At 43.4% G+C, this 72,089-nt stretch overlaps 1 protein-coding gene across 1 annotated transcript in view; it reads right to left on the bottom strand.

The window, feature by feature from the left end:
- Positions 1–71,900: 71,900 nt before the first annotated feature.
- LOC121556454 (stonustoxin subunit beta-like) overlaps positions 71,901–72,089 on the bottom strand; it is a 6,229-nt gene continuing 6,040 nt past the window's right edge. Inside the window, exon 2 of the mRNA XM_045217565.1 lies at positions 71,901–72,089. This exon is cut by the window's right edge and continues 368 nt beyond it. Coding sequence (XP_045073500.1) covers positions 71,901–72,089 — 189 coding nt within the window.

The raw sequence follows: 72,089 nt of genomic DNA, 5'->3' as shown, positions 1-72,089 counted from the left end.
TAAAAGTAGTCAAAAATATAAATAGTAAAGTACATAATACCCCAAAAAACGACTTAAGTAGTACTTTAAAGTATTTTTACTTAAGTACTTTACACCACTGGTTAACGCTCTTTCTTAGCTAGCTCGACTATGCACTTGCCTCTGCTAGCAATACACTGTGCTAACATTAGCCTATTCTGGACCACAGAAAATAACAGTTTTAAACAGTTGTAAAAACCCACTTCTTCCACACAGAATAGTTCCTGTAGATTCAGACTTACTCATCACCAATCTTTTGTTGTGTCTCGTGGGTTTCATAACCACGTCTATATAACAATTCAATAATGATGAGACAGGAGACAGGAGACAGGAATCAGTTCAACCATTTATCTGGAACGTGATCATCTCAACACATACAAACCCCCATGATGCTCTGCAGCACAACCCCAATATACAACAAATACATACATAAGTAAATGGACACAAAACAAAACTCATAGAGGAATTTAAATGTTCAGTTGTAGAAAGTAGGGCCATGGGATAGGGTCAGAAAGGTCAGTATGTTTGATAACTGGTTACAGAGGTGACATAACAAGCATAAGGTCCATTATAACACAGTGAAGTAGAGGTGGGAGCTAAAAGCAGACATGGACAGTGAGACGGTGTGAGGAGGTCAGGGGTGAAACACTAGATCAGGACAGGTAGAAATGGCAGGGCTGGAAATAGACACAGAGACACATTCTGATCATGGCTCACACCTGACCTGAGACACCCAAAGAGAAGATGCCATAGCAAAGTCCTGTCCAGTAGGCTATATGGGATTTCCTTTCATCAAAATACAACACATGGAAATGTGTCCAGTGTGTGTGTCCACTGTGTGTCCAGTGTGTGTGTGTGTCAAGTGTGTGTGTCCAGTGTGTGTGTGTTCAGTGTGTGTGTGTTCAGTGTGTGTATGTGTGTTCAGTGTGTGTGTGTGTGTCCAGTGTGTGTGTGTGTGTGTGTGTGTGTGTCCAGTGTGTGTGTGTGTGTCTAGTGTGTGTATGTGTGTTCAGTGTGTGTGTGTGTGTGTGTTCAGCGTGTGTGTGTTCAGTGTGTATGTGTCCAGTGTGTGTGTGCAGTGTGTGTGTCTAGTGTGTGTGTTTGTGTGTGTGTCCAGTGTGTGTGTGTGTGTGTGTGTGTGTGTGGGGGGGGGTGGGTGTTTAGTGTGTGTGTGTGTGTGTTCAGTGTGTGTGTGTGTGTGTGTGTGTGTGTGTGTGTGTTTCCAGTGTGTGTCTAGTGTGTGTGTGTGTGTGTCCAGTGTGAGTGTGTCGAGTTTGTGTGTGTGTCCAGTGTGTGTGTGTCCAGTGTGTGTATTTGTCCAGTGTGTGTGTGTACAGTGTGTGTGTTTGTGTTAATAATAAATAATAATATGCCATTTAGCAGACGCTTTTATCCAAAGCGACTTACAGTCATGCGTGCATAATTTTTTTTTGTGTATGGGTGGTCCCGGGGATCGAACCCACTACCTTGGCGTTACAAGCGCCGTGCTCTACCAGCTGAGCTACAGAGGACCACGTGTGTGTGTTTGTGTGTGTCCAGTGTGTGTGTGTGTGTGTGTGTGTGTCCAGTGTGTGTGTGTCCAGTGTGTGTGTGTCCAGTGTGTGTGTGTTCAGTGTGTGTGTGTGTGTGTGTGTCTAGTGTGTGTTTGTGTGTGTCCAGTGTGTGTATTTGTCCAGTGTGTGTTTGTGTGTGTCCAGTGTGTGTGTGTGTGTGTGTGTGTGTTTGTCCAGTGTGTGTGTGTGTGTGTGTGTGTGTGTGTGTGTGTGTTTGTCTAGATTGTGTGTGTGTCTAGTGTGTGTGTGTCCAGTGTGTGTTTGTCCAGTGTGTGTGTTTGTGTGTGTGTGTCAGTGTTACCATGGTTATTATTTACAGGGACACTGAGGCGTCAACATGAACCCTAAACCCTGGATAGAGGGGCTCAGTGAATGTGGAGTGGAATGTGTACAGGTGGGTCAGTGTGTCAGAGGAGACTCTGTAGAAGGACAGAGTGCCGGCTGGCCAGTCCAGATACACTCCTACTCTGTGGGAGCTGGATGAGGGGACGTCTATGGTAGTGGACTTATTATTGTGACAGACAGAGTAACTGTTGTCAGAGCAGACCAGACTCCAGGACTTGTCATTGTATCCAATCCCACAGTCATAACCCCTTCCTCTCCTGCTGATTCCTTTATATGTCACTCCTATAACAGCCCATCTCCCACTCCACTCTACCTCCCAGTAACAGCGCCCAGTCAGACCCTCTCTACACAGCACCTGTCCCCAGACCTCAAATCTCTCTGGGTGATCAGGATACGGCTGCTCCTCTCCCCTCCATGTCACCTTTCTGTTCTCCTCAGACAGAGAGAGGAATCTGTTTACTGTGTTTAGGTCCAGTGTGAGATCACAGACATCTGATGGATGAAACCAGACACAATATTAGAAATCATCATCATCATTCACATTAGAATGTTAACTCACTTTTCACTAATTAATTTAATGTAGTTAACACATCCTGAACACACACAAACACACATCCTGAACACACACACAAACATCCTGAACACAAACACACATTTCTAATGTAACAGGAACATGCCACACACACACAGACACACACATTGTCAAAGCAACTCTTTCTAAACGTTGGTGTCCCTGATTTGTGCTTCTGTAGAACTACAGCTGATATTTAATATGACCAAGTAAGTAATGATGGTGGTCTTTGACTTTGACTTCACTTGAATTAAGACTTATTCTTAGTAATATTCTTCACAGCAGTCAACACTCACATTTTCTAAGTCCAGGTTTCATTGTGTTCTCTCCACCATGTTCCACACTGTAGCGGTAAGCAGAAGAACAGACAGTCATTGAGGGATACACCTGAACTCACACACTCACACACACACACACATACACACACACACACACACACACACACACACACACACACACACACACACACACACACACACACACACACACACACACACACACACACACACACACACACACACACACACACACACACACACACACACACACACACACACACACACACACACACAGTCAGCATATAACTTTGTCCAAGTGTGTGTGTGTGTCCCCCCAGTGTGTCTCCCCAGTGTGTGTGTGTCTGTGTGTCATTGAGTGACACACGTGCACACACACACACACACACACACACACACACACACACACACACACACACACACACACAAACACTGGACACACACACACACACACTGGACACACACACACACACACACACACACACACTTGGACAAAGTTATATGCTGACTGTGTGTGTGTGTGTGTTTGTATATGTGTATGTGTGTGGTTCCAGTGTGTGTGTGTGTGTGTGTGTCCAGTTTGTGTGTGTTTGTCCAGTGTGTGTGTTTGTGTGAGTGTGTGTGTGGGTCCAGAGTGTGTGTGTGTGTGTGTGTGTGTGAAGTGTGTGTGTGCAGTGTGTCCAGTGTGTGTGTGTGTCCAGTGTGTGTTTGTCCAGTGTGTGTGTATGTGTGTGTGTCCAGTGTGTGGGTGTGTGTGTGTGTGTGTGTGTCCAGTGTGAGTGTGTTTGTCCAGTGTGTGTCTCTGTGTGTGTGTGTGTGTCCAGCGTGTGGTTGTGTGTGTGACAGCACGGTCAGCATATAAATTTGTCCAAGTGTGTGTCCAGTGTTTGTGTCCTGTGTGTGTGTCCAGTGTGTGTGTCCAGTGTTTGTATGTGTCCAGCGTGTTTGTGTGTCTAGTGTGTGTTTGTGGTTTGTGTCCTGTGTATGTGTGTGTGTCCAGTTTTGTGTTTTTCCAGTGTGTGTCCAGTGTGTGTGTGTGTCCAGGATACACGCGAACACACACACTGGGATACACGTGAACTCACACAAAAACACTGGACACACACACACTGGACACACACTGGACCCACACACACACACACACACACACACACACACACACACACACACACACACACACACACACACACACACAAAGGACACACACTCACACTAACACACACACACACACACACAGGTCAGCATATAACTTTGTCCAAGTGGTCAGAATGTTTGTCTTAACTGGTCTGTAGCTCAGCTGGTAGAGCACGGCGCTTGTAACGCCAAGGTAGTGGGTTCGATCCCCGGGACCACCCATACACAAAAATTTATGCACACATGACTGTAAGTCGCTTTGGATAAAAGCATCTGCTAAATGGCATATTATTATTATTATTATTATTAACTAGCCTGATAACTCCAACATGTCTGATATGAACATTGACATAAACCCTCTACATACTTGAGTTTCTCCAGTCTGCAGTGTGGATCCTCCAGTCCAGCAGAGAGCAGTCTGACTCCTGAGTCTCCTGGGTGATTGTAGCTCAGGTCCAGCTCTCTCAGGTGTGAGGGGTTTGACTTCAGAGCTGAGACCAGAGAAGCACAGCCTTCCTCTGTGACTAGACAGCCTGACAGCCTGCAAAGAGTCAAATCTTATTAAAACCACACTGCTATTCTTTGGTGGTGAAAATAGTGGCAGTATATTTTTTCAACATATTCAGATACATCAGCATCCTGAAACCTGACATATCTATTCATAAATTAATGCATAATTATTAGAAATGACAAATTATCAAAGTATTGCTTGTAGATAAAAACAATGCATATTAAAAATATTTGAGTAGACTGACCAGAGCAGTTTAAAAAGCAGTATCAGTCAAAAGACAGACAGTGAGGTATCAGATTTAGATTGTATTGAGTATACAGTCCACACCATATCTATTTTGACAGTGAAGATAACATTTTAAATGTGGCTCTATACTCCAGCATTTTGGATTTGAGATCAAATGTTTCATATGAGGTGACAGTATATAATGTCACCTTTTATTTGAGGATATTTTAATACATATCTGTTTCACCATTTAGAAATGAAAGCACTTTATGTATCTAGTCCCCCCATTTGACGAAGTCAAATGTATTCTGACCATTTCACTTATAGTGTATTAAAGAAGTCAAAAGTTGAGTATTTGGTCCCAAACTCGTTGGTTGCATTTGCAGTTTGTTTTAGTTGTGTTTTGGGTTATGTTTTGTCCGATAGTAACTGAATGGTGGATGATGACTGGAGTAATTTTTTGTCTAAGTGAGTAGATAACATGTTTCTAAACACTACTAAATTAATCCTGATGATGACATGATTTAGAAAAATCATGAATGAATCATGAATAATTATGAGTGAGTAAGTTACAGAGGCTACAACCAAACATGCTATCCTCTCACCATTACCAATAACAGAGGGGCTATGATCCTTGTTCCTCTGTAACTTTCTCATTCATCATCATTCACGATTCATTCATGATTATTCATAATCATAGTTGCATCCACATGAATGTAGAAGTGTTCAGAAACATCTTCTATTCTTACTGACAATACAAGTGAAGTGACTCCAAAAATGACAGGACATTATTCACCATTCAGTTTCTATTGGGAAAAACATCATCCAAAAACACAACCAAGACAAACTGCAAATGTATTCAACAAGTTTGTAGAATCACACGACTGATGTAATCACTAAAGGTAAGGAATATGGGACCAAATACTAAACTTTTGACTAAATTAATCCTAGTGTGTGTGTTTGTGTGTCCAGTGTGTGCCTGTGTCCAGTGTGTGTGTGTACAGTGTGTGTGTTCAGTGTGTGTGTGTCCAGTGTGTGTCCAGTGTGTGTGTCCAGGTTGTTTGTGTGTCCAGCGTGTGTGTGTGTGTGTCCAGTGTGTATGTGTGTGCGTCAAGTGTGTGTGTGTGTGTGTCCAGGTTGTGTGAGTTTAAAGTGTGTGTGTGTGTCAAATGTGTGTGCGTGTGTGTCCATTGTGTGTGTGTCCAGTGTGTGTGTGTGTCCAGGTTGTTTGTGTGTCCAGCGAGTGTGTGTGTGTCCAGTGTGTATGTGTGCGTCCAGTGTGTGTGTGTGTGTGTGTGTGTCCAGGTTGTGTGAGTGTCAAATGTGTGTACGTGTGTGTCCAGTGTGTGTGTGTGTGTGTGTCCAGGTTGTGTGAGTGTCAAATGTGTGTGCGTGTGTGTCCAGTGTGTGTCCAGTGTGTGTCCAGTGTGTGTGTCCAGTGTGTGTGTCCAGTGTGTGTGTGTCCAGTGTGTGTGTCCAGTGTGTGTGTCCAGTGTGTGTGTGTCCAGTGTGTGAGTGTCCAGTGTGTGAGTGTGTCCAGTGTGTGTGAACCAAAACAAACTGCAAATGCATTCAACAAGTTTGTAGAATCACAAGCTTGATGTAATCACTGCAGGTAAGGAATATGGGACCAAATACTAAACGTATGACTACTTTAATACAATATAAGTGAATATGTCCAAATGATTACGACATATACAAATGGGAGAACTAGATACATACAGTGCTTTCATTTCTAAACAGTAACACAGATATGTATGAAAATATCCTCAAATAAAAGGTGACATTATATACTGTTGCCTAATATGAAACATTATATCTCAAATCCAAAATGATGGAGCATAGCACCAAATGTAAAACTGTAAGCTTCACTGTCCAAACACATATGGTGTGGACTATGTGTGCCTGGTAAACACATGTGGATCTGGTGAACAGTTATCACTTGTTGACCAACTACAGGAATACTGACCTCAGAGTCTCCAGTTTACAGTGGGGATTCCCCAGTCCAGCAGAGAGCAGCTTCACTCCTGAATCCTTCAGGTCATTGTTACTCAGATCCAGCTCTCTCAGGTGTGAGGGGTTTTGAACTCAGAGCTGAGACCAGAGAAGCACAGCCTTCCTCTGTGACTCCACAGCCTGACAACCTGACAGAGAGATCATCATGATTTCACAAACTGTTAATTTAACACCAGTAGTGTAGAAGGACAATGGCAGATGCATTTGGTTTATTCTCTTAAACAACTTATAGATTCATCTTCCGTCTCCTAGAATTGTATGGTCATATTGTTAGACTAATGTGAACATCAATGCATTGATTCAATATGTTATTCAATAATACATATGTCTCTAAACTGAATATTTCTTCCTGATGATTAGTACTTAAATGTCATTTTATGTACTCACAGAGCAGCTCTGGAGGCTTTGACCACTGGCAGCAGCCTCAGAAGACCTTTCTCTGATCTGGTGTATTTCTTCAGGTCGAACACATCCAGCTCCTTTTCTGAAGTCAGCAACACAAAGACCAGAGCTGACCACTGTGCAGGTGACAGTTCTTCTTCTGAGAGACGTCCTGATCTCAGGTAGCTTTGGATCTCCTCCACTAGAGAATGGTCATTCAGTTCATTCAGACAGTGGAACAGATTGATGCACCTCTCTGGAGAGGGATTCTCCCTGATCTTCTCCTTGATGTACTTGACTGTTTCTTCATGGCTCTGTGACCTGCTTCTTGTCTTTGTCAGTAGACCTCGTAAGTGCTTCTGATTGGACTCCAGTGAGAGGCCCAGAAGGAAGCGGAGGAAAAGGTCCAGGTTTCCTGTCTCACTTTGTAAGGCTTTATCCACAGCACTCTTGTAGACAGTAACTTCAGGCTTGTCTCTGGACTGCGCAAAAAAGTAGCTGAACATTGATTGAGGTTTGGCCATTAGATTCTCATTGTTGTTGATGAATGAGAGGAACACATATACAGCAGCCAGAAACTCCTGAATGCTCAGATGCACGAAGCAGTACACCTTGTCCTGGTACAGCCCACATTCCTCTTTAAAGATCTGTGTGCACAATCCTGAGTACACTGAGGCTTCATTGACATCAATGCCAGCCTCTTTCAGGTCTTCTTCATAGAAAATCAGATTGCCCTTCACAAGCTGTTGAAAAGCCAGTTTTCCCAGTGACAGAATGCTCTCTTTATTCCAGTGTGGACCTGTCTCTTCTTTCCCAAGATACTTTTCATTCTTCTGTTTGGTATGAAACTCCACAAGGTGTGAGTACATCTCAGTCAGAGTCTTGGGCATCTCTTCTCTCTTATGTTTCAGCATGTGTTCAAGGACTATTGCAGAAATCCAACAGAAGACTGGAATGTGGCACATGATGTGGAGGCTCTTGTGTCTTTATGTGTGAGATTTCTGGGCCAGTCCTCATCACTGATCTCTTCCTGAAGTACTCTCCTTCTGTGGGTCATTGACCCTCGTCTGTCGTCACACACCCTGAAGGGATCTTATTGCTGTGCAGGTCGTAGTTAGAGCAGAGAAGCATTCCTTATATTTGAGGTTGACTCTGTGACGTCACAACAGATCTTGTTCTTCTGGAAGTCTAGGGGCAGTCGGCACTCATCCAGACCATCAAAGATGAACAGAACTTTGTACTTGTCGTAGTTGGAGATTCTTGATTCTTTGGTTTCCATTGAGAAGTGATTGAGAAGTTCAATCAAAGTGTGTTTTTCCTTTTCATCAAATTCAGCTCCCGAAAAGGGAATGAAAATACAAATTGGACATCCTGATTTGCTTTTCCTTCAGCCCAGTCCAGAATGAACTTCTGCACAGAGACTGTTTTTCCAATGCCAGCGACTCCCTTTGTCAGCACAGTTCTGATAAGTTTGTCTTGTCCAGTTAAGGGTTTGAAGATGTCGTTACATTTGATTGCAGTCTCTGGTCCTGCTTGTTTCCTGGTTGTTGTCTCAATCTGTCTCAGCTCATGTTCATTATTGACCTCTCCTGTTCCACCCTCTGTGATGTAGAGCTCTGTGTAGATCTTATTGAGAAGTATTGGGTTTCCTTGTTTAGCGATCCCCTCAAATACACATTGAAACTTCTTCTTTAGATTAGATTTGAGTTCACGTTGGCAAATCACAGCAAGGTCATCTGAATGAAGAAATAACACAGAGGATATTAATATTACATCTGTTTTAATGCCTACAGTATTCTAGGACTGTTATACATTTTTTATACATTTTAAATTATAATAATTTATTCGCTTAACTGACTGTATAAATGTGTAAATGTTTTCATAATGCATTACAGACTGGTGTGACTGATTATATAATTATTGGTTTTATCTCTCTCTCTCTCTCTCTCTCTCTCTCTCTCTCTCTCTCTCTCTCTCTCTCTCTCTCTCTCTCTCTCTCTCTCTCTCTCTCTCTCTCTCTCTCTCTCTCTCTCAATTAATCAACACAACACATCCCTGCTGCTACTTGATGAGGTCACTAGGTGTTGTGTTAAGGCTGCTACAATATCATTGAGTTACACAGCTACTTTAGCTGTACTTTAGCTACAGCTTTTAAATGTTCTAAAACAGCATTCAACATGAGGCAGACAGCTCTTACTTTTCTCCAGTGTGTCAGCAAGCTCCTTCTGGTTCATTTTCCTCAGGACGTGCAGTGTGATCTTCAGAGCCCCCTCTCTGGCACTGCTCTCCTGCTTCTCATCTTCAGCATCCACCACTTCCTTATCCTGCTTTTGACTCTCAAAGCCTTCTGGGAGTTCTGTACTAAGAATCCTCTTTAACGTCTTCAGCTCGTTCTTCACAAATGTCATAATATTCTCTTCAAGCAACTGAAATAAATCAAGTAAATAAGTTAAGCAAGAGACTAAATGCTTTCTCATTAACACATTAATGAATGATTGACAGATCAACCTTACTTGAGGTAAACAAAGACAAATGTACATCACAGGACCACATACACTGAATATGGAGGCAAGGTCTGTTTGATGACTCTGGGAAGACTGACCACTGAGAATCTCTGACTCTGATCTCTCCTGTTGGTTTCTGTGGACAAAACATGAGATTACATCTCCTCATCCAGGGAGTGCACACACACACACACATACACACACACACACACACACACACACACACACACACACACACACACACACACACACACACACACACACACACACACAGGGAGGGAATGTTGTTAGTTTAATTTTGTTTCAGGACTATGAAAATTTAAAAAATGATTAGCCCATGGATTATGAAAACAACCAAAATAAATGGGAAATTGGGAGAGGAGAAATGACTAGAGACAGTGTTGTTTAACTCACTGACCATGACCCATGAGTTTTTCTTACCTTTGTTCAGTAGAAAAGTCTCCCACTCTAAACACTATAGGTTCAATCATAGACTGGTCACTCTTCATGGACACACAGCTGGGTACAGGGGAGGCTGGTCTCTCCTGCTTGATTGGGCTTCAACACAACAGAGACAAACATTACGTCTCTCATCTACTCTGAGCTCAGATGGGGAAACAAGAGTGAACTAGAAAATGTCATATTTTGCAATTCTGAGTAATTCCTACTTTAGTAAGGATATACTTTATTGAGTACTACTGCAGTTGCTAAATAATTCCAATAGATGGTAGCATAAAACCACGAATGAAATTTCAGAAGATCAGTTTAGCTTTCTCCCTGGATACACCACCACTCCCCCTCATAAGAAAACTCCTGCACACACTTTTTACTGTCCCTTTCCACACTGCTAATGCAAGAGGAACGACTGAAAAAGCATTTAACAGATTACTGTGAAATAATATAATGATGATTCATGTTTATTATTACCTGTTTTATGCTCATGTTTTGAAATTATACTTCATTACTATAACGATTATCAATAAGCCTGAACATTAATTTAGTCACCTCTGGTTGAGAAAAACATATTTTCCTAGTACATTCATTGTCAGATTCATCAACCAGCAGCAAGCACTCTGCCTTCTAGCTCAAGCCTGTTGAGGTACATTTGCTAACCGGGAGGGTTGCATGATGTAATTCATTGGTGGGCTGGAAGACGCACTCTTGTCTTATCTATTCCGAGGTTGTTTAATCGATATATTAGATATTTAACAATGCATGTATACTAGGGTTGAGGTTGGAGCATCTGACTAGTGATTATTTACCAGGGGTTCAACACCTGCTATAGTCACTATTTAATTGCTCTTCCAAAAGCATCACAGGCCTAATACGAGATATATAGCTAGCTAAAGTAAAGTAATTTTAGATAATCATGGGACATATAGTCTTTGGTTGCATGCTATTTTATGTCAATCATATTGCTGCTTGTAGCCTATAACTGATGCTTCGTGGTCTTATGCTGCCATCTATTGGAAATATTTAGCAATTAAAAGTTATTAAATTACATACAGACATTGGTGAGGCAAGCTGAGAAATAAAGTGTATTTTTCTTGTTAATTCCTTAGATCAGTCTCAAACCTGCCCCACCTGTCCCACGCCAATTGCTGGACTTTCACATAGAGGTTACTAGGTCACCCAGTTCACATTTGAAAAATAAATTGAATGTCTTGTTTATCAAGTGTTCTGTCTTGCAATTATACATATAATGAAATAACTACAAAAAAAGCAAAATGTGTTGACAGGTTTTGATTAACAAAATAATACAAACGCTATTTAATACAATAATTGTATTTACTACCATAATATTATTACTAAAATAGTTTCTAAAAGTGTTCTAGGCTACCCTACCCTAGAATTAGGGGTTAGGGTTATGGCTAAAATAGGTTATAAGTAGGGTAAGAGTTTCTGTATAGCACTTTGTGACATCTGCTGGTGTAAAAAGGGCTTTATAAATACATTTGATTGATTGTTTGTCACGCCCTGACTCAGCGGACTCTTATATGTTGAGTCAGGGTGTGATTCCCAATCAGAGACAGCTTTCGCTCGTTGTCTCTGATTGGGGATTATACTTAGGCAGCCTGTTGGCACTAGTTAGTGGTGGGATCTTGTTCCGTTTAGAGGCTTGTTGTGTGTTTAGCCTTAGGACTTCACGTTTCGTTGGTTTGTTGTTTTGTTCGTGTGTTTATCAGATAAACGTTAAGTTTAAGTTTAAGTTAAATAAACATGTACGCATTTCACGCTGCGCCTAGGTCTGACCCGTCCTTAAACGAACGTGACATTGTTAGGGTTTATATGGCAAAAAACAGTATGGGTTTATAGCACTCTTGCTCCTCCTTGTGGCCGTATGTGGGTACTACAGAACTCACTCATGACACTTGCTAGGCTCATAATCTGAGGTAACAACTGCATCAGTAATACAAATCCATTAGCTAGACCACCCGATTAGACAACAATCACCCCATTATACCCATTTGGTTTGCAACTCAGTGAACCTGTGCAGCATTTGCTCAATTCGATCCCTACGAACGAAGATTTCAATGCATATCAAATTACCCAGCAGCCATTTAGAAACAAGTCGTCAAACAAATGGTTATTTCTTAATTTAAAAAAATATTCCGGCTGTTTAAATCGCCACATCATGAAAAAGAGGTCAGGGACATACGTTTTGTTAAGATTGTACACTTTTTTCTTAAAATAAATATGGTTAACCATGACCAGAAAATGTTTAATGTTTGATGGCTATCCGCCAGACATCGTTAACACTATGGGTGACCACAACGTGTACGCAGGTGAACAGTAATCGCGCACCAAGTAGCCGTAACCTTGTTAATAATAAGTTACCTGAGGTAAACCTACAGGGTTAACGCTCACCAAGTAGCCGTAACCTTGTTAATAATAACTTACCTGAGGTAAACCTACAGGGTTAACGCTCACCAAGTAGCCGTAACTTTGTTAATAATCAGTTACCTGAGGTAAACCTACAGGGTTAACGCAGGCAGGTCTCATTGATAACAATAGTGAAGCTGGCGTTGTGACGCAGAACAATGGGCTGGGAATAGAATGTTCTGAAGGCGAGTCGGTGCCACGGAGCTCAATAGATCTAATAGGAGCTGGTAGGGTGAAAAATGCCCAAACATAAGGCCTGTTGTTTCGAGATTACTTCATAACCAGGGACAGAAGGTAATATTATGAAACTGGGCTCCATGGCGGATGCAATGAACTAATTTTATCCGAAATAAACGTTGTAAAAAATGTCACTTGATGCGCCCCAAAAATAATATTAAAAAGTTCAGTCCTTGGACACAGAGGGATTAAACACTAAAGTTACCGTCCATCTAGTGAAGAGAGGAGAACCGGACAGAGGGATGGTAGGTAGCCAGCATCCGTCAACGAGAGAGGGAGAAGCCCTACACGGTATTTAACAGGTGGAAGAAACAACCAGGGAGCTCCATCGGTCCACAAGAAATGCAGGCAGCCGGTGATGATGTAGTGGTAGCTAGGATAACTAGGATGCTGCTGGTAAAGAGTAGCTAGCTTACCTAGCTGTACCGACTAGCTTGGATAGCTAGCAGGTCGTTCGTCTGTCCCTCGAGAATGATGACGAACCCGTTGAACCACACAATTAAACAAGACTAGCGAGTGAAAAGGATCTGGCTACACTCATACTGTCACTGACCATTAAGCAAAAAAGCAAATTGAACAATAAACTTCGGTGTCTCAACACTGTAGCGAACTCCGTCGTTATTTCCCAACATCACCTCAGTCCACTCTGCGCGTAACTGGACAATATGCTTGGCGCCAAACCGTACGTGGACGCGGACAGTTCTGTACGGGGACGCGGACAATTTCAGAAAGCGGACATGAGCAGAGCCACACAATAAACTAAACCAAGTCTTTACAGTGGCTTACATTAGTAATATTCATTTTTTATTATGGAAAACAAAATGATTCGTTTTTTAAAACAATGTTTTGAGATCTGGGCCCATATCCAAAAAGCGTCTCAGAGTAGAAAATGTGTCGTATAAGTGCTGAGAATAAAGCCATTTTAGTCCTACTCTTATGGGTATAAATTAAAGCTATGCATGAAGCCTCTTTATTCATAAGCGTCCCACCTAGTTGGCAGATATTTAGGACACCTCATGAGCTGTCCTAACCAGTTAAGAGGTACCAGTAGGTGACTTGATAATAGAAACATGCAGCGAGTCAGTGGTTCCTGTGCAACATGTAATTGCTTTGGAGCAGTGGTGACCTGTCATTCAGGGCAGAGCCCCACCTGTTTAGCAGATGCTCTTACCCAGAGCGATTTACAGTAAGTGCATTCATCTTAAGATAGCTAGGTGAGACAACCAGATAATACAGTCAAATATACAGGATACGAACATTCAATTTCAGCTAAACAATGGATATATAGCGTTTTGCAATAAAAATAATAATAATTATCTACATCTAAAATCTATTAATTAAACATATGAGAACAGTAATATTGAAGGTACCCATAAGCAACCATTTCTGATTATTGTGTAAATAGCATTTAGGAAATAAACTCTTAATAATTCTTAAACAAAATTGTCATCTCACCTCTTAGCTTTGGTGTCATGTTCCCCAGAGAGACTCATTTTAGAGGCAGGGCCCCCCTCCTCCCTCTCCCCAGAGAGACTCATTTTAGACCACTGACCCCTAAACAGAGATCCAACATGTTGGTTGTAGTTAACACAGTAATTCTTGAATGTGAATTGTTATCATTTATTAATTATCTCTTACAAAACATTTACTAACAGACATATTGAAACAGTCAGGCTATTTAATGCAATCAAATGAACATCTGGTTGTGACATCTCTTCTCCATGTTAACTGTCAATAATAATAATGTCACTGTTTGTTAAGGTAGTTATAGACAGTGCAGCAACACAAGGCCATGTCTCACACTTATTTGTATTCATTAAAAGTCAGCCAATTATTATCTTTAAATCTGTTCTTTTCTAAACGTATCTGAGAATGTAGACAGAAGGGCTAAAACGGGCTTGATTGATCTGGGGGGATCAGTGATCTATACAGAAAGGTTTTTGCAACAATTAAGATATTTTTTATTATTTAAAGTAGGCTAGGGTTATAATGTATAACAGTATTTTTTTGTGTAAAGCAGATCAAGGTCTATACCTCAGCCAGTGGTGACCCGTCATTCAGGGCAGGTGGCCTTTCCTGTTTTGCATGTTATTTTGGCATTAATACGTGTCACATATCAGTTTGCAAAAAATGTAAAAATAATATATATATAATTGAGTTAATAAAGCCGCAAAAAAACATGGTCTCTTTTTGTTTTCTTGAGTAAGGCAGCTCCAAAATGCAGGTGTTTCAGCCTAGCTCAGTGCTTTCTGTGGTGGTGGGTCAAGCCAGAAGACAATACAGAGCATTGCTTCGTGATTGGCTCAGTGTTCTGTCACTCATGGGGACACTACGTCACCGCCAAGTCTAAGGGTAGAGCTAGAAAATTCAAGCCCATTGGGTGCTGCCACAGAGTTACATTAGAAGTGCCCATCCAAGAAGGTCATTGGCCAACAGATAAAATGACGTCAAATCACATTATATCTACAGTAGCTTTGATTGAACTGATCAGGTCAACATCATACTTTCAAAATCTTAGCCAGCAGTCATCATCATGAATCAAGTCGACAATCTACAGGCAAATCCTTTTTAATCCTTGTCATATGAAGATAAATAATGAAGAGAAATGATAGGACAGCTGTTGGGACTCTGCTGTTGGGACTCTGCTGTTGGGACTCTGCTGTTGGGACTCTGCTTTATGTCGGCCCTAACAGTTTGTGGCCACCGTTTCTCACCGTTATAGTGCAATGAATGTATTGTTTAGTGTTGTGTTGTGGAGTGGCTTTGCTGGCATGCATCCCCCTTTATTTATGTTTTGCCCCACCAAGATTGACATGCTAAAATCACCACTGACCTCAGCTATAGTCTAGATGACCAGCCTAAACCTGTTCAGATCAGTTCCCATAACGTTATAACAGTAACAGTAGCAGGAGCCTAGTCCTGATACAGATGGAGGTCTATACCTCAGCTATAGCCTACATATCCTAGATGACCAGCCTAAACCTGTTCAGATCAGTTCCCATAACGTTACAGACCTAACAGTAGCAGGACAGAGCTTGTAGCCTAGGCATGGTATTTTACACACCATTTCAAACGGAGACCATCAGGTTTGTCAGCATGATAAGTGATTATAGCTCAAACCTACTCTGACCATTGAATGTCTGACGTCGACCTAACCTTATAATAGTTTGTAGTTTAGCCTAGACCTACGAGAGTCTGCCCGATGATGTAGGATCTTAATTTGAGCCAGTTTGCTACAGCAGGAAAATAATCCTGCAGCAACAGGACATTTTAATTATTATGGGAATGGCCGGCAGGGATGTAGCTCAGTTGGTAGAGCATGGCATTTGCAACGCCAGGGTTGTGGGTTCGATTCCAGTATAAAACAATAAAATGTATGCACTCGCAATGTATGTAAGTCGCTCTGGATAAGAGTGTCTGCTAAATGACTAAAATGTAAAAAATCACCATGTAGAATTAAGTGTACAGATGTAGGATCTTAATTTGATCACCCCCCCACTGCAGAATAACTTTCCCTCAACGCAGTAATTGTAAAACTTGTAGTGTATTTGAGGTTTTAAAAGGCTTCTGAAGTTTGTAATTTCCACTTAGAAATGGCAGACTTGAGTTTCCCTTACTAAAAATGTATCAACCGCTACAAAAATGTCCATTAATTATAATTCACATTTCCTGTTGCTGCAGGAATATTTTCCTGCTGTAGCAAACTGGCTCAAATTAAGATCCTACATATGTACATGCAAATGTACTTGGCGAATAAAGGTGATTCTGATTCTGCAAAGGTTGAGTCTCTAGATTCCCTTGCTGCTCTGGGGAAATAATGAAATGGAAATCATGGGCGATTTAAACTGGGACTGGTTATCTCCAAACTTTGAGACCATGTCATTTGTTATATTTCACCCAGTTGATAAAGGAAGCTAGAAGGCTGAACCCAGAAGACAACTTTAAATCAACACTTACTGATATTATCCTAAAATCCTTTCACTCATATTGTTGTGTCTCTTTGTTCAACGGACGTCGGGTAGCCTGTGATATTAATATTGTAGCAAACAGCGGGGCAGGGCAGTGAACCCAGGTCGCTGGCCAAAACTAGGTTAACCCTATTGCTGCGATGGGAATTGTAACCTGTCTCACACTGCCCCCTATAAAAGCAAGTCTCGTGCTTCGACTACTCAGACCCCGCACACATCCGGGCTGTGCAATCTGATGGCCTCACAGACACCATACTACTTCTGACACCAATGTAGCAAACAGCGGGGCAGGGAAGTGAACCCAGGTTGCACTTGTAATAAGGCAAACAACCTACGCATCGCGCCATTGGCGCCAATTGGGTTACGTGGTTGGAATTGCATCATAGTACATGGGAATAATGATGCATTTTATTTAGTAAAGTGGTTTCTTGCATCAAACACAACAACATGTTCAGTCACCTCCTCCTTGTGTGAAGGACAAGTAGATAAACAGGTTAATGTCAAGCTCTGCATGTTTTTTGGAATGTCTCATGGAATGTAGTGTCAGAACGGCGACAGTGAAATGCGGTAGGCGAAGTCACACGCAGGACACAGAGCTACTGGAAACCATACTTTAATAAAAGTCGCCAGTGAAATAAACAGTCTCCAAACAACGGAGAAAACTAACAACCCGCACACTGCCGATGACACAAACAATAACACACAACACACAATGCACGACAGAGGGTAAAAGAGGGAATACAATACAACATAATGGGGAACAGGTGTACACAATCAGACACAACAAGTCAAACACCGAAACATAGATCGGTGGCAGCTAGTACACCGGGGACGACGAACGCCGAAGCCTGCCTGAGCAGGGAGGAGGAGCAGCCTCGGCTGAATCCGTGACAGTACCCCCACCTTGACGCGCGGCTCGAGCCGTGCGCCGACCCCGGCCTCGGGGACGGCCAGGAGGACGCGGAGCAGGGCGAGTCGGATGACTCCGGTGGAAGTCCCTCAACAAGGAGGGATCTAGAATGTCCATCCTGGGGACCCAGCACCGTTCCTCCGGACCGTAACCCTCCCACTCCACGAGATACTGCAGCCCCCTGTCCGACGCCTCGAATCCAAGATGGACCGGACTGAGTACGCCGGAGCCCCCTCGTTGTCCAGCGGGGGTGGAGGAGCCTCTAGTACCTCATTCTCCTGGAGTGGACCAGCCACCACCGGCCTGAGGAGAGACACATGGAACGAGGGGTTAATGCGATAATACCTGGGCAGTTGTAACCTATAACATACCTCGTTCAATCTCCTCAGGACTTTAAAGGGCCCCACAAACCGCCGACCCAGCTTCCGGCAGGGCAGGCGAAGGGGCAGGTTTTGGGTCGAGAGCCAGACCCGGTCTCCTGGTGCATACACCGGAGCCTCACTGCGGTGGCGATCGGCGCTCGCCTTTTGCCGCCTGATGGCACGCTGCAAATGGACGTGTGCAGCATTCCAAGTTTCCTCCGAGCGCCGAAACCACTCGTCCACCACAGGGGCCTCGATCTGGCTCTGATGCCAAGGTGCCAGAACCGGCTGGTAACCTAACACACACTGGAAAGGTGTCAGGTTAGTAGACGAATGACGGAGGGAGTTTTGGGCTATCTCTGCCCAGGGAATATATCCCGACCACTCCCCCTGCCGGTCCTGGCAATATGACCTCAGAAACCTACCCACATCCTGGTTAACTCTCTCCACCTGCCCATTACTTTCGGGGTGAAAACCTGAGGTAAGGCTAATCGAGACCCCCAGACGTTCCATAAATGCCCTCCAGACCCTAGAGGTGAACTGGGGACCCCGATCAGACACTATATCCTCAGGCACCCCATAGTGCCGGAAGACGTGTGTAAACAGGGCCTCAGCAGTTTGTAGGGCAGTAGGGAGACCTGGCAGGGGAATGAGGCGGCAGGCTTTAGAAAACCGATCCACAACGACCAATATCGTAGTGTTTCCCTGAGAGGGGGGAAGGTCCGTCACAAAATCCACCGATAGGTGCGACCACGGCCATTGTGGAACGGGTAGGGGTTGTAACTTCCCCCTGGCTAGGTGTCTAGGCGCCTTACACTGGGCGCACACCGAGCAGGAGGAAACATAAACCCTCACGTCCTTGGCTAAGGTTGGCCACCAGTACTTCTCACTAAGGCAGTGCACTGTCCGACCAATACCTGGATGACCAGAGGAGGGTGACGTGTGAGCCCAGTATATCAACCGGTCGCGAACCTCGAGCGGCACGTACCTCCGACCCTCTGGACACTGTGGAGGAGTAGGGTCGGAACGTAACGCCCGCTCGATTTCCGCATCCACCTCCCACACCACCGGTGCCACTAAACAAGACTCCGGGAGTATGGGAGTGGGCTCAATGGACCTCTCCTCGGTGTCATATAGTCGGAACAGAGCATCTGCCTTAGCATTCTGGGACCCTGGTATATATGTGAGCTTAAATACAAAGCGGGAAAGGAACATTGACCACCTTGCCTGGCGAGGATTCAACCTCCTCGCTGCCCGGATGTACTCCAGGTTACGATGGTCAGTCAGAATGAGAAAAGGGTGTTTAGCCCCCTCAAGCCAATGTCTCCACACCTTCAGGGCTTGAACCACAGCCAGCAGCTCCCTATCCCCCACGTCATAATTGCGCTCCGCCGGACTGAGCTTCTTAGAATAGAAGGCACAGGGGCGGAGTTTAGGTGGTGTACCCGAGCGCTGAGACAGCACAGCGCCGATCCCAGCCTCGGAAGCGTCCACCTCCACCTGGAATGCCAAAGAGGGATCCGGATGCGCCAGCACCGGAGCCGAGGTAAACAGGTCCTTCAAGCGTTTAAACGCCATATCAGCCTCAGCTGACCACTGCAGGCGCACCGGACCACCCTTTAGCAGAGAGGTAATGGGAGCTGCTACCTGTCCAAAGCCCTGGATAAACCTCTGTAGTAATTGGCAAAACCCAAGAAGCACCGCACTTCCTTTACCGTGGTCGGGGTCTGCCAATTACGCACGGCAGAAACGCGGTCAACCTCCATCTCTACCGCTGACACGGACAACCGATGTCCCAGGAAGGAGATGGACTCCTGGAAGAACAGACATTTCTCCGCCTTCGCATACAGGTCATGTTCCAACAGTCTACCAAGCACTCGACGCACCAGGGACACATGCTCGGCTCGTGTAGCGGAATATATTAGGATGTCATCAATATATACCACAACACCCTGTCCATGCAAGTCCCGAAAAATCTCGTCCACAAATGATTGGAAGACTGAAGGAGCATTCATTAATCCGTATGGCATGACGAGGTACTCATAGTGACCCGAGATGGTACTAAATGCTGTCTTCCACTCATCTCCCTCCCTAATGCGTACCAGATTGTACGCGCTCCTGAGATCTAATTTTGTGAAGAATCGCGCCCCGTGTAATGACTCCGTCATGCTAGCAATCAGAGGAAGAGGATAGCTGTATTTGATGGTGATCTGACCACGGTAATCAATACACGGGCGTAAACCCCCATCCTTCTTCTTCACAAAAAAGAAACTTGAGGAAGCAGGGGAAGTAGACTGCCGTATGTAACCCTGTCTCAAAGATTCGGTGACATAGGTTTCCATAGCGGCCGTCTCCTCCTGAGATAGAGCCTACCTGGAGGTCTATCGCACAATCCCCCTGTCGATGAGGTGGTAATTGAGTCGCCTTCCTCTTACTGAAGGCGAGAGCCAAATCGGCGTACTCAGGTGGAATATGCAAGGCGGGAACTTGTTTCGGGCTTTCCACCGTCGTTGACCCTACGGAAACGCCTAAACACCGCCCAGTACACTGATCAGACCATCCCTGGAGAGCTCTCTGCTGCCATGAAATGTTGGGGTCATGAGCTGTTAACCAGGGAAGCCCCAACACCACGGGAAACGCAGGAGAATCAATCAAATACAATCGTACTATCTCCTCATGACCCTCCTGCGTTTTCATCCGGAGAGGCGCCGTGACCTCCCTAATCAACCCAGACCCCAACGGGCGGCTATCTAGGGCATGAATGGGGAAAGGCACATCAACAGGCACGATAGGAATCCCTAACTTATAGGTGAACTGACGATCAATGAAATTCCCAGCTGCGCCTGAATCTACTAGCGCCTTATGCTGGGAGTGAGGAGAAACCTCGGGAAACACCACTTTAATACACATATGATCAGCAGAGAGCTCTGGGTGAGTTGGGTGCCTACTCACCGGGAAAGACTCATCAGTGCGTCGCCCACTGCCTCGATTCCTAGGAGACCTTCCCCAGCACCGACCAGCAGTGTGTCCTCTGCGGCCACAGTTGGTGCAGGGGACAGCCTCCCTCCTGGTCTCCCTACTAGTCTCCCTAGCACCAGCACCCCCGAGCTCCATAGGGGTCGGCTCGGAAGTGCTGGGGGATGGAATGGACGGCCCCGAATCCGGAAGTCCGCGGGTAGCCAACAGGGTATCCAGGCGAATCGAGATGTCCACCAGTTGGTCAAAGCTGAGGTTGGTGTCCCTGCAGTCTAATTCCCGACGCACGTCCTCCCTCAGGCTGCATCTGAAGTGGTCGATGAGGGCCTTCTCATTCCATCCCTTGTTGGCGGCTAGCGTCCGGAAGTCCAGTGAGAACTCCTGCGCGCTCCTCCTCCCCTGTCTAAGGTGGAATAGACGCTCACCCGCCGCTTTACCCTCTGGGGGATGATCGAATACTGCCCGGAAGCGGCAGGTGAACTCGGCATAGCTGACCGTAGCAGCGTCTATCCCACCCCATTCGGCGTTGGCCCACTCCAGCGCCTTGAAGGACAGACAGGAGATGAGGGCGGATACGCTCTCGTATCCCGAGGGCGCCGGGTGAATGGTGGCGAGGTAGAGTTCAACCTGGAGTAGGAACCCCTGACACCCGGCCGCGGTGCCATCATAAGCCCTCGGGAGCGAGAGCCGAATCCCACCGGACTCAGGAGATGGACCGATGGGTATGGCTGATGGTGGTGGCATCGTAGGAGGAGGTGTGGGCAAACCTCCCCTCTCCCATCGCCTCAAAGTGTCCACCACTTCTTGCATGGTGGTACCCAGGTGCTGGATCCTGGCCTTTTGGAGGATTACGCGCTCCTCCAGTGATCCCCTAGGCACAACCGATCCTGCTGACTCCATGGTGGTGTGTTATTCTGTCAGAACGGCGACAGTGAAATGCGGTAGGCGAAGTCACACGCAGGACACAGAGCTACTGGAAACCGTACTTTAATAAAAGTCGCCAGTGAAATAAACAGTCTCCAAACAACGGAGAAAACTAACAACCCGCACACTGCCGATGACACAAACAATAACACACAACACACAATGCACGACAGAGGGTTAAATAGGGAATACAATACAACATAATGGGGAACAGGTGTACATAATCAGACACAACAATTCAAACACCGAAACATAGATCGGTGGCAGCTAGTACTCCGGGGACGACGAACGCCGAAGCCTGCCCGAGCAGGGAGGAGGAGCAGCCTCGGCTGAATCCGTGACATGTAGGCTTACATTGAACACCACACATTGGCTGCTACTGTAGGCTGAATGATAGAACAGCTATTTCCATGTTAAATGTTATTGGAGGCCATTTTTACATTATGATCAAATAGCCTACTTGGTCTCTGTTAAAACTGTAACTTAAAGTGGGTACAGCCTCAGTGTTCACAGTAAACTCACGCCGGAAGTTGCACAGATCGCCACACTATAGTAGAGCTATGATGCAATTACATTTATCATATGAAATGTGAAATGTAGAACTATGACGAATGCATATTGATGTATTGAATTCACAGGAGGTTGGTGGCACCTTAATTGGGGAGGACGGGCTTGTGGTAATGGCTGGAGCGGAATAGGTGGAATGGTATCATTAATATGAGCCGTCCTCCCCTCAGCAACCTCCACTGATTGAATTTGACTTGCCCACGTCCAGTTAGCGCCATTTTGTATGATTAAACTGTCAAGTCATTATATATTTTCCGTTCTGAGAGCACCTTCCTGATGACTGGCACTCTGTACATTCCTATAGATGAGGCCTGAGCTGGAATGTGAAGATAACTGAAGCTAGCTAACTTTAGAAAACCAGTATATCTAGCTATCATCATAGTCCACCCCTCAGGCTAAGTTCAGGTTACAGCATCAGGCAGGCATCAACAGCCGAGTTGTAGGCTACTACCTGGGTCGTGTTCATTCGTTTACACAGCAGCCAACAGTTTTGCAACAATGCATAAACAGTTTACTCCAAACGCTGTACAACGTGACCTAAACGGTTTCCGTTGCCAAACGTTTTGCTACGGTGGGCACTAATGAACACACACAACCTGTTTTGAGGAAGTGTAAGTTGTTGTTAGTCTTTCCACAATATTCATTTGTCTCTCTTTCACACAACATACCTTCCTGAGTGAAAAGAGTTAACAGTAGATTAGAAAGAGTAAATGTTTGTTTGTTGCTTGTTGTGTTTTAAGCCTGTTTTGAGAAGACAAGTCTATAGACCTATGATACAGTACACTCTTAGAAAAAAGAGTTCCAAAAGGGTCCTCTGGCTGTCCCCATAGGAGAACGCTTTTTCTGGTTCCAGGTAAAACTCTTCTGGCTTCCATGTAGAACCCTCTGTGAAAAGGGTTCTTAATGGAACCCAAAAGGGTTCTACCTAGGACCAAAAAGGGTTCTACAAAGGGTTCTCCTATGGGGACAGCCAATGAAACATTTTAGATTCTAGATAGTGTAGGAGCGATCACCCTGGGGCACACAGATGGAAACAGAACGAATTCACCACACGCATCTAATTTATATCCAAAACATTTTAAGGAGAGTAGGCCTATTATAACACATTCCACAAAACATATCATAAACTATATGAATACACATAACAATATCATCAACTATATGAATACACAAAACAATATCATCAACTATATGAATACACATAACAATATCATCAACTATATTAATACACATAACAATATCATCAACTATATGAATACACATAACAATATCATCAACTATATTAATACACATAACAATATCATCAACTATATGAATACACATAACAATATCATCAACTATATTAATATCATAACAATATCATCAACTATATTAATACACATAACAATATCATCAACTATATTAATACACATAACAATATCATCAACTATATTATTACACATAACAATATCATCAACTATATTAATACACATAACAATATCATCAACTATATTATTACACATAACAATATCATCAACTATATGAATACACATAACAATATCATCAACTATATGAATACACATAACAATATCATCAACTATATTAATACACATAACAATATCATCAACTATATTAATACACATAACAATCGTCGTCTTACCTTTTATATGTCTCTCAATAGAAGTAGAGTCTGGAATGATCATTCGGTGGTGGAAAGTTCCTTTAGTTTGTTCTGCTCATTTCCATATCAGGTTCTACCTGTTCTCTCTCCCACTCCCTGTCTCTTTATAGCTCTTACAATGTGCCTTGGAATACATTCTACAAGTGTCTGGAACTCCAAATGTAGTTCTGATTTAGTGTTCCAAATGAAAACAATTTGATTAAACTGGTTAATATGGTTAAAATACATTAAGACTGAGTAATGCTGTGATTGTTTTTATTATTTTGTATTGAAATGTTTGACTTTATTTTCCCTATGTCCTTTCAATATAGGAACAATTTGTGAAATGACAGCCTTCTGTAAATATGGACAAAAGTCTATGGATTAATTTGATGGTATGTGTCTTGCAACATTATGTAAAATGACAGGTTGAGAAACACTGCATCTTCCTAGGTGCATATATGAGAAGGAACGCAAACTGTCTCCCTATGTGTGTGCCATCCCTAAACATCAAGTGTTTGTGGTTCATTAAAATGTTTATTGTCAAGGTAAAAAAAAAATATATATATATATATATAAAAAAAGTGGCTTGAACTCCATTGGAGGGATGTGACATCATTCTTCCACAAGAAATTCCATAATTTAGTGTTTTGTTGATGGTTGCCTTCAATTGGGTTGAGACCTGGTGACTGAGACGGCCATGGCATATTGTGAAACATCAGCAAGTTCAGCAGTCTTCATCACTGAAGCTCCTGCCAAACGTGCCCCAACAATCACCAATCGTTAAGCTCTTCCTGAGCAGGGTTGCAGTCTCTCTTCGTAGCAGCTCCTCTCTCCCCAGGGGTATCAGCTCCTCTCTCCCCAGGGGTAGCAGCTCCTCTCTCCCCAGGGGTAGCAGCTCCTCTCTCCCCAGGGGTAACAGCTCCTCTCTCCCCAGGGGTAACAGCTCCTCTCTCCCCAGGGGTAACAGCTCCTCTCTACCCTAGGATGTGAAGACATCGGTGGCTTAGCCCACAGCCAGTAGGAGGGTCTGGGAAGGAATTTCAACAGCTAAATCCATGAATACAACACTAGTGTATTGCCAAAAACCACTCAAGAACTTCAAATATAGACTCTGACCTGTCCAATGAGCCAAACTGATTAAATAATCCCACAGTACCTAAACAATCTCTCTCTCTCTCTCTCTCTCTCTCTCTCTCTCTCTCTCTCTCTCTCTCTCTCTCTCTCTCTCTCTCTCTCTCTCTCTGCAGTAATTAGAATCCCTATATCAGCTTTTAGTGATAGTCTACTGTGTGTTCTCCCCTCCTCTGTCTCTTTCCATCACTTTCTCTGCGTCGTCTAGTGATGTCTTTCATCTTGTCTGGTGTCTCTCTCCATCGACTCCCGAGTGGCGCAGTGGTTTAAAGCACTGCATCGCAGTTCTAGCTGTGCCATTAGACATCCTGGTTCGTGACCGGGAGACCCATGGGCGGCGCACAATTGGTCCAGCGTCGTCCAAGGTAGGGGAGGGTTTGGCCGGCAGGGATGTGGGTTCGTTTCCCACGGGGGGCCAGTATGAAAAATAAACAAATAAAAAATAAAAACATGTATGCTGTAGTATGCATTTACTAACGGTAAGTCGCTCTGGATAAGAGCGTCTGCTAAATGACTAAAATGTAAACAGAACCAGTTACATCATATTATCCTGTTGCTGTCTCTGTGTCTTGTCTGGTGTCTCTCTCCATCATATCCTATTCTTCTGTTGCTGTCTCTGTGTCTTGTCTGGTGTCTCTCTCCATCATATCCTATTCTTCTGTTGCTGTCTCTGTGTCTTGTCTGGTTTCTCTCTCCATCATATCATATTCTTCTGTTGCTGTCTCTGTGTCTTGTCTGGTGTCTCTCTCCATCATATCCTATTCTTCTGTTGCTGTCTCTGTGTCTTGTCTGGTGTCTCTCTCCATCATATCCTATTCTTCTGTTGCTGTCTCTGTGTCTTGTCTGGTGTCTCTCTCCATCATATCCTATTCTTCTGTTGCTGTCTCTGTGTCTTGTCTGGTTTCTCTCTCCATCATATCATATTCTTCTGTTGCTGTCTCTGTGTCTTGTCTGGTGTCTCTCTCCATCATATCCTATTCTTCTGTTGCTGTCTCTGTGTCTTGTCTGGTGTCTCTCTCCATCATATCATATTCTTCTGTTGCTGTCTCTATGTCTTGTCTGATGTCTCTCTTTAGTTTTGCAATCCAAATTTGGAGCTATTGGAATTGTAACATGTTGTCCCATGTACATGGTGTAATTTACTGATGGTCCCTAATTAACCCCATAGGGATATCCAAATTCAACCCAAATTTACCACAGGCATTACGATTGGGTCGGGTGCAGTTGCATTCTGAATTGATTATTACTTGGTGTGGGCATGTGGGCAACCTTCATTTACGTTGTGATGCAGTCACAACCACAAGTCTCACTAAACTCAGTTTTGGACAAGACTGACTTTATGACCAAAATTATCCAACATTTTTCAGCGGAATTGTGCCATGTTTATTCTGGTGATAACTGGATCACTGGCTGTCTCATGGAGTGTGTGAGGGTGAGTGTCATGGTCGGGATGGCCTGAACTCAGAGCCTGATAGAATACCAAGGAAAACCGTAGTAACTGCAGTAGAACATGGTGGAACAAAGCCAGGTGGCAGTAACCTCACTTACTGCTGTTTCCTTGGTTTTTACTGGGATTTTGTAGTTACATCAAATTTGACCCTCCATTTTCTCTGAAACGGAAGATAATTGAACCAGGACACTTTGTCACAAGATATAACAGATAATATGAAGCCTGATTTACGTCTGAACTCATCTTTGACCAAATGTGTAGCAGCAGTTTGCAATTGTATGGCAGAATAGCTGTGCACATAATCCTAATACCTCTTCATGGACTACGTTTGAACACTTAAACATTGTCTTCTTTTAGGGCGGCACCTGGTACGGTATGGTCACATTGCCTAGTGGTTAGAACGTTGGGCCAGTAACTGAAAGGTCGCTGGTTCGAATACCCGAGCCGTCAATGTGAATATCTGTTGATGTGCCCTTAAGCAAGGCACTTAACACTAACTTGCTTCATGGGTGCTGTACTACTATGCCTTACCCTGTAACACAACACATTTCACTGCACCTATCCGGTGTATCTGACAATAAAAACATATATATTTTTTGCAATTCCAACAGTTAATTTAACAATACTGGTTATAACTCTTGTAGACGTTGATCCAAGGACACCTTCACTTGCATTACCCTCTTACTGCAGAAAAATATTCTCATGAAATCATGTGACTTATAGTTAGAGAGAAGGATTCCTGTAAACGTACGCTGCTACAAGCAGGAAACAAGGTATGGACAAACCAGAAATGTGACATTTCTGTTTGATAGTAACCCTGAATGATGAATGTGTGATCTATCTTGTCATCTTTTTGGCCAACCACATTGGAACATTCTAATCTTTAAGGACATGAAGTATGGAGTCATTGTTTTCAGGAAGGTGTCTCCATGGCGATAGGAGGGACAGGAGGCAGACTAAAGGGCAAGGGAAGCCACCTGAACTACTGCCCTACAAAGGCAAAGAGCAGTCTACGCAAATGTCCGTGCATATCAACCATAACCACTGATCTGACCTATGACCCCTAAAATGCTGATACTGAACTCTGCCTTTGTATGACCTTAAACAAGTGTATGGGTAATGCAACGGCAAAGTGCAGCATCAAGAAATCTAAATATGTTGATCCAACTTTCTTGTTGTTTATCTGTTTGATGGAAACGGTTTGATAGTTGTTACTACCTTCCAACTGTATTTAATGGTGTTATGTAGTCGTGTTTTCATGTTTTCAATGTTGTATTATAGTAGGCCTAAGGTTATTTCATCATGGAGAATGTTTATACCTAAGAAATATTTGACATTGTATGACTATCATTATAATGCTGTTTTACCATTATTTACTCTCTCTCTCTCACACACACACACACTCACACACACACACACACACATACCCCCCCACACACACACACACACACTCACTGTGCTTTAATTAGAATCTATAGAGCAGCTTTAAGTGATACAGTCTACTGTGTGATCTCCCCTCCTCTGCCTCTCTCCATTACTTTCTCTGTCTTCTGTTGCTGTCTCTCTTGTCTGCCCTCTTCTGTTGCTGTCTCTCTTGTCTGCCCTCTTCTGTTGCTGTCTCTCTTGTCTGCCCTCTTCTGTTGCTGCCTCTTTTGTCTCCCCTCTTCTGTTGCTGTCTCTCTTGTCTCCCCTCTTCTGTTGCTGTCTCTCTTGTCTCCCCTCTTCTGTTGCTGTCTCTCTTGTCTCCCCTCTTCTGTTGTTGTCTCTTGTCTCCCCTCTTCTGTTGCTGTCTCTCTTGTCTCCCCTCTTCTGTTGCTGTCTCTCTTGTCTCCCCTCTTCTGTTGTTGTCTCTTGTCTCCCCTCTTCTGTTGCTGTCTCTCTTGTCTCCCCTCTTATGTTGCTGTCTCTCTTGTCTCCCCTATTCTGTTGCTGTCTCTTGTCTGCCCTCTTCTGTTGCTGTCTCTCTTGTCTCCCCTCTTCTGTTGTTGTCTCTTGTCTCCCCTCTTCTGTTGCTGTCTCTCTTGTCTGCCTTCTTCTGTTGCTGTCTCTTGTCTGCCCTCTTCTGTTGCTGTCTCTTGTCTCCCCTCTTCTGTTGCTGTCTCTCTTGTCTGCCCTCTTCTGTTGCTGTCTCTCTTGTCTCCCCTCTTCTGTTGCTGTCCCTTGTCTCCCCTCGTCTGTTGCTGTCTCTCTTGTCTCCCCTCTTCTGTTGCTGTCTCTCTTGTCTCCCCTCTTCTGTTGCTGTCTCTCTTGTCTGCCTTCTTCTGTTGCTGTCTCTCTTGTATGCCCTCTTCTGCTCAACCAACCTTGGTTCTCTCTCCATCTGCCCTCTTCTGTCACTTTCTTTATGTCTTGTCTGTTGCTGTCTGTGTCCTGTCTGTTGCTGTCTGTAAATTGAATTTTGCTGTCTGTGTCTTGTCTGTTGCTGTCTGTGTCTTGTCTGTTGCTGTCTCAGGTTCCAGTTTGTTACTGTCTCCTGTGTCTATTTTCTTATGTTATGGCCTGTTTTGTCTCTCTGCAGTTAGAGGGTAATGCAAGTCAAGGTGTCCTTCGATGAATGTCAACAAGATTTATAACCAGCATTGTTAAAATAACTGTTGTAATAAATAAATACAATATTTTTAAATGTATTGTCACAGACACCGGATAGATGCAGTGAAATGTGTTGTTTTACAGGGTCATAGTAGTACGGCGCCCCCTGGAGCAAATCAGGTGTAAGTGCCTTGCTTAAGGGCACAGACAGATTTTTACCTTGACGGCTCAGGTATTCGAACCAGCAACCTTTCAGTTACTGGCCCCACTAGGTAATCTTACCATACCAGTACACGCCCTAAAAGAAGACACTGTTCAAGTGTTCATATGTAGTCCATGAAGAGGTATTAGGATTATGTGCACAGCTATTCTGCCGTACAATTGCAAACTGCTGCTACACATTTGGTCAAAGATGAGTTCAGACCTAAATCAGGCTTCATAGTATCTGTTATATCTTGTGACAAAGTGTCCTGGTTCAATTATCTTCTGTTTCAGAGAAAATGGAGGGTCTAATTTGATGTAACTACAAAATCCCAGTAAAAACCAAGGAAACAGCAGTAAGTGAGGTTACTGCCATCTGGCTTTGTTCCACCATGTTCTACTGCAGTTACTACGGTTTTCCTTGGTATTCTATCAGGCTCTGAGTTCAGGCCATCCCGACCATGACACTCACCCTCACACACTCCATGAGACAGCCAGTGATCCAGTTATCACCAGAATAAACACGGCCCAATTACGGGGAAACATTATGGTTTAAGTCGCATTGAAATGAAAAAATACCCAGATAATGGTAAGAAAGATAGCAAACAAAATATTGAAACGCTCGCTAACATAAAGAAAAGGTCAGCATTGATAGTAATACAAAGTCACATAAGGATAAACATTCTCCGTGATGAAATTTTTACCTTATGGATAAAAACAGCTTGAGGGTTGCTACAATACAACATTCAAAACATGAAAACACAACTACACAACACCATTAAAAACAACAAGAAAGATGGATAAACACATTTAGATTTTTTAGATACTGCGCAGAGATTTAATGATGCTCCTAACGATGAACTTAGCCTTAAGATGCTTTTGGGAAACTGGATCCTGGATGAGACCATCTGCTAAATGACTAAAATGTCAAATGTAAGGTTTTAAATACAAATATCATATTACTGTCTTTTAAAAAAAACATTTTTTAAATATTGATTCAACAAATATTATATTTGTACAGTTCTTTATTTAAAATGTAGTTATGATACCTGGAGTTGAATTTAAGTCAGGACCAGGTAAATTCTACTGAAGTACCTCCACAATATCCCCACACGTCTTATTACCTGTTCTGTCTGTGTCCCGTATACTCCCTCTCCGGTGTTCCAGGTCACCAGTCTGCTCATTATTATGCACACCTGTCACCATCGTTACGCCCCCTGCGACCAATCAGACTCACCTGGACTCCATCACCTTCCTGATTACCTCCCCTATATCAGTCACTCCCTTTGGTTCCTTCCCCAGGCGTTATTGATTCTGTTTCAGTGCTTCATGTCTGTACGCTACTCCTGTTTCTTGTTTTGTTCTATGTGTTATTAAATTCACTTCCTGTACTTGCTTCCCGACTCCCAGCGTTCACGTTACAGTCTGGCTGTAGCAGGCTGCCTAGTAAATTAAATGTCTTTGGCCCCATTACACTAAAACATGTAGGCACAATGTTGTCCTCATCCATGTCATTTACAAGAACAAAATATTCAAACTATTCTGTATATGAGCTCCACTGATCAATACATTCATCAAACTGTCCAATGTTTCCAACAATTCCAGCCATTTATCATTTCTCAATAGGCTCCTGATTGTCACTCACTTCAGTATTGTCCTCAACCAAGGCAATATTCTCCTCAGTCACGTGATCTTCATTCACTTCACTCACGTTTCCTCCTAAGTTCGCTCATTTAGCAGATTTAATTAAAAGGTTTGTCTTCACAGTTGAATAAATGTCCTTTCCTTTAATCACTGTATATTCCTCCTTTTTAATCACGTTGTTTTCCCACTGGTAAAAGAGAAGTTGTGTCAGACTGGGGTATGCGGCGGTGAAGTCAGGACACAGAGGATCAAGATGACTACTTTACTTCAAGTAAACACGCACAAAACAAAAGTCTCCACAACACTGGAGGAGTAACACGTGCTGTGCGTAAAAGGCGAACTAGAATTGCCGAACATCAAAAAGGACAAAATGACAATAACACACAAAGGCCAAACGTAAAACAAGGGAACTTATATGTTACACAATCAACACAAAATAAGTAACAGGTGTACAAACTAGACAACACAAGACAAACACAGAAACATCGATCGGCAGTAGCTAGTACTCCGGGGACGACGAACGCCAAAGCCTGCCCGAGCAAGGAGGAGGAGCAGCCTCGGCGGAATCCGTGACAGTCCGTCTCGAGTCCTTTTCTGCCGTCCATGACGATGTTAACTCCAGTGGTGGAAAAAGTACACAATTGTCATACTTGAGTAAAAGTAAAGATACCTTAACAGAAAATGACTCAACTAAAAGTGAAAGTCACCCAGTAAAATACTACTTGAGTAAAAGTCTAAAAGTATTTGGTTTTATATATACTTAAGTATCAAAAGTAAATGTAATTGCTAAAATATACTTAAGTATCAAAAGTAAAAGTACAAGTATAAATCATTTCAAATTCCTTACATAAAGCAAACCAGACGATTTTCTTGTTTTTAAAATGTACGTTCAGCCAAGGCACACTCCAACACTCAGACAATTTACAAACAAAGCATTTGTGTTTAGTGAGTCTGCCAGATCAGAGGCAGTAGGGATGATCTCTTGATGAGTGTGTGGATTGGACCATTTCCTGTCCTGCTAACCATTCAAAATGTAACGAGTACTTTTGGGTGTCAGGGAAAGTGTATGGAGTAAAAAGTACATTATTTTCTTTAGGAATGTAGAAAAGTAAAAGTAAAAGTAGTCAAAAATATGAATAGTAAAGTCAAGTACAGATACCCCCAAAAAACTACTTAAGTAGTACTTTAAAGTATTTTTACTTAAGTACTTTACACCACTGGTTAACACTCTTACTTAGCTAGCTGGACTATGCACTTGCCTCTGCTAGCAATACAATGTGATAACATTAGCCTAGACTGGACCACAGAAAATAAGTTTTAAACAGTTGTTAAAACTCACTCCTTCCAGACAGAATAGTTCCTGTAGATTCAGACTTACTCATCACCAATCTTTTGTTATGTCTTGTGGGTTTCATAACCACGTCTGTATAACAATTCAATAATGATGAGAAAGGAGACAGGAATCAGTTCAACCATTTATCTGGAACGTGATCATCTCAACACATACAAACCCCCATGATGCTCTGCAGCACAACCCCAATATACAACAAATACATAAATAAGTAAATGGACACTAAACAAAACTCATAGAGGAATTTAAATGTTCAGTTGTAGAAAGTAAGGCCATGGGATAGGGTCAGAAAGGTCAGTATGTTTGATAACTGGTTCCAGAGGTGACATGACAAGCATAAGGTCCATTATAACACAGTGAAGTAGAGGTGGGAGCTAAAAGCAGACATGGACAGTGAGACGGTGTGAGGAGGTCAGGGGTGAAACACTAGATCAGGACAGGTAGAAATGGCAGGGCTGGAAATAGACACAGAGACACATTCTGATCATGGCTCAGACCTGACCTGAGACACCCAAACAGAAGATGCCATAGCAAAGTCCTGTCCAGTAGGCTATATGGGATTTCCTTTCATCAAAATCCAACACATGGAAATGTGTTCAGTGTGTGTGTGTGCGTGTGTGTGTCCACTGTTTGTGTGTGTGTCCATTGTGTGTGTGTCTAGTGTGTGTGTGTGTGTTTGTGTGTGTGTGTGTGTGTATCCAGTGTGTGTTCAGTGTGTGTGTCCAGTGTGTGTGTGTGTGTGTGTGTGTGTGTGTGTGTGTGTTCAGCATGTGTGTGTTCGGTGTGTGTGTCCAGTGTGTGTGTGTGTGTGTGTGTGTTCAGCATGTGTGTGTGTCTAGTGTGTGTGTGTGTGTGTTTGGTGTGTTTGTGTGTGTGTGTCCAGTGTGTGTGTTCAGTGTGTGTGTGTGTGTGTCTCGTGTGTGTGTGTGTGTGTGTGTGTGTCCCCAGTGTGTTTGTGTGTGTGTGTGTGTGTGTGTGTGTCCAGTGTGTGTATTTTCAGTGTGTGTGTGTGTTGAGTGTGTGTGTCCAGTGTATGTGTGTGTGTGTGTGTGTGTCCAGTGTGTGTGTGTGTGTGTGTGTTTGTCCTGCGTGTGTCTGTCCAGTGTGTGTGTGTGTGTGTGTGTGTCCAGTGTGTGTGTGTGTGTCCAGTGTGAGTGTGTCCAGTGTGTGTGTGTCCAGTGTGTGTGTTTGTGTGTGTGTGTGTGTGTGTGTTTGTGTGTGTCCAGTGTGTGTGTGTGTTTGTGTGTGTTTGTGTGTGTGTTCAGTGTGTGTGTGTGTACAGTGTGTGTGTTTGTGTCTAGTGTGTGTGTCCAGTGTGTGTGTGTCCAGTGTGTGTGTGTGTTTGTGTGTGTGTTCAGTGTGTGTGTGTGTGTGTTTGTGTGTGTCCAGTGTGTGTGTCCAGTGTGTGTACAGTGTGTGTGTGTGTGTGTGTGTCTAGTGTATGTATGTGTGTGTGTGTGTGTGTGTGTGTGTCTAGTGTGTGTGTGTGTGTTCCCAGTGTAATTGTGTGTGTGTGTTATGTTTGACACAGGGACACTGAGGACAAACCAAAAAAGTCATGAACCCAAAACCCTGGATAGAGGGACTCAGTGAATGTGGAGTGGAATGTGATCAGGTGGGTCAGTGTATCAGAGGAGACTCTGTAGAAGGACAGAGTGCCGGCTGGCCAGTCCAGATACACTCCTACTCTGTGGGAGCTGGAGGAGGGGACGTCTATGGTAGTGGACTTCTTATTGTGACATGCAGAGTAACTGTTGCCAGAGCAGAACAGACTCCAGGACTTGTCATTGTATCCAAGCCAACAGTCATAACCCCCTCCTCTCCTGCTGATTCCTTTATATGTCACTCCTATACCAGCCCCTTTCCCACTCCACTCTACCTCCCAGTAACAGCGCCCAGTCAGACCCTCTCCACACAGCACCTGTCCACAGTCCTCAAATCTCTCTGGGTGATCAGGATACGGCTGCTCCTCTCTCCTACATGTCACCTTTCTGTTCTCCTCAGACAGAGAGAGGAGTCTGTTTACTGTGTTTAGGTCCAGTGTGAGATCACAGGCATCTGATGGATGAAACCAGACACAATATTAGAAATCATCATCATTCACATTAGAATGTTAACTCACTTTTCACTAATTCATTTAATGTAGATGTTTCTAGGTATCAAAAGGAGAAGTTAAGGTAACTTGAGACTTGTTCAGTGATCATATGTTATACTGTATGGTAATATAAAACACACTCATTCCCATTAATTACACACACACACACACACACACACACACACACACACACACACATCCTGAACACACACACACTGGACACACACACACACACATTTCTAACGTAACACGAACACGCCACACACACACACAGACATTAATTACATACACACACACACACACACACACACACACACACCTTCATGCATGCATGCATGAACACACACACACATTTCTAAAGTAACACAAACACGCCACACACACACACAGACACACACATTGTCAAAGCAACTCTTTGTAAACTTTGGTGTCCCTGATTTCTGCTTCTGTAGAACTATAGCTGATATTTAATATGACCAAGTAAGTAATGATGGTGGTCTTTGACTTTGACTTCACTTGAATTAAGACTTATTCTTAGTCATATTCTTCACAGCAGTCAACACTCACATTTTCTAAGTCCAGGTTTCATTGTGTTCTCTCCACCATGTTCCACACTGTAGCGGTAAGCAGAAGAACAGACAGTCATTGAGGGATACACCTGAACTCACACACACACACACACACACACACATTATATAACATTGTCCAAGCAGTCGTAAGAATGCTTGTCCAGTGTGTGTGTGTCCAGTGTGTGTAACTTGTGTGTGTGTGTGTCCAGTGTGTGTGTGTGTCCAGTGTGTCTGTCCAGTGTGTGTGTGTCCAGTGTATGTGTGTGTCCAATGTGTGTGTGTCCAGTGAGTGTGTGTGTGTGTCCAGTGTGTCTGCGTGTGTGTATATCTAGTGTGTGTGTGTGTGTCTATTGTGTGTGGCCAGTTTGTGCTTGTGTGTGTGTCCTGTGTGTGTGTGTGTGTCCAGTGAATGTTCAGTGTGTGTGTGTGTGTGTGTGTGTGTCCAGTGAGTGTGTGTGTGTGTGTGTGTGTCTAGTGTGTATGTGTCCAGTGTGTGAGTGTGTGTGTGTGTGTGTCCAGTGTGTGTGTGTGTGTGTGTGTGTCCAGTGTGTGTGTTTGTGTCCAGTGTACGTGTGTGTGTGTGTGTGTGTGTGTGTGTGTGTGTGTGTGTCTGGTGTGTGTAGTGTGTGTGTCCAGTGTGTGTGTGTGTGTGTGTGTGTGTCCAGTTAATGTGTGTGTGTCCAAAGTACGTGTCTGTGTGTGTGTTGTGTGTGTGTGTGTGCGTCTAGTATGTGTGTTTGTGTGTGTGTGTGTCTAGCATGTGTGTGTCCAGTGTGTGTGTGTGTGTGTGTTTGTGTGTGTGTGTGTGTCCAGCGTGTGTGTGTCCAGTGTGTGTCTAGCGTGTGAGTGTGTCCAGTGTGTGTGTGTGTGTGTGTGGATCAAGTGTGTGTGTGTGTGTCCAGTGTGGACACACACTGGACCCACACACACACACACACACACACACACACACACACACACACACACACACACACACACACACACACACAGGACGCACACACACAGTCTTTATATAACTTAGTCCAAGTGGTGGTCAGAATGTTTGTCTTAACTAGCCTGATAACTCCAACATGTCTGATATGAACATTGACATAAACCCTCTACATACTTGAGTTTCTCCAGTCTGCAGTGTGGATCCTCCAGTCCAGCAGAGAGCAGTCTGACTCCTGAGTCTCCTGGGTGATTGTAGCTCAGGTCCAGCTCTCTCAGGTGTGAGGGGTTTGACTTCAGAGCTGAGACCAGAGAAGCACAGCCTTCCTCTGTGACTAGACAGCCTGACAGCCTGCAAAGAGTCAAATCATATTAAAACCACACTGCTATTCTTTGGTGGTCAAAATAGTGGCAGTATATTTTTTCTACATATTAAGATATATCAGTGTCCTGAAACCTGCCATATCTATACATAAATGAATGTATCATTATTAGAAATGACAAATTATCAAAGTATTGCTTGTAGATAGAAAAATGTATAGTACAAATATTTGAGTAGACTGACCAGAGCAGTTTAAAAAGCAGTATCAGTCAAAAGACAGACAGTGAGGTATCAGATTTAGATTGTATTGAGTATACAGTCCACACCATATCTAGTTTGACAGATAAGCTAACATTTTAAATGTGGCTCTGTACTCCAACATTTTGGATTTGAGATCAAATGTTTCATATGAGGTGACAGTATATAATGTCACCTTTTATTTGAGGATATTTTAATACATATCTGTTTCACCGTTTAGAAATGAAAGCACTTTATGTATCTAGTCCCCCCATTTGAAGAAGTCATAAGTATTCTGACCATTTCACTTATAGTGCATTAAAGTAGTCAAAAGTGTAGTTTTTGTTCCAAACTCGTTGGTTCCATTTGCAGTTTGTTTTGGTTGTGTTTTGGGTTATGTTTTGTCCAATAGTAACTGAATGGTGGATGATGACTGGAGTAATTTTCTGTCTAAGTGAGTAGATAACATGTTTCTAAACACTACTAAATTAATCCTGATGATGCCATGATTAAGAAAAATCATGAATGAATCATGAATAATAATGAATGAGAAAGTGACAGAGGCTACAACAAAACATGCTAACCTCTCACCATTACCAATAACAGAGGGGGTATGATCCTTGTTCCTCTGTAACTTTCTCATTCATCATCATTCACGATTCATTCATGATTATTCATGAATCATGGTAGCGTCCATATGAATGTAGAAGTGTTCAGAAACATCTTCTATTGTTACTGACAATACAAGTGAAGTGACTCCAAAATGACAGGACATTATTCACCATTCAGTTTCTATTGGGAAAAACATCATCCAAAACACAACCAAGACAAACTGCAAATGTATTCAACAAGTTTGTAGAATCACAGGCTTGATATAATCACTGCAGGTAAGGAATATGGGACCAAATACTAAACTTATGACTACTTTAATACAATATAAGTGAATATGTCCAAATTATTAAGACTTTTTCAAATGGGAGAACTAGATACATAAAGTGCTTTCATTTCTAAACAGTAACACAGATATGTATGAAAATACCCTCAAATAAAAGGTGACATTCTGTACTGTCGCCTAATATGAAGCATTCTACCTCAAATCCAAAATGCTGGAGCATAGCACCAAATGTAAAACTGTAAGCTTCACTGTCCAAACACATATGGTGTGGACTATGTGTGCCTGGTAAACACATGTGGATCTTGTGAACAGTTATCACTTGTTGACCAACTACAGGAATACTGACCTCAGAGTCTCCAGTTTACAGTGGGGATTCCCCAGTCCATCAGAGAGCAGCTTCACTCCTGAATCCTTCAGGTCATTGTTACTCAGGTCCAGCTCTCTCAGGTGTGAGGGGTTTGACTTCAGAGCTGAGACCAGAGAAGCACATCCTTCCTCTGTGACTAGACAGCCTGACAGCCTGCAAAAGTAAAATCATATTAAAATCACACTGCTATTCTTTGGTGTGAAAATATATTCTTTCAACAATTTCAGATACGTCAGTGTCCTGAAACCTGCCATATCTATTCATATATACAGTGGGGAGAACAAGTATTTGATACACTGCCGATTTTGCAGGTTTTCCTACTTACAAAGCATGTAGAGGTCTGTAATTTTTATCATAGGTACACATGAACTGTGAGAGTTGGAATCTAAAACAAAAATCCAGAAAATCACATTGTATGATTTTTAAGTAATTAATTTGCATTTTATCGCATGACATAAGTATTTGATACATCAGAAAAGCAGAACTTAATATTTGGTACAGAAACCTTTGTTTGCAATTACAGAGATCACACATTTCCTGTAGGACCTGACCAGGTTTGCACACACTGCAGCAGGGATTTTGTCCCACTCCTCCATACAGACCTTCTCCAGATCCTTCAGGTTTCGGGGCTGTCGCTGGGCAATACGGACTTTCAGCTCCCTCCAAAGATTTTCTATTGGGTTCAGGTCTGGAGACTGGCTAGGCCACTCCAGGACCTTGAGATGCTTCTTACGGAGCCACTCCTTAGTTACCCTGGCTGTGTGTTTCGGGTCGTTGTCATGCTGGAAGAACCAGCCACGACCCATCTTCAATGCTCTTACTGAGGGAAGGAGGTTGTTGGCCAAGATCTCGCAATACATGGCCCCATCCATCCTCCACTCAATACGGTGCAGTCGTCCTGTCCCCTTTGCAGAAAAGCATCCCCAAAGAATGATGTTTCCACCTCCATGCTCCACGGTTGGGATGGTGTTCTTGGGGTTGTACTCATCCTTCTTCTTCCTCCAAACACGGCGAGTGGAGTTTAGACCAAAAAGCTCATCAGACCACATGACCTTCTCCCATTCCTCCTCTGGATCATCCAGATGGTCAAATGATCATCCGTTCACCCACAAATGGTCAAAATGAACAGATTGGCAAACTTCAGACGGGCCTGGACATGCGCTGGCTTGAGCAGGGGGACCTTGCGTGCGCTGCAGGATTTTAATCCATGACAGCGTAGTGTGTTACTAATGGTTTTCTTTGAGACTGTGGTCCCAGCTCTCTTCAGGTCATTGACCAGGTCCTGCCGTGTAGTTCTGGGCTGATCCCTCACCTTCCTCATGATCATTGGTGCCCCACGAGGTGAGATCTTGCATGGAGCCCCAGACGGAGGGTGATTGACCGTCATCTTGAACTTCTTCCATTTTCTAATAATTGCACCAACAGTTGTTGCCTTCTCACCAAGCTGCTTGCCTATTGTCCTGTAGCCCATCCCACCCTTGTGCAGGTCAACAATTTTATCCCTGATGTCCTTACACAGCTCTCTGGTCTTGGCCATTGTGGAGAGGCTGGAGTCTGTTTGATTGAGTGTGTGGACAGGTCTTTTATACAGGTAACGAGTTCAAACAGGTGCAGTTAATACAGGTAATGAGTGGAGAACAGAAGGGCTTCTTAAAGAAAAACTAACAGGTCTGTGAGAGCCGGAATTCTTACTGGTTGGTAGGTGATCAAATACTTATGTCATGCAATAAAATGCAAATTAATTACTTAAAAATCATACAATGTGATTTTCTGGATTTTTGTTTTAGATTCCGTCTCTCACAGTTGAAGTGTACCTATGATACAAATTACAGACCTCTACATGCTTTGTAAGTAGGAAAACCTGCAAAATCGGCAGTGTATCAAATACTTGTTTTCCCCACTGTACATATAAAATAAAATAAATAAATAAATTGGTCATTTATCAGACGCTCTAATCCAGAGCGATTTACAGGAGCAATTAGGGTTAAGTGCCTTGCTCAAGGGCACATCGACAGATTTTTCACCTAGTCGGCTTGGGGATTAGAACCAGCGACCTTTCGGTTACTGGTACAATGCTCTTAACCACTAAGCTACCTGCCGCCCTCATATGTATATATACAGTACCAGTCAAAAGTTTGGACACACCTACACATTCAAGGGTTTTTCTTTATTTTTACTATTTTCTACAGTGTATAATAATAGTGAAGACATCAAAACTATGAAATAACACATATGGAATCATGTAGTAACCAAAAAAGTGTTAAATTAATCAAAATATATTTTATATTTGAGATTCTTCAAATAGCCACCCTTTGCCTTGATGACAGCTTTGCACACTCTTGGCATTCTCTCAACCAGCTTCATGAGGTAGTCACCTGGAATGCATTTCAATTAACAGGTGTGCCTTCTTAAAAGTTAATTTGTGGAATTTCTTTCCTTCTTAATGTGTTTGAGCCAATCAGTTGTGTTGTGACAAGGTAGGGGGGTATACAGAAGATGGCCCTATTTGGTAAAAGACCAAGTCCATATTATTGCAAGAACCGTTCAAATAGGCAAAGAGAAACGACAGTCCATCATAACTTTAAGACATGACGGCCAGTCAATACGGAACATTTCAAGAAACTTCGAACATTTCTTCAAGTGCAGTCGCAAAAAACATCAAGCGCTATGATGAAACTGGCTCTCATGAGGACCGCCACAGGAATGGAAGACCCAGAGTTACCTCTGCTGCAGAGGATAAGTTCATTAGAGTTACCAGCCTCAGAAATTGCAGCCCAAATAATCACAAAGTTCACAAATAATCACAAAGTTCAAGTCACAGACACATCTCAACATCAACTGTTCAGAGGAGACTGTGTGAATCAGGCCTTCATGGTCGAATTGCTGCAAAGAAATCACTACTAAAGGACACCAATAATAAGAAGAGACCTGCTTGGGCCAAGAAACATGAGCAATGGACATTACACAGGTGGACATTTGTCCTTTGGTCTGGAGTCCAAATGGGCGATTTTTGGTTCCAACCGCCGTGTCTTTGTGAGAAGCGGTGTGGGTGAACGGATGATCTCGGCATGTGTAGTTCCCACCGTAAAGCATGGAGGAGGGGGTGTTATGGTGTGGGGGTGCTTTGCTGGTGACACTGTTTGTGATTTATTTAGAATTCAAGGCACTCTTAACCAGCATGGCTACCACAGCATTCTGCAGTGATACGACATCCCATCTGGTTTGGGCTTAGTGGGACTTTCATTTGTTTTTCAACAAGACAATGACCCAACACACTTCCAGGCTGTGTAAGGGCTATTTGACCAAGAAGGAGAGTGATTGAGTGCTGCCTCAGATTACCTGGCATCCACAATCACCCGACCTCAACCCAATTGAGATGGTTTGGGATGAGTCGGACAGCAGAGGGAAGGAAAAGCAGCCAACAAGTGCTCAGCATATGTGGGAACTCCTTCAAGACTGTTGGAAAAGCATTCCAGGTGAAGCTGGTTGAGAGAATGCCAAGAGTGTGCAAAGCTGTCATCAAGGCACAGGGTGGCTATTTGAAGAATTTCAAATAACAAATATATTTTCATTTGTTTAACACTTTTTTGGTTACTACATGATTCCATATGTGTTACTTCATAGTTTTAAAGTCTTCACTATTATTTTACAATGTAGAAAATAGTAAAAATAAAGAAAAGCCCTTGAATGAGTAGGTGTGTCCAAACTTTTGACTGGTACTGTACATAAATGAATGAATGTATCATTATTAACAATAGATAACATGTTTCTAAATTAATCATTGTGTGTCCAGTGGGGGGGTGTCCAGTGGGGGGTGTCCAGTGGGGGTGTCCAGTGTGTGTGTGTGTGTGTGTGTGTTCCAGTGTGGGGGGGGTGTCCAGTGGGGGGGTGTCCAGTGGGGGGTGTCCAGTGGGGGGTGTCCATTGTGTTTTTGTGTGTGTGTGCCCAGTATGTGTTTGTGTGTGTCCAGTGTGTGTGTCCAGTGGGGGGGGTGTGTGTCCAGTGGGGGGTGTCCAGTGTGTGTGTCCAGTGGGGGGGTGTCCAGTGTGTGTGTGTGTGTCCAGTATGTGTGTGTGTGTGTGTGTGTGTGTGTGTGTGTGTGTGTGTGTGTGTGTCCAGTGTGTGTGTGTCCATTGTGTTTTTGTGTGTGTGTGCCCAGTATGTGTGTGTGTGTGTCCAGTGTGTGTGTCCAGTGGGGGGGTGTCCAGTGTGTGTGTGTGTGTGTGTGTGTGTGTGTGTGTGTGTGTCAGTGTGTTGTGTGTGTGTGTGTGTCCAGTGTGTGTGTGTGTGTGTGTGTGTGTGTGTGTGTGTGTGTGTGTGTGTGTGTGTGTGTGTGTGTGTGTGTGTGTGTGTCCAGAGTGTGTCCAGTGTGTGTGTGGTCATTGAGTGATACAGGAATACTGACCTCAGAGTCTCCAGTCTGCAGTGTGGATCCTCCAGTCCAGCAGAGAGCAGTCTGAATCCTGAGTCTCCTTGGTGATTGTAGCTCAGGTCCAGCTCTCTGAGGTGTGAGGGGTTTGACTTCAGAGCTGAGACCAGAGAAGCACAGCCTTCCTCGGTGACTCCACAGCCTGACAGCCTGACAGAGAGATCATCATGATTTCACAAACACACTGTTAATTTAACACCAGTAGTGTAGAAGGACAATGGCAGATGCATTTGGTTTAATCTCTTAAACAACATATAGATTAATCTTCCATCTCCTAGAATTGTATGGTCATATTGTTATACTATTGTGAACATCAATGCATTGATTCAGTATGTTTTTCAATAATACATATATTTCTCTAAACTGAATATTTCTTCATGATGATTAGTACTTAAATGTCATTTTATGTACTCACAGAGCAGCTCTGGAGGCTTTGACCACTGGCAGCAGCCTCAGAAGACCTTCCTCTGATCTGGAGTATTTATTCAGGTCAAATACATACAGCTCCTTTTCTGAAGTCAGCAATACAAAGACCAGAGCTGACCACTGTGCAGGGGACAGTTCTTCTTCTGAGAGACGTCCTGAGCTCAGGTAGCTTTGGATCTCCTTCACTAGAGAATGGTCATTCAGTTCATTCAGACAGTGGAACAGATTGATGCACTTCTCTGGAGAGGGATTCTCCCTGATCTTCTCCTTGATGTACTTGACTGTTTCTTCATGGCTCTGTGAGCTGCTTCCTGTCTTTGTTAGTAGAACTCGTAAGTACTTCTGATTGGACTCCAGTGAGAGGCCCAGAAGGAAGCGGAGGAACAGGTCCAGGTTTCCTGTCTCACTTTGTAAGGCTTTATCCACAGCACTCTTGTAGACAGTAACCTCAGTAACCTGCGGTTCGGCCATTAGATTCTCATTGTTGTTGATGAATGAGAGGAACACATATACAGCAGCCAGAAACTCCTGAATGCTCAGATGCACGAAGCAGTACACCTTGTCCTGGTGCAGCACACATTCCTCTTTAAAGAGCTGTGTGCACAATCCTGAGTACACAGAGGCTTCATTGACATCAATGCCAGCCTCTTTCAGGTCTTCTTCATAGAAAATCAGATTGCCATTCACAAGCTGTTGAAAAGCCAGTTTTCCCAGTGACAGAATGCTCTCTTTATTCCAGTGTGGACCTGTCTCTTCTTTCCCAAGATACTTTTCATTCTTTTGTTTGGTATGAAACACCACAAGGTGTATGAACATCTCAGTCAGAGTCTTGGGCATCTCTTCTCTCTTATGTTTCAGCATGTGTTCAAGGACGATTGCCGAAATCCAACAGAAGACTGGAATGTGGCACATGATGTGGAGGCTCCTTGATGTCTTTATGTGTGAGATGATTCTGTTGGCCAGGTCCTGATCACTGAATCTCTTCCTGAAGTACTCCTCCTTCTGTGGGTCATTGAACCCTCGTACCTCTGTCACCTGGTCAACACACCCTGAAGGGATCTTATTGGCTGCTGCAGGTCGGGTAGTTATCCAGATGAGAGCAGAGGGAAGCAGATTTCCCTTAATGAGATTTGTCAGCAGAACATCCACTGAGGTTGACTCTGTGACGTCACAACAGATCTTGTTCTTCTGGAAGTCTAGGGGCAGTCGGCACTCATCCAGACCATCAAAGATGAACAGAACTTTGTACTTGTCGTAGTTGGAGATTCTTGATTCTTTGGTTTCCATTGAGAAGTGATTGAGAAGTTTAATCAAAGTGTGTTTATCCCCGTTCATCAAATTCAGCTCCCGAAAAGGGAATGAAAATACAAATTGGACATCCTGATTTGCTTTTCTTTCAGCCCAGTCCAGAATGAACTTCTGCACAGAGACTGTTTTTCCAATGCCAGCGACTCCCTTTGTCAGCACAGTTCTGATAAGTTTGTCTTGTCCAGTTAAGGGTTTGAAGATGTCGTTACATTTGACTGCAGTCTCTGGTCTTGCTTGTTTCCTGGTTGTTGTCTCAATCTGTCTCAGCTCATGTTCATTATTGACCTCTCCTGTTCCACCCTCTGTGATGTAGAGCTCTGTGTAGATCTTATTGAGAAGTGTTGGGTTTCCTTGTTTAGCGATCCCCTCAAATACACATTGAAACTTCTTCTTTAGATTAGATTTGAGTTCTCGTTGGCAAATCACAGCAAGCTCATCTGAATGAAGAAATAACACAGAGGATATTAATATTACATCTCTTTTAATGCCTACAGTATTGTGGGACTGTGTTATAAAGTTTGAAGAGGTCACTAGGTGTTGTGTTAAGGCTGCTACAATATCACTGAGTTACACAGCTACTTTAGCTGTACTTTAGCTACAGCTTTTAAATGTTCTAAAACAGCATTCAACATGAGGCAGACAGCTCTTACTTTTCTCCAGTGTGTCAGCAAGCTCCTTCTGGTTCATTTTCCTCAGGACGTGCAGTGTGATCTTCAGAGCCCCCTCTCTGGCACTGCTCTCCTGCTTCTCATCTTCAGCATCCACCACTTCCTTATCCTGCTTCTGACTCTCAAAGCCTTCTGGGAGTTCTGGACTAAGAATCCTCTTGAACATCTTCAGCTCGTTCTTCACAAATGTCATAATATTCTCTTCAAGCAACTGAAATAAATCAAGTAAATAAGTTAAGCAAGAGACTAAATGCTTTCTCATTAACACATGAATGAATGATTGACAGATCAACTTTACTTGAGGTAAACAAAAACAAATGTACATAACAGGACCACATACACTGAATATGGAGGCCAGGTCTGTTTGATGACTCTGGCAAGACTGACCACTGAGAATCTCTGACTCTGATCTCTCCTGTTGGTTTCTGTGGACAAAACATGAGATTACATCTCCTCATCCAGGGAGTACACACACACACACACACACACACACACACACACACCACACTCACACTCACACTCACACTCACACTCACACTCACACTCACACTCACACTCACACTCACACACACACACACACACACACACAGGGAGGGAATGTAGTGTTTGTTTAATATTGTTTCAGGACTATGAAAATGGAAAAAAGGTTTAGCCTATGGATTATGAAAACAACAAAAATAAATGGGAAAATGGGAGAGGAGAAATGACTAGAGACAGTGTTGTTTAACTCACTGACCATGACCCATGAGTTCTTCTTACCTTTGTTCACTAGAAAAGTCTCCCTCTCTGAAGTATATAGGAGGTTCCATAGACTTGTCACTCTTCATGGACACACAGCTGGGTACAGGGGAGGCTGGTCTCTCCTGCTTGATTGGGCTTCAACACAACAGAGACAAACATTACGTCTCTCATCTACTCTGAGCTCAGATTTGGAAACATAACAAGAGTTTCATTCCAAAACGCTATATATCCATATTCAGAAATGTTTGTAAATTAGCTTCTATTGTTTAAAGAAATTATCAAATAAATGGCTGTGTTTTCTCACTAGCTAATCATGGCATGGTGTTGTTCAATGACGTTGTTTAAAATCGATCACTTAATGGCTTCATTTCAGAGAGACAAATGTTTTTTTTGCATTTTCTGTTTGTGGTTTTAGACTGGGTTTCTATATAAACACTTTGTGACAACTGCTGATGTAAAAAATGTATTCAGGGAATGCATATGAAGCAGACCAGGCCAGGGTTTGGGGTTTGAGATGTCAATGAGAGATACAAATGACTTCCTTAGTTGTTCATTTAGAAAATGTTCTGTCTTAAGTAGTTTAACAAACTGACACATTTTCATGTTAGTCAAAAACTACTTTATATCGAAGGAGTGCCTTTGATTTGACGGCCTGCACATGTGCAGTTCAGCACAAGACGACCATTAGACCCAATCAATTAAAATTAATTGAGTCACCTCTGGTCGAGAAAAATTTATTTTCCTAGTACATTCATTGTCAGATTCATCAACCAGCAGCGTGCACTCTGCCTTCTCGAACAAGTAGCCAACTCAGCCCCGATAAAAGGCTTGTGCTGTCAGCGGCAGCGAGTACTCTGCCTTCTAGCGCAAGCGAGGGGAATGTTGAGGTACATTTGCATGATGTAATTTATTGGCGGGCTGGAAGATGCACTCTTGTCTTATCTATTCCGAGGTTGTTTACTCCCAATATCAGATATTAAGATAATTTTTTATAATACATGAATACTAGGGTTGAGGTTGGAGCATCTGACTAGTGATTATTTACCTGGGGTTCAACACCTGCTATAGTCACTATTTAATTGCTCTTCCAAAAGCATCACAGGCCTAATACGAGATATATAACTAACTAAAGTAATGAGTGACTATCTTAGAAAATCATGGGACATATAGTCTTTGGTTGCATGCTATTTTATGTTAATCATATTGCTGCTTGTAGCCTATAACTGATGCTTCGTGGTCTTATGCTGCCATCTATTGGAAATATTTAGCAATTAAAAGTGATTAATTCAAGTAGAGACATTGGTGAGGCAGCTGAGAATAAAGTGTATTTTTCTTGTTAATTCCTTAGATCAGTCTCAAACCTGCCCCACCTGTCCCACACCATTTTTTGGACTTTCACATAGAGGTGACTAGGTCACCCAGTTCAAACCACATTTGAAAAATAAAATAAATGTGTCTTGTTTATCAAGCGTTCTGCCTTGCAATAATAAATATCATAAATAACTAATAACAACAAAAAAAGCTAAATGCGTAAACAGGTTTTGATTAACAAAATTATCAAAATGCTATTTAATACTATAATTGTATTTACTAACATAATATTATTACTAAAGTAGTTTCTACAAGTGTTCTAGGCTACCCTACCCTAGAATTAGGGGTTAGGGTTACGGCTAAAATAGGTTATAAGTAGGGTAAGAGTTTCTGTATAGCACTTTGTGACATCTGCTGGTGTAAAAAGAGCTTTATAAATACATTTGGTTGATTGTTAGGTTTAGGGTTTATATGGCAAAAAACAGTATTGGTTTTTGGCACTCTTGCTCCTCCTTGTGGCCGTATGTGGGTACTACATAACTCATTAATGACACTTGCTAGGCTCATAATCTGAGGTAGCAACTGTGTCAGATCTACAAATCCATTAGCTAGACCACCCGATTAGACAACAATCACCCCATTATATCCATTTGGTTTGCTACTCAGTGAACCTGCGCAGCATTCGTAACCTTGTTAATAATAAGTTACTTGAGGTAAACCTACAGGGTTAACGCAGGCAGGTCTCATTGATAACAATAGTGAAGCTGGCATTGTGACGCAGAACAATGGGCTGTGAATAGAACGTTCTGAAGGCGAGTCGGTGTCACGGAGCTCAATAGAACTAATAGGAGCTGGTAGGGTGAAAAATACCCTAAAATAAGGCCTGTTGTTTCGCGATTACTTCATAACCAGGGACAGAAGGTAATATTATGAAACTGGGCTCCATGGCGGATGCAATGAACTACTTTTTATTAGCAGAAAACGTTAAAAATGTAATGTGTCCAGCCTACTTGAGGCGCCTCGAAAATAATTTTCAAAAGTTCGGTCCTTGGACACAGAGGGGTTAAACACTAAAGTTACCGTCCATCTAGTGAAGAGAGGAGAACCGGACAGAGGGAGCGTAGGCCAGCATCCGTCAACGAGAGAGGGAGAAGCCCTCCACGGTATTTAACAGGTGGAAGAAACAACCAGGGAGCTCCATCGGTCCACAAGAAATGCAGGCAGCCGGTGATGATGTAGTGGTAGCTAGGATAACTAGGATGCTGCTGGTAGAGTAGCTAGCTTAGCTAGCTGTACCGACTAGCTTGGCTAACTACCAGGTTGTTCGTCTGTCTCTCGTTTCGAGGATGATGATGAATCCGGTGAACCACAAAATGAAACAAGGATAGCGAGTGAAAAGGATCTGGCTACACTCATACTGTCACTGACCATTACGCAAAAAAGCAAATTGAACAATAAACTTCGGTGTCTCAACACTGTAACAAACTCCGTCATTGTTCCCCAAGATCACCTCAGCCCACTCTGCGCGTAACTGGACAATATGCTTGGCACCAAACCGTACGTGGACGCGGACAGTTCCAGAACGCGGACATGAGCAGAGCCACACAATAAACTAAACCAAGTCTTTACAGTCGGGTACATTAGTAATATTCATTTTTCTTTTTAAAATGTAAAACAAACATTACGTTTTTTTATAACAATATTTTGTGATCTGGGCACGTATCCAAAAAGCGTCTCAACGTAGAAAATTGGTCCTCTCTCTCCCCAGACAGACTCATTTAATACTGGGTCGTTACAATATTTTGAGATCTGGGCCCATATCCAAAAAGCGTCTCAGAGTAGAAAATGTGTCGTATAAGTGCTGAGAATAAAGCCATTTTAGTCCTACTCTTATGGGTATAAATTAAAGCTATGCATGAAGCCTCTTTATTCATAAGTGTCCCACCTAGTTGGCAGATATTTAGGACACCTCATGAGCTGTCCTAACCAGTTAAGAGGTACCAGCAGGTGTCTTGATAATAGAAACATGCAGCGAGTCAGTGGTTCCTGTGCAACATGTAATTGCTTTGGAGCAGTGGTGACCTGTCATTCAGGGCAGAGCCCCACCTGTTTAGCAGATGCTCTTACCCAGAGCGATTTACAGTAAGTGCATTCATCTTAAGATAGCTAGCTGAGACAACCAGATAATACAGTCAAATATACAGGATACGAACATTCAATTTCAGCTGAACAATGGATATATAGCGTTTTGCAATAAAAATTATAATAATGATATACATCTAAAATCTATTAATTAAACATCTGAGAACAGTAATATTGAAGGTACCCATAAGCAACCATTTCTGATTAAAAAACACATGTGAAAAATTGTTGAAATAGCATTTAGGAAATAAACTCTTAATAATTCTTAAACAAAATTGTCATCTCACCTCTTATCTTTGGTGTCATGTTCCCCAGAGAGACTCATTTTAGAGACAGGGCCCCCCTCCTCTCTCTCCCCAGAGAGACTCATTTTAGAGGCAGGGCCCCCCTCCTCTCTCTCCCCAGAGAGACTCATTTTAGACCACTGACCCCTAAACAGAGATCCAACATGTTGGTTGTAGTTAACACAGTAATTCTTGAATGTGAATTGTTATCATTTATTAATTATCTCTTACAAAACATTTACTAACAGACATATCGAAACAGTCAGGCGATTTAATGCAATCACATGAATATGTAGTTGTGACATCTCTTCACCGTGGCCATGTCACACACTTATTTGTATTCATTAAAAGTCGGCCATTTATTATTTTTGAATCTGTTCTTTTCTAAACATATCTGAGAATGTAGACAGAAGGGCTAAAACAGGCTTGATTGATCTTGGGGGGATCAGTGATCTATACAGAAAGGTTTTTTGCAACAATTAAGAGATTTTATATTATTTAAAGTAGGCTAGGTTATAATGTATAACAGTTTTTGTTGTTGTTGTGTAAAGCAGATCAAGGTCTATACCTCAGCAAGTGGCGACCTGTCATTCAGGGCAGGTGGCCTTTCCTGTTTTGCATGTTATTGTGGCATTAATACATGTCACATATCAGTTTGCTAACAATGTAAAAAAAATATATACACTATCGGTCAAAAGTTTTAGACCACCTACTCATTCAAGGGTTTTTCTTTATTTTTTACTATTTTCTACATTGTAGAATAATAGTGAAGACATCAAAACTATGAAATAACACATATGGTATCATGTAGTAACCAAAAAAGTGTTAAACAAATCAAAATATATTTTATATTTGAGATTCTTCAAATAGCCACCCTTTGCCTTGATGACAGCTTTGCACACTCTTGGCATTCTCTCAACCAGCGACCCGTCATTCAGGGCAGGTGGCCTTTCCTGTTTTGCATGTTATTTTGGCATTAATACGTGTCACATATCAGTTTGCAAAAAATGTAAAAATAAATAAATATGTATATCATTGAGTTAATAAAGCCGCAAAAAAACATGGTCTCTTTTTTGTTTTCTTGAGTAAGGCAGCTCCAAAATGCAGGTGTTTCAGCCTAGCTCAGTGCTTTCTGTGGTGGTGGGGCAAGCCAGAAGAAAATACGGAGCGCTGCGCCGTGATTGGCTCAGTGTTCTGTCACTCATGGGGACACTACGTCACTGCCAAGTCTAAGGGTAGAGCTAGAAAATTCAAGCCCCTTGGGTGCTGCCACAGAGTTACATTAGAAGTGCCCATCCAAGAAGGTCATTGGCCAACAGATAAAATTACGTCAAATCACATTATATCTACAGTAGCTTTGATTGGACGGATCAGGTCAACATCATACTTTCAAAATCTTAGCCACCGGTCATCATCTTGAATCAAGTCCTCTGTAGCTCAGCTGGTAGACCACGGCACTTGTAACGCCAAGGTAGTGGGTTCGATCCCCGGGACCACCCATACACAAAAATGTATGCACGCATGACTGTAAGTCGCTTTGGATAAAAGCGTCTGCTAAATGGCATATTATTATATTATTAAGTCGACAATCTACAGGCAAATCCTTTTTAATCCTTGTCATATGAAGAAAAATAATGAAGAGAAATGATAGGACAGCTGATGGGACTCTGCTGTTGGGACTCTGCTGTTGGGACTCTGCTGTTGGGACTCTGCTGTTGGGACTCTGCTGTTGGGACTCTGCTGTCGGGACTCTGCTGTCGGGACTCTGCTGTCGGGACTCTGCTGTCGGGACTCTGCTGTCGGGACTCTGCTGTTGGGACTCTGCTGTTGGGACTCTGCTTTATGTAGGCCCTAACAGTTTGTGGGCACCGTTTGTCACCGTTATAGTGCAATGAATGTATTGTTTAGTGTTGTGTTGTAGAGTGGCTTTGCTGGCATGCATCCTCCTTTATTTATGTTTTGCCCCACCAAGATTGACATGCTAAAATCACCACTGACCTCAGCTATAGCCTAGATGACCAGCCTAAACCTGTTCAGATCAGTTCCCATAACGTTATAACAGTAACAGTAGCAGGAGCCTAGTCCTGATGCAGATGGAGGTCTATACCTCAGCTATAGCCTACATATCCTAGATGACCAGCCTAAACCTGTTCAGATCAGTTCCCATAACGTTATAGACCTAACAGTAGCAGGACAGAGCTTGTAGCCTAGGCATGGTATTTTACACACCATTTCAAACGGAGACCATCAGGTTGGTCACCATGATAAGTGATCATAGCTCAAACCTACTCTGACTATTGAATGTCTGACGTCGACCTAACCTTATAATAGTTTGTAGTTTAGCCTAGACCTACGAGAGTCTGCCCGTCTTTCCTACATATCAACACATTCATCCGACTTCTAATGTTACTGAGAAATATGTGCCACAGTTTCAACAGCCATTGTGTAACTGCGTAGGCTACACACTTACTTTCACGTTCATATGAGGAAATCACATAACTTCTTACAGTCGCTGGTGCAGCCGCCTGTTCTCTTGCAGATGAAGTAGCTTTTATAGGCGACTCATTCAACCAGCCTAAACAACAGTAAATAAAAGATGTCAAATGGTCAAAAGTCAATCCTGATATAGCCATGTACATCAAAGAGAGGTGTATTGCTACAGATGTAGGATCTTAATTTTAGCCAGTTTGCTACAGCAGGAAAATAATCCTGCAGCAACAGGACATTTGAATTATTATGTGGATTATAATTAATGAAAAAAAATATATATAGAAAAGTGGAATTGATCATCTTCAGAAACCTTTTTTAAAGCTTAAATACACTCAACTACACTACAAGTTTCAGTTCTCCTGCAACTGGGTGATCAAATTAAGATCCTACATCTGTAGAGAGATTATGTCTTTATCTAAATAAGGCAGTTTGAGTTATTAGCAATAACGTTGCAACTGTCAGCTGCTGTAAACCTATGTGATTGAATGTTATAGACCCCCATCTGAACAGTTTCTTTCCCCATGCTGTAGCCCTCACCAACTGGCCATCTGGCCCATAGAGACTAAAGGACTATACACTCTATGCTGCTCACCACATCAAGGCATCTCTGAACTGTACACTACCATCTGGTCCATAGAGACTAAAGGACTATACACTCTATGCTGCACACCACATCAAGCCATCTCTGAACTGTACACTACCATCTGGCCCATAGAGACTAAAGGACTATACACTCTATGCTGCACACCACATCAAGCCATCTCTGAACTGTACACTACCATCTGGTCCATAGAGACTAAAGGACTATACACTCTATGCTGCACACCACATCAAGCCATCTCTGAACTGTACACTACCATCTGGCCCATAGAGACTAAAAGACTATACACTCTATGCTGCACACCACATCAAGCCATCTCTGAACTGTACACTACCATCTGGTCCATAGAGACTAAAGGACTATACACTCTATGCTGCACACCACATCAAGCCATCTCTGAACTGTACACTACCATCTGGTCCATAGAGACTAAAGGACTATACACTCTATGCTGCTCACCACATCAAGCCATCTCTGAACTGTACACTACCATCTGGTCCATAGAGACTAAAGGACTGTGCCCTCTATGCTGCACACCACATCAAGCCATCTCTGAACTGTACACTAAATAACTGAACTATACTGCATTAGCACTCTGTTCATCTCTCTTATATATATGTATACTGGTACTGTATATGTATACCCACTGTACTGTATATGTGGACATCCACCGTATATCCACTGTATACCCACTGTACTGTATATCTGTATATCAACTGTATACCCACTGTACTGTATATCTGTATATCAACTGTATTCCCACTGTACTGTATATCTGTATATCCACTGTTCATTATCTTATAGCTCTATGCTCACTCTACCTAGTTGTGTATAATGTTGTACAGACATTTGTGTAAACTCTTCTGTCTGTATTCTGTCTCTAAATGTTGTCTGTCACTATCACCATGTAGAATTATGTGTACAGATGTAGGATCTTAATTTGATCACCCCCCACTGCAGAATAACTTTCGCGCAATGCAGGAAATGTAAAACTTGTAGTGTATTTGAGGTTTTAAAAGGCTTCTGAAGTTTGTAATTTCCACTTACAAATGCCAGACTTGAGTTTCGCTTAATAAAAATGTATCAACCGCTACAAAAATATCCATTAATTATAATTCACATAATAATTCACATTTCCTGTTGCTGCAGGAATATTTTCCTGCTGTAGCAAACTGGCTCAAATTAAGATCCTACATATGTATGTGCAAATGTACTTGGCGAATAAAGGTGATTCTGATTCTGCAAAGGTTGAGTCTTGAATATTGATATATTGAATTTGACTTGCCCATGTTCAGTTATCACTATTTTGTATGATTAAACTGACACAAACCTGTCTCAGTAGAAGTAGACTGTTAGGTCTGAGTGTTTTACTTCCATTCACTGTACTAAAATTACACCATACATTTAATTTCTCTACACACTTTACAATCATTCCTGGCAGGATTCTCACCTTGTAGCCTGAATTCACGACCAGAACATGTCAAGTCATTGAGATATCTACTGTTCTGCTGAGAGAGCACCTTCGTGATGACTAGCGCTCTGTATCTTCTTATGGGTGAGCCCTGAGCTGGAATGTGAAGCTAACTGAAGCTAACTTTAGAAAACCAGTATATCTAGCTTGCATCATAGTACACCCCTCAGGCTAAGTTCAGGTTACAGCATCAGGCAGACATCAACAGCCGAGTTGTAGGCTACTACCTGGGTCGTATTCATTAGTTTACACCACAGCCAACAGTTTTAAAATGTTGCATAAACAGTTTACTCCAAACGCTGTACAACGTGACCTAAACGGTTTCTGTTGCCAAACGTTTTGCTACGGTGGGCACTAATGAACACACACAACCTGTTTTGAGGAAGTGTTAGTTGTTGTTAGTCTTTCCACAGTATTTATTTGTATCTCTTTCACACAACATACCTTCCTGAGTGAAAAGAGTTAACAGTAGATTAGAAAGAGAAAATGTTGTTGCTTGTTGTGTTTTAAGCCTGTTTTGAGAAGACAAGTCTATAGACCTATGATACAGAACACTCTTAGAAAAACAGTTCCAAAAGGGTCCTCTGGCTGTCCCCATAGGAGAACGCTTTTGGGTTCCAGATAGAACGCTTCTGGCTTCCATGTAGAACCCTCTGTGGAAAGGATTCTTCATGGAACCCAAAAGGGTTCTACCTAGTACCAAAAAGTGTTCTACAAAGGGTTCTCCTATGGGGACAGGCAAAGAACCCTTTTAGATTCTAGATAGTGTATGAGCGATCACCCTGGGGCACACAGATGGAAACAGAACGAATTCACCCCACGCATCTAATTTATATCCAAAACATTTTAAGGAGAGTAGGCCTATTATAACACTGTCCACAAAACATATCATCAACTATATGAATACACATAACAATATCATCAACTATATGAATACACATAACAATATCATCAACTATATGAATACATATAACAATATCATCAACTATATTAATACACATAACAATACAATCAACTATATTAATACGCATAACAATATCATCAACTATATGAATACACTTAACAATATCATCAACTATATTAATACACATAACAATATCATCAACAATTTGAATACACATAACAATCGTCGTCTTACCTTTTATATGTCTCTCAATAGAAGTAGAGTCTGGAATGATCATTCCGTGGTGGAAAGTTCCTTTAGTTTGTTCTGCTCATTTCCATATCAGGTTCTACCTGTTCTCTCTCCCACTCCCTGTCTCTTTATAGCTCTTACAATGTGCCTTGGCATACATTCTACAAGTGTCTGGAACTCCAAATGTAGTTCTGATTTAGTGTTCCAAATGAAAACAATTTGATTAAACTGGTTAATATGGTTAAAATACATTAAGACTGAGTAATGCTGTGATTGTTTTTATTATTTTGTATTGAAATGTTTGACTTTATTTTCCCTTTGTCCTTTCAATATAGGAACAATTTGTGAAATGACAGCCTTCTGTAAATATGGACAAAAGTCTATGGATTAATTTGATGGTATGTGTCTTACAACATTATGTAAAATGACAGGTTGAGAAACACTGCATCTTCCTAGGTGCATATGTGAGAAGGAACGCAAACTGTCTCCCTATGTGTGTGCCATCCCTAAACATCAAGTGTTTGTGGTTCATTAAAATGTTTATTGTCAAGGTTGAAAAAAAAGAAAACTCTATTTTTTTTATTTTTTATTTTCTTTTTATTTATTTATTTTATTTCACCTTTATTTAACCAGGTAAACCAGTTGAGAACAAGTTCTCATTTACAACTGCGACCTGGCCAAGATAAAGCAAAGCAGTGCGATAAAAACAACAACACAGAGTTACATATGGGGTAAAACAAAACAAAGTCAAAAATACAACAGAAATACATATAATATACAGTGTGTGCAAATTTAGCAAGTATGGAGGTAAGGCAATAAAATAGGCTATAGTGCAAAATAATTACAATTAGTATTAACACTGGAATGATAGATGTGCAAGAGATGATGTGCAAATAGAGATACTGGGGTACAAATGAGCAAAATAAATAACAATATAGGGATGAGGTAGTTGGGCGGGCTAATTTCAGATGGGCTGTGTACAGGTGCAGTGATCGGTAAGGTGCTCTGACAACTGATGCTTAAAGTTAGTGAGGGAGATGTGTCTCCAGCTTCAGAGATTTTTGCAATTTGTTCCAGTCATTGGCAGCAGAGAACTGGAAGGAATTGCGGCCAAAGGAGGTGTTGGCTTTGGGGATGACCAGTGAGATATACCCGCTGGAGCGCAGACTACGGGTGGGTGTTGCTATGGTGACCAATGAGCTAAGATAAGGCGGGGATTTGCCTAGCAGTGATTTATAGATGGCCTGGAGCCAGTGGGTTTGGCGACGAATATGTAGTGAGGACCAGCCAACAAGAGCGTACAGGTCACAGTGGTGGGTATTATATGGGGCTTTGGAGACAAAACGGATGGCACTGTGATAGACTACATCCAATTTGCTGAGTAGAGTGTTGGAGGCTATTTTGTAAATGACATCGCCGAAGTCAAGGATCGGTAGGATAGTCAGTTTTACGAGGGCATGTTTGGCAGCATGAGTGAAGGAGGCTTTGTTGCGAAATAGGAAACCGATTCTAGATTTAACTTTGGATTGGAGATTCTTAATGTGAGTCTGGAAGGAGAGTTTACAGTCTAACCAGACACCTAGATATTTGTAGTTGTCCACATACTCTAGGTCAGACCCGTCGAGAGTAGTGATTCTAGTCGGGTGGGCGGGTGCAAGCAGCGTTCGGTTGAAGAGCATGCATTTAGTTTTACTAGTGTTTAAGAGCAGTTGGAGGCTACTGAAGGAGTGTTGTATGGAATTGAAGCTCGTTTGGAGGTTTGTTAACACAGTGTCCAATGAAGGGCCAGATGTATACAAAATGGTGTCGTCTGCGTAGAGGTGGATCTGAGAGTCACCAGCAGCAAGAGCGACGTCATTGATATACACAGAGAAAAGAGTCGGCCCAAGAATTGAACACTGTGGCACCCCCATAGAGACTGCCATAGGTCCAGACAACAGGCCCTCCGATTTGACACATTGAACTCTATCTGACAAGTAGTTGGTGAACCAGGCGAGGCAGTCATTTGAGAAACCAAGGCTATTTAGTCTGCCAATAAGAATGCGGTGGTTGACAGAGTCGAAAGCCTTGGCCAGGTCAATGAAAACGGCTGCACAGTACTGTCTATTATCGATCGCGGTTATAATATCGTTTAGGACCTTGAGCGTGGCTGAAGTGCACCCATGACCAGCTCGGAAACCGGATTGCATAGCGGAGAAGGTACGGTGGGATTCGAAATGGTCGGTGATCTGTTTGTTGACTTGGCTTTCAAAAACTTTTGAAAGGCAGGGCAGGATGGATATGGGTCTGTAACAGTTTGGATCTAGAGTGTCACCCCCTTTGAAGAGGGGGATGACCGCGCAGCTTTCCAATCTCTGGGGATCTCAGACGTTACGAAAGAGAGGTTGAACAGGCTAGTAATAGGGGTTGCGACAATTTCGGCGGCTAGTTTTAGAAAGAAAGGGTCCAGATTGTCTAGCCCAGATGATTTGTAGGGGTCCAGATTTTGCAGCTCTTTTAGAACATCAGCTGTCTGGATTTGTGTGAAGGAGAAGCGGGGGGGCATGGGAAAGTTGCAGCGGAGGGTGCAGAGCTGGTGGCCGGGGTAGTGGTAGCCAGGTGGAAAGCATGGCCAGCCGTAGCAAAATGCTTGTTGAAATTCTCGATTATTGTAGATTTATCGGTGGTGATAGTGTTTCCTAGCCTCAGTGCAGTGGGCAGCTGGGAGGAAGTGCTCTTATTTTCCATGGACTTTACAGTGTCCCAAAACTTTTTGGAGTTAGTGCTACAGGATGCAAATTTCTGTTTGAAAAAGTTAGCCTTTGCTTTCCTAACTGCTTGTGTATATTGGTTCCTAACTTCCCTGAAAAGTTGCATATCGCGGGGGCTATTTGATGCTAATGCAGTACGCCACAGGATGTTTTTGTGCTGGTCAAGGGCAGTCAAGTCTGAGGAGAACCAGGGGCTATATCTGTTCTTAGTTCTATATTTTTGAATGGGGCATGTCTATTTAAGATTGAGAGGAAATTACTTTTAAAGAACAACCAGGCATCCTCTACTGACGGAATGAGATCTATATCCATCCAGGATACCTGGGCCAGGTCAATTAGGAAGGCCTGCTCGCTGAAGTGTTTTTTGGGAGCGTTTGACAGTGATGAGGGGTGATCGTTTGACCGCGGACCCGTTACGGACGCAGGCAATAAGGCAGTGATCGCTGAGATCCTGGTTGAAGACAGCGGAGGTGTATTTAGAGGGTAAGTTAGTCAGGATGATATCTATGAGGGTACCCATGTTTACGGATTTAGGGTTGTACCTGGTAGGTTCGTTGATAATTTGTGTGAGATTGAGGGCATCTAGTTTAGATTGTAGGATGGCCGGGGTGTTAAGCATATCCCAATTTAGGTCACCAAGCAGTACGAACTCTGAGGATAGATGGGGGCAATCAATTCACATATGGTGTCCAGGGCACAGCTGGGGGCTGAGGGGGGTCTGTAGCAAGCGGCAACAGTGAGAGATTTATTTCTGGAAAGGTGGATTTTTAGAAGTAGAAGCTCAAACTGTTTGGGCACAGACCTGGATAGTATGATGGAGCTCTGCAGGCTATCTCTACAGTAGATTGCAACTCCACCCCCTTTGGCAGTTCTATCTAGACGGAAAATGTTATAGTTGGGGATGGAAATTTCAGAATTTTTGGTGGCCTTCCTAAGCCAGGATTTAGACACTGCTAGAACATCAGGGTTGGCGGAGTGTGCTAACGCAGTGAATAACTCAAACTTAGGAAGGAGTCTTCTGATATTTATGTGCAGAAAACCAAGACTTTTACGGTTACAGAAGTCAACAAATGATAGCTCCTGGGGAGTAGGAGTGATACTGGGGGCTGCAGGGCCTGGGTTAGCCTCTACATCACCAGAGGAACAGAGGAGGACTAGAATAAGGATACGACTAAAGGCTTTAAGAACTGGTCTTCTAGTGCGTTGGGTACATAGAATAAAGGGGGCAGTTCTCCGGGCGTTGTAGAAAAGATTCAGGGCATTATGTACAGAAAAGGATATGGAAGGATATGAGTACAGTTCAGGTAACCCTAAGCGTTGGGTAACAATGAAAGAGATAGCGTCATTGGAGGCATCGATTGAGCCGGTCTTGGCGTGTATGGGGGGTGGAACAAAGGAACTATATGAGGTAGTTTGAGAGGGACTAGGGGTTCTACAGTGAAATTGTATAATAAGAACTAACCCAAACAGCAATAGGCAGGGCATAATTGACATGGGAGAGAGGCATAAAGCAGTCACAGGTGTTATTAGAGAGAGCTAAGACACAACTGGAAATATTGGAGGGATGTGGAGGGATGTGACATCATTCTTCCACAAGAAATTCCATAATTTAGTGTTTTGTTGATGGTTGTCTTCAATAGGGTTGAGACCTGGTGACTGAGACGGCCATGGCATATTGTGAAACATCAGCAAGTTCAGCAGTCTTCATCACTGAAGCTCCTGCCAAACATGCCCCAACAATCACCAATCGTTAAGCTCTTCCCGAGCAGGGTCGCAGTCTCTCTTCGTTGCAGCTCCTCTCTCCCCAGGGGTATCATCTCCTCTCTCCCCAGGGGTAACAGCTCCTCTCTCCCCAGGGGTAACAGCTCCTCTCTCCCCAGGGGTAGCAGCTTCTCTCTCCCCAGGGGTAGCAGCTCCTCTCTCCCCAGGGGTAACAGCTCCTCTCTCCCCAGGGGTAGCAGCTCCTCTCTCCCCAGGGGTATCAGCTCCTCTCTCCCCAGGGGTAACAGCTCCTCTCTCCCCAGGGGTAACAGCTCCTCTCTCCCCAGGGGTAGCAACTCCTCTCTCCCCCAGGGGTAGCAGCTCCTCTCTCCCCAGGGGTATCAGCTCCTCTCTCCCCAGGGGTAACAGTTCCTCTCTCCCCAGGGGTAGCAGCTCCTCTCTCCCCAGGGGTAGCAGCTCCTCTCTCCCCAGGGATAACAGCTCCTCTCTCCCCAGGGGTAACAGCTCCTCTCTCCCCAGGGGTAGCAGCTCCTCTCTCCCCAGGGGTAACAGCTCCTCTCTCCCCAGGGGTAACAGCTCCTCTCTCCCCAGGGGTTGCAGCTCCTCTCTCCCCAAGGGTAGCAGCTCCTCTCTCCCCAGGGGTAGCAGCTCCTCTCTCCCCAGGGGTAACAGCTCCTCTCTCCCTAGGGGTAGCAGCTCCTCTCTCCCCAGGGGTAACAGCTCCTCTCTCCCCAGGGGTAACAGCTCCTCTCTCCCCAGGGGTAGCAGCTCCTCTCTCCCCAGGGATAACAGCTCCTCTTTCCCCAGGGGTAGCAGCTCCTCTCTCCCCAGGGGTAACAACTCCTCTCTCCCCAGGGGTAACAGCTCCTCTCTCCCCAGGGGTAGCAGCTCCTCTCTACCCTAGGATTTGAAGACATTGCTGGCTTAGCCCACAGCCAGTAGGAGGGTCCGGGAAGGAATTTCAACAGCTAAATCCATGAATACATCTACAGTGTATTGCCAAAAACCACTCAACATCTTCAAATATAGACTCTGACCTGTCCAATGAGCCAAACTGATTAAAGAATCCCACAGTACCTTAACTCTCTCTCTCTCTCTCTCTCTCTCTCTCTCTCTCTCTCTCTCTCTCTCTCTCTCTCTCTCTCTCTCTCTCTCTCTCTCTCTCTCTCTCTCTGTGTTATGAGATATTTTTCTCAGATGTTACTATGGTATACTGAAGTATAATTACAAGCATTCCATAAGTGTCAAAGGCTTTTATTGACAATTACATTAAGTTTATGCAAAGAGTCAATATTTGCAGTGTTGACCCTTCTTTTCAAGACCTCTGCAATCCGCCCTGGCATGCTGTCAATTAACTTCTGGGTCACATCCTGACTGATGGCAGCCCATTCTTGCATAATCAATGCTTGGAGTTTGTCAGAATTTGTGGGTTTTTGTTTGTCCACCCGCCTCTTGAGGATTGACCACAAGTTCTCAATGGGATTAAGGTCTGGGGAGTTTCCTGGCCATGGACCCAAAATCTTGATGTTTTGTTCCACGAGCCACTTAGTTATCACTTTTGCCTTATGGCAAGGTGCTCCATCATGCTGGAAAAGGCATTGGTCGTCACCAAACTGTTCTTGGATGGTTGGGAGAAGTTGCTGTCGGAGGATGTGTTGGTACCATTCTTTATTCATGGCTGTGTTCTTAGGGAAAATTGTGAGTGAGCCCACTCCCTTGGCTGAGAAGCAACCCCACACATGAATGATCTCAGGATGCTTTACTGTTGGCATGACACAGGACTGATGGTAGCGCTCACCTTGTCTTCTCCGGACAAGCTTTTTTCCGGAAGCCCCAAACAATCGGAAAGGGGATTCATCAGAGAAAAATACTTTATCCCAGTCCTCAGCAGTCCAATCCCTGTACCTTTTGCAGAATATCAGTCTGTCCCTGATGTTTTTCCTGGAGAGAAGTGGCTTCCTCGCTGCCCTTCTTGACACCAAGCCATCCTCCAAAAGTATTTGCCTCACTGTGCGTGCAGATGCACTCACAACTGCCTGCTGCCATTCCTGAGCAAGCTCTGCACTGGTGGTGCCCCGATCCCGCAGCTGAACCAACTTTAGGAGACGGTCCTGGTGCTTGCTGGACTTTCTTAGGCGCCCTGAAGCCTTCTTCACAACAATTGAACCTCTATCCTTGAAGTTCTTGATGATCCGATAAATGGTTGATTTAGGTGCAATCTTACTAGCAGCAATATCCTTGCCTGTGAAGCCCTTTTTGTGCAAAGCAATGATGACAGCACGTGTTTCCTTGCAGGTAACCATGGTTAACAGAGGAAGAACAATGATTTCAAGCACCCCCCTCCTTTTAAAGCTTCCAGTCTGTTATTCTAACTCAATCAGCATGACAGAGTGATCTCCAGCCTTGTCCTCGTCAACACACACCTGTGTTAATGAGAGAATCACTGACATGATGTCAGCTGGTCCTTTTGTGGCAGGGCTGAAATGCAGTGGAAATGTTTTTTTGGGGATTAAATTCATTTTCATGGCAAAGAGGGACTTTGCAATTAATTGCAATTCATCTGATCACTCTTTATTCTGGAGTATATGCAAATTGCCATTATAAAAACTGAGGCAGCAGACTTTGTGAAAATGAATATTTGTATCATTCTCAAAACTTTTGACCACGACTGTATACACACACTTAGAAATATGGGTACAGTATAGTTCCCTGGAGTACAAAAATATCAAAATACACAATGTACCTTCAGAGATATGTAATGTATTGTCAAATACTTTATGATGATAGACTTTATGATGATAATATATGCCTAGGAACTAACTTGGTTAAGGCCACAGGACTGAAAATGAACGAATTCAACGACCATGTCTCTGTCACTAACAAGTACAGTCAGTGGTAACGTTACAATTCACTATAAAAGGCAAGACACACTGGGAAATGATTTAGGAGGCGTGGCTTAGTGGGGGCAAGGCTTTCACATTACCTGGAGTGGGAGATGTACCGTGCTACAGACAAGCCCCCTTTATGAGAGTCACAAGTACGCATCAGGCACTGAAGGAGGCAGTGTCATGGTGCGTTTGTTACCAAGTGGGAAGTGGGAATTTACTACATAACACGGGGAAAAATCTACTTGAACGGCCCTCCAACTGGTAATTACTAGTGGGAAACTGGTCTATCATCCTGAGCGCCCACTTCTCCCACATGGTGACCTCTGACCTCACCTACTAAGGAAATGGTTTCTATAACAGCATTTTTGGCAGTTAAATGCAACAACAAAACATTATTTATAAAAATCTATCTGTTTTTGAACTCTATAATTTGGTTACAAGCATGATAACTGTACTTTTAGTTCATGGTTGACGAAGTTGTTGGCCATTAGCCAACCACCGTTTATCAATGAGTTCAAATTAAATGAATGCATCCAACTGCTTTTTACGACTTCAGAACTGGTAAATTCCCAACTTCCACATGGTTACAAACGCAGCATCAGAGTGGAAACTTGAGAGACCAAACATAACAATCCTGTCACAACAGAAAATGCCATTGTGAATGCTGAACAATAGGAATGTTCTTTTAAAGAGTCCTTGGCAGTTTGCACAGTGCAAGAAATCTTTTGGATTTCCATTTGGGAAACTGCTTTGTTTACAAGGAACTATAACACCTTTGCCTTCTCTTATGATTTGCCTGTTGTGTGCTCTGTCCCCACGTTGTCTCAGTATGGTCAGTGGGAGCTTCCAGTCTTTGAAGTTCTTTGGGAAAGAAAGGGCCTTTTGCCACTTCAGCTTCACCTTTATGAATCATTTCCAGATGCCGGGCCATTTTTGATTGTGGTTTCTCACAAAAGAGACAGTAATGTTTTGATCAATCTTTAGTCTTTGTAACGTGCATGACTTCAAGTGAACTTGTGGATTCTTGCACAGAGGTGTCAGACTCAGTATTTCTATGTCCCTTATAGGCCTTTGTTCTTCCATACAGTAAAGCTCTAAACTGCTCTCATTGCCACGTTCTGTTCCTGGCACATATTCATCTTCTGTTGTTTCTATGTTTCTGATTGAGTCTTCAGAATCATATCCAAGCATTTGTTTGTTGAGCTGAAATCATAAAAACAATCAGAATTCATACAGTTTTTTTACTGAATACATTGTCTGATCACTGAAAACATGAACTGTTTTACTCCAACATATCAACTCTTATTTACTAAACCAATAACTGTTCAATCATGTCCTGATTTTTCTGAAAAGGGTTATTTAATATAATCAAGAAAGAAAAACTGTAATCATTCCATTACCTATTTTGCAGGCTAATACACAGAATAGTACACGCCCCAAATCCTATGGGGACAGCCAAAGAACCCTTTTAGGTTCTAGATAGCACTTTTTATTTCCTAAGAGTGTAGAAAGATGATATCCACAGTATTTTGGCCTGAGCTCATGGTTTTCCTCTACCTCTTCTGTGACAGCCAGGGGGAGCAGGAAGCTGACTAGTGGTGGTTATTCAGCATGAAACGTCCATTGGGGTGGGGGCACGGTAAGACGTCTGTAGCATCCACAGTGTTTAGAAAACAACACAATACATTATCTAGCATTCATTTCAATTCGGCACAAAATAATCAGAAACAACCTAAACAAACTGCAAATGCATCCATGGAGTTTGAAGAGTCCCAAGCTTGATGTATCCATTGTGTGCTAGGAACATGGGATACATACTACACTTTGGAAGTGAAACAAGTGAAAACAAGCCCCAAAATGGCTACTGCACAAGTATCCCAAAAACATTTCCCTAACACAAGTGGTTAGTACCTGTGCAAGAATGAAATAATCACAGCCATTTTGTGTTGAGATATAAGGGGTTGGGGTCAATTCCATTTAAATTCCATTCAATTAAAAAAGTTAACCAAATTCCAATTCCACATTTTCCTAATTGAAAACTATTGAAGAGAATTGGAATTTCAGTGTACTTCTTGAATTGACTGGAGTTGAAATGGAATTGACCCCAACCCTGTGTGATATACTGTACATTGATATTTACAAATACACTCTCTGTTCTTTCCAGTTGCGGAACCACTTCTCTGGTTGAAACAGATGTATTGTCAATTTTTGGCTCGACTGAAAAATAAATCAAATAAGAACCATTTCAAGTAATGAAATGACAATCCTCATGTCAGTGACTTGGATCTTATGAGAGTGTCACACCCTGGCTCTGGGGACTCTTTATGTTGAGCCAGGGTGTGTAGATTCTATGTGTTTTTGTTCGATGGTCACAGTCTAGTATTGTATGTCTATGTTGGCCAGAGTGGTTCCCAATCAGAGGCAACGAGTGTCAGCTGTTGCTGGTTGTCTCTGATTGGGAGCCAAATTTAGACAGGCTGTGTTCCCACAGGTGTTGTGGGATCTTGTTCCTTTTGGTTTGTTTCCGGGTTGGTTGTTTAACCTAGGACGTCACGTTATTCGTTTATTGTTTTGTTCGTGTTATCAATTTGGAAAATAAAGTATGTTTGCCTTCAACGCTGCGACTTGGTCTACTCCGTTCAACGATCGTGACAGAAGATCCCACCAGAACTGGACCAAGCAGCGGGTCCAGGAGCCATCGCCAGGGAAATCCCTAGCGGATATCCAGCGCCTCCTCGACTGGGTCAAGCCGGGTGAGGAAGAGAGGGGCTTGACGTGGAAGCAGAAGGGCGAAAGGCTGGCGAGAAGTATGGAGACCTGGACCACGGGTAGGAGTGAAGCCCATCAATTTTTTAGGGGGGGGCTAAAGCCGTGGACGACGGGGCAGCAGGAGACCGCGACAGAGCGGCCCAGCGGGATGGCAGAGGAGGCCGCCAGGTTACGGGGGCCACTGGTCGAAGAGGGGAAGGAATGTGTAGAGGCACGGCGAGAGGTACTGGGGTGTGTTACCAGTCCGGTCCGGCCCGTTCCAGATCCCTGCATAGGGCCAGTGGTGTGTGTCCCCAGTACGGTCCGGCCTGTTCCTGCTCCCCGCACCAGGCCAATGGTGCGCGTCTCCAGCCCGGTCCGGCCCGCTCCTGCTCCCCGCACCAAGCCTATGGTGCGCGTCGCCAGCCCGGCCCGTCCTGTTCCTGCTCCCCGCACCAAGCCAATGGTGCGCGTCGCCAGCCCGGCCCGTCCTGTTCCTGCTCCCCGCACCAGGCCAATGGTGCGCGTCGCCAGCTCGGCCCGGCCTGTTCCTGCTCCCCGCACCAAGCCTATGGTGCGCGTCGCCAGCCCGGCCCGGCCTGTTCCTGCTCCCCGCACCAGGCCAATGGTTCGCGTCGCCAGCCCGGTCCGGCCCGTTCCTGCTCCCCGCACCAAGCCAATGGTGCGCGTCGCCAGCCCGGTCCGGCCCGCTCCTGCTCCCCACACCAAGCCAGTGGTGTGCGTCGTCAGTCCGGCACGGCCCGTGCCTGTTCCCCACACCAAGTCAGTGGTGCGCGTCGCCAGCCCGGCCCGGCCTGTTCCTGCTCCCCACACCAAGCCAGTGGTGTGCGTCGTCAGTCCGGCACGTCCCGTGCCTGCTCCACCGGTGCCTCGTCCGGCACCGGTCAGATGCTTCACGCCGGAGCTAGAGCAATCCACTCCACCAGTGTGCAGTCCAGCTCCGGCCAGCGGGGCCAGACCGGACCAGGGGTACTTTGGGGGGTTGGAGAGGGAGCGGGGATCAGGCCCGGAGCCGGATCCGCCGCCTAGGCGGAGTGCCCACCCGGTCCATCCCCTGTGGTATTTGGTTGGCGCGGTCGGAGTCCGCGCCTTTAGGGGGGGGGTACTGTCACACCCTGGCTCTGGGGACTCTTTATGTTGAGCCAGGGTGTGTAGATTCTATGTGTTTTTGTTCGATGGTCACAGTCTAGTATTGTATGTCTATGTTGGCCAGAGTGGTTCCCAATCAGAGGCAACGAGTGTCAGCTGTTGCTGGTTGTCTCTGATTGGGAGCCATATTTAGACAGGCTGTGTTCCCACAGGTGTTGTGGGATCTTGTTCCTTTTGGTTTGTTTCCGGGTTGGTTATTTAACCTAGGACGTCACGTTATTCGTTTATTGTTTTGTTCGTGTTATCACTTTGGAAAATAAAGTATGTTTGCCTTCAACGCTGCGCCTTGGTCTACTCCGTTCAACGATCGTGACAGAGAGGTTGAATTGACTGGCTTCCAAAATAAAAACAGAAGGAAGCAAAGCTCTAGCAAACACATTTCTAAACATCTAGGTCAGGGCTATTCAACTGGCAGCCCACAGGCAAGATCCATACCATTTATCAATTTAGAATGGCCCTTTGATAAATGCTGAACATTAATTAAAAAGAATCTGCAAAACAATCCCAGTAAAAATGGAATGTTTAGGGCCAAAATGAGCCCTCGTTCAATATTCTCCAATGAGAGAATCTGTTTTCCTATAGTCTTGCCCATTAAGTGCTGTCAATCAATATAAGTAACATACCAGTTGCAGCCAATCAGAGCTGCTAACAGGGGTACAGGGACTGTCTGCCCGCCTACTGGCTCTTTCGCCACTGATAAGACTACACTGCCAGAGCGTGCTTTGGCTAAACTCAGCATTGACTTAAAAAACAATGGACTCAGTTATGGCTATCATAAACTTTATCCGATCAACATTTATCCTTCAACATTGATGTTTCGTGGTCTGCTGAGCATCATGATATACTTTTACATAATGAGGTTCGGTAGCTAAGTAAGGGTAGGCCTAATTCTCTCAAGAGAGTATGTGAGTTTAGGAAGGAGATCATTGCTTTGCTGTAATTAATATGTAGTGAATTATCATTAAGTGATAACAGTCTGGGGGAACAAGGTATGAGGATACCTCTTTCCAAAACATGTCCCCTGGTCACTCCCAGTACATATGATTAAAGGAGCCCAAGGCACCTTGATTACATAGATCACACAGAGGAGCGGTTGTGATTTCTATTAAATGATGTTTTCTAGGTGGAAGGTTTACCCTGTGTATGAGATTAAAATGTATCAGCTGGTGATTAGGATTGTTAGATGAACCCACTAAGTTCCTGATGAACTCAACTGGTGAGCCTCTTTAGCAGCTAGTTCCATGGACACACTGATTTCAATGTCCTTGTCACGATCGTCGAAGGAGGAGGACCAAGGCGCAGCGTGATACTCGTACATCTTATTTTATTAAGTGTACACACAATAAACAAAACAACAAATGATACGTGAAGTCCAACGGTACTAACAAACCAAAAGGAACAAGATCCCACAAAGAACAGATGAAAACAGCCTACCTATGTATGGCTCCCAATCAGAGACAACGAGCAACAGCTGCCTCTGATTGGGAACCACCCTGCCCAACATAGATCTATACGATCTAGAACAGAAACCAAAACATAGAAAACCCAACATAGAAGCTACACAGTGAAAACTAAACATAGAAAATCCACACCCTGGCTCAACATTTCAGAGTCCCCAGAGCCAGGGCGTGACAGTCCTTTGCCAAGGTCAGATGACTTTCAGTCAACAGTCTGTTTGTGTGGCTTCACTCCGTAGCCCACAGAGCTCACACCCAGTGGCTCTCCAGGACCAGGTTCAGAGAACACCTGACTCACTGATAATAGTCTAACACCTGGAAGGACAAGGGATTCACTAAAATTATATTTAGTGGGTTTTAATGAAGGGTTTTAATTGAAGATATTGTTTAAAGATATTGTCCATCATGTTTTGTGCAGAAGAGGCTTTGGCCTTCTGGGCTTGTTCAATGACAAGGCCATTATGGAAAGAGTTGTTCAGCTGTAGAGACACATCAACACAGTAATTCAGTATATCTGGTCCTCCATTATGGAAAGAGTTGTTCAGCTGTAGAGACACATCAACACAGTAATTCAGTATATCTGGTCCTCCACCATGGAAAGAGTTGTTAAGCTGTAGAGACACAACAGCACAGTAATTCAGTATATCTGGTCCTTCATTATGGAAAGAGTTGATCAGCTATAGAGACACAACAACACAGTAATTCAGTATATCTGGTCCTCCATCATGGAAAGAGTTGTTCAGCTGTAGAGACACAACAACACAGTAATTCAGTATATCTGGTCCTCCACTATGGAAAGAGTTGTTCAGCTGTATAGACACATCAACACAGTAATTCAGTATATCTGGTCCTCCATTATGGAAAGAGTTGATCAGCTGTAGAGACACAACAACACAGTAATTCAGTATATCTGGTCCTCCATTATGGAAAGAGTTGTTCAGCTGTAGAGACACATCAACACAGTAATTCAGTATATCTGGTCCTCCATCATGGAAAGAGTTGTTCAGCTGTAGAGACACAACAACACAGTAATTCAGTATATCTGGTCCTCCACTATGGAAAGAGTTGTTCAGCTGTATAGACACATCAACACAGTAATTCAGTATATCTGGTCCTCCATTATGGAAAGAGTTGATCAGCTGTAGAGACACAACAACACAGTAATTCAGTATATCTGGTCCTCCATTATGGAAAGAGTTGTTCAGCTGTAGAGACACATCAACACAGTAATTCAGTATATCTGGTCCTCCATCATGGAAAGAGTTGTTCAGCTGTAGAGACACAACAACACAGTAATTCAGTATATCTGGTCCTGGTTGCCATAGTTACAGTAGGAACCTATTTCTCAATGAATGTGATGTCATGATGAACTTTTTAACAGAGCAGAGTAAGCAACAGGTACTGATATATAGTTCTGTCCCTTTCTCGCCGACCCAGGAAGTGAACTCAAAACCCTCTGAACAATAAAAGGTACTGTTGAAAGTGCTGTCTCTCTCATATTACCTTTGATCAAATGGCGTAGTTCTGCTAATAAAATGTGGAGATTGTCCATGGACCAGTCACTGTTCATAGAGACAGCTGGGTACTGGAGACTCTACTCTCTGGGTCTGGTTGGAGTCTCTGACAGCTGGGTACTGGAGACTCTACTCTCTGGGTCTGGTTGGAGTCTCTGACAGCTGGGTACTGTAGACTCTACTCTCTGGGTCTGGTTGGAGTCTCTGACAGCTGGGTACTGGAGACTCTACTCTCTGGGTCTGGTTGGAGTCTCTGACAGCTGGGTACTGGAGACTCTACTCTCTGGGTCTGGTTGGAGTCTCTGACAGCTGGGTACTGGAGACTCTACTCTCTGGGTCTGGTTGGAGTCTCTGACAGCTGGGTACTGGAGACTCTACTCTCTGGGTCTGGTTGGAGTCTCTGACAGCTGGGTACTGGAGACTCTACTCTCTGGGTCTGGTTGGAGTCTCTGACAGCTGGGTACTGGAGACTCTACTCTCTGGGTCTGGTTGGAGTCTGTGACAGCTGGGTACTGGAGACTCTACTCTCTGGGTCTGGTTGGAGTCTCTGACAGCTGGGTACTGGAGACTCTACTCTCTGGGTCTGGTTGGAGTCTCTGACAGCTGGGTACTGTAGACTCTACTCTCTGGGTCTGGTTGGAGTCTCTGACAGCTGGGTACTGGAGACTCTACTCTCTGGGTCTGGTTGGAGTCTCTGACAGCTGGGTACTGGAGACTCTACTCTCTGGGTCTGGTTGGAGTCTCTGACAGCTGGGTACTGGAGACTCTACTCTCTGGGTCTGGTTGGAGTCTCTGACAGCTGGGTACTGGAGACTCTACTCTCTGGGTCTGGTTGGAGTCTCTGACAGCTGGGTACTGGAGACTCTACTCTCTGGGTCTGGTTGGAGTCTCTGACAGCTGGGTACTGGAGACTCTACTCTCTGGGTCTGGTTGGAGTCTCTGACAGCTGGGTACTGGAGACTCTACTCTCTGGGTCTGGTTGGAGTCTCTGACAGCTGGGTAATGGAGACTCTACTCTCTGGGTCTGATTGGAGTCTCTGACAGCTGGGTACTAGAGACTCTAACCTCTGGGTCTGGATGGAGTCTAACAATTTACAAGTACAATATTTCCACAACGTATTTTTGTTTGTTCACCCACACCGCGTCTCACAAAGACACGGCGGTTTGAACCAAAAATCTCTAATTTGGACTCCAGACCAAAGGACAAATTTCCACCAGTCCAATGTACATTTGTCGTGTTTTTTGGCCCAAGCAGGTCTCTTCTTCCTATTGGTGTCCTTTAGTAGTGATTTCTTTGCAGAAATTTGACCATGAGGGCCTGATTCGCACAGTCCCCTCTTAACAGTTGATGTTGAGATGTGTCTGTTACTTGAACTCTGTGAAGCATTTATTTGGTCTGCAACTTCTGAGGCTGGTAACTCTAATGAACTTATCCTCTGCAGCAGAGGTAACTCTGGGTCTTCCATTCCTGTGGCGGTCCTCATGAGAGCCAGTTTCATCATAGCGCTTGATGGTTTTTGCGACTGCACTTGAAGAATATTTCAAAGTTCTTGAAATGTTCCGTATTGACTGACCTTCATGTCTTAAAGTAATGATGAACTGTCGTTTCTCTTTGCTTATTTGAGCTGTTCTTACCATAATATGGACTTGGTATTTTACCAAATAGGGATATATTCTGTATACCCCCCCTACCTTGTCACAACACAACTGATTGGCTCAAACACATTAAGAAGGAAATAAATTAACTTTTAAGAAGGCACACCTGTTATTTGAAATGCATTCCAGGTGACTTCCTCATGAAGCTGGTTGAGAGAATGCCAAGAATTTGCAAAGCAGTCATCAAGGCAAAGGGTGGCTATTTGAAGAATCTCAAATATAAAATATATTTTGATTTGTTTAATACTTTTTTGGTTACTACATGATTCCATATGTGTTATTTCATTGTTTTGATGTCTTCACTATTATTCTACAATGTAAAACATTGTAAAAATAAAGAAAAACCCTTGAATGAGTAGGTGTGTTCAAACTTTTGACTGGCAGTACTAGTCAAATGTTGGCATTTTCTCAACCAGCTTCATGAGGTAGTCACCTGGAATGCACTTCAATTAACAGGCTCTGGTTGGATGACGTCCTCCGGACGTTGTCATAATTACTGTGTAAGTCTATGGAAGGGGGTAAGAACCATTAGCCTCCTAGGTTTTGTATTGAAGTCAATGTACCCAGAGGAGGATGGAAACTAGCTGTCCTCCGGCTACACCATGGTGCTACCCTACAGAGTGCTGTTGAGGCTACTGTAGACCTTCATTGTGATTTAATCAATTATTTGGTGACATTAATATATTTAGTATAGTTTGATCTAAAAAGGCTAACTTTTAAAATGTTTTACCATTTTTATGAAGTTCACTGAGGAGGATGGTCCTCCCCTTCCTCCTCTGAGGAGCCTCCACTGATTTAAATGTCATATTCTTATAAAAAATAAAACATTTAGAACTGCTCTTCTTTCATCTGTTTTATTAACCTTCATTAGTCAAATATGTCACATGTAAATTCCATTCAGTGTAATTGTGTTTATACAAAAGCAGGATTGTTTGGTCAACAATTTGACAAATAAACATTTTACAGACAGGAATATTTACAAACATGAAAAAGCAAAAACAACAAGATCAATGATTTGTAAATGAGAACCTTTAACAACAGTGGTGATTCATTCTATTAATTACTATTTTACAATGTCTATCAACTTCAGTGGTGTATAATCATGACTATTTAGATATTATTATTATTATTATTATTATTATTATTATTTTTATTATTATTATAAGTTAACTCGTGACTAGAGAGTTCATATCAATTCTTATTCCAGTGTGTCTTACTGAACATGACCATGATTACAGTGAAACATCATGTGTTTGGCACAGGGACCACATGACATAGTGACATTGAAGAGGAGTCATCCCAAAGCTGAAACCCTGGATAGAGGGGCTCAGTGAATGTGGAGTGGAATGTGTTCAGGTGGGTCAGTGTGTCAGAGGAGACTCTGTAGAAGGACAGAGTGCCGGCTGGCCAGTCCAGATACACTCCTACTCTGTG

The sequence above is a fragment of the Coregonus clupeaformis genome, unplaced genomic scaffold, assembly GCF_020615455.1.
Source record: "Coregonus clupeaformis isolate EN_2021a unplaced genomic scaffold, ASM2061545v1 scaf1121, whole genome shotgun sequence".
Classification (NCBI taxonomy): Eukaryota; Metazoa; Chordata; class Actinopteri; order Salmoniformes; family Salmonidae; genus Coregonus; species Coregonus clupeaformis.
The sequence above is the reverse complement of the archived record's forward strand: the minus strand, read 5'-3'. Positions and strand labels throughout refer to the sequence as shown.